Source organism: Bidens hawaiensis, unplaced genomic scaffold, assembly GCF_021521415.1.
Source record: "Bidens hawaiensis isolate Kalapana, Puna unplaced genomic scaffold, B.hawaiensis_p1.1 tig00020645_1, whole genome shotgun sequence".
NCBI lineage: Eukaryota > Viridiplantae > Streptophyta > Magnoliopsida > Asterales > Asteraceae > Bidens > Bidens hawaiensis.
Window position 1 is genome coordinate 303620 of NW_027493159.1, and position 72089 is coordinate 375708.

Consider the following 72089-nt stretch of genomic DNA (forward strand, 5'->3'; position numbering starts at 1 on the left):
GAGTTCTTTAATATGAGACATTCATCGGCCAGGAATGTTATAGAAAGATGTTTCGGAATGATTAAAGATAGATGGGCTATTTTGCGTGATAACTCATATCATCCCATAGAGTCCATGCCACGTATCATCATTGCTTGTTGTTTATTGCACAATTTCATACGAACAACAATGAGTGAAGACCCTCTTGATAACGAAATCCCAGTAAATCACACACAACCTGCAAATGACCATGACAATGTTATTTCTATGATCGAGCCCTCACAAGAATGGACCGATCGTAGAGACCTTCTTGCTAATGAAATGTTAATAGTTGGACTGCGATGCGTGCGCAGCGTGCCAATAATGTTTCTTAATTATGTTTGACAATTATGTATTTTTTTTTTGTAGAACCAAGGATGTTTCTTATTAATGTTTATTTATGCACTTTATTTGTTTCTTATTAATGTTTCTTGTTATATTTGTATTTGTAGTTACATGAATTATGATTTTTAATTGTATAATTATGCATTTGTACGTAGAAATGGCAGATTCAAATATAGTGAGAGGAGTTACTCGGAGCAAGCATACCTGGACAAATGATGAAGATGCAAAGCTAATTGATGCATTAATGGAGATACATGCATCCGGAAAGTATGCTGGTGCTGACAATGGATTCAAACCAGGTTATTTAAATGGTGTTCAACAATTGCTAGATGTAAGTCTTCCTAACTCTGGCCTCAAAGCAGAACCACATATAAAGTCTAGGATGAAGACATGGAAGACACACTTTAGCATTGTATATGATATGGTGCATACAAGTGGGTTTGGTTGGGATGAACAAAAATGTTGTATTATTGCCGATGATAGTGTTTGGAATGAATACGTGAAGGTATATTCTAAAAAATATATTTTTTAGATTTTAAAATTTTTAGTCTAATTTATTTGTAATTGTCTTGTAGTCTCACAAAGGTGCTGTGAATTTTCGTGACAAGTCATTTCCTTTCTATGACAAATTGTGTACCATATTCGGTAAGGATAGAGCTACTGGTAGTAAAGCAGTTGACCTTGGAGAAGAAGATGTTGTTCAAGAGACGCAAAAAAGCTCACCTGTTGATATTGAAGACTTTGATTTTGTTGATGAAGCCGTTCCAAATGTTGATAGATCTGAAGGACAAACAGGAAGTGTAACAAGCAAGCGCAAAAGAGGTAGAAGCACGGATGCAGATGAGATATATCGAGAGTCTTGCAAAGATATCAAGGAAGTTTTGCTTCGATTTGGGGAGATGGTGGGTGAACAACTTAGCAAAGAAGGTATGGAGGCTCGTGAAATCTATGAAAAGGTTAGTGATGAGTTGAAAGCTTTACCAGGTATCACTACGAAAAAACGGTTCAAAGCAGCTCATTTGATTGGTAAAGATGTGGATCTAGAACGTTCTTTTCTTGCGTTGACAATAGAAGAGAAAATTGAGATGGTCGAGTTGTATACCGATGGTTCAATGGGATAGTTGTGTATGGTTGAAGTATGTTTTGTATGTGAATTGGTTTTAACTATGGTTGATGTTTTTTGCTTAAAAACTATGTTTTGTATGTGAATTGGTTTGATCAATGCATATTTTGGTTGGAATTTATGCATCTTTTTATATGTTTTTTATTTTTTAATAAATATTTGTTATGAAAAAAATACTTGTGCTAATGATAAAGTTGATATAATTCTCTGTTTATTTCCTATGTACCAAACAAGAGAAATGATTCTCAGCTATATTTCTCTACTGAAATCTCTGTACTACCAAACAGAACAGTCAATTCTCATTCTCCAGACCAATTCCCTTTCTCTGCAATTCCATTTCTCTATTCCATTTCTCTGCAATTCCATTCTCTGTACCAAACACCCCTTAAATGAATTGTCAACTAAAATAAAAGTTTGTGTTCACTTTTTCTTGTCCACTTACTACATTTTGAATATGTGTTTGGACTTATGTTTGAAAAAAGTATACTGATTAATTTAATAATATTATATAATTAAGCATGTATTTGAATTTGAAATGGATGTGAAGAAGACACGTTAATTTTGAATTTTGAGGCAATCATGTATGCACACACAATGAATTGTCAACAACTAAATTGAATTTGGCAATTTAAAATAGTTTTGGTAATTTAAAATAATTTTTCAAAATATTAAAACATAGTTTTAATCCTATTGACTTTCAAAGATAGACGTGGTGAGGTTCGTGTGCATTTTTATTTGACGGACATATGAAATAATTAATTTAATATATTTTATCGGTTGTGCTTTTAATAGCTTATTTACTAAATTTTATTTTATTTTATTTTATTTTGATTTTTTTAGGAGATATCATGACATGTAATGATTATTAATAAATGACGAATGTTATGTTCCTATTATAATCATACTACCATTGAACGTAGTATCCACGCGACACGAAAATAATCAGATTTTTTTGTTATAATATCTAACATATTTAACAAATATCATACTCGGGTTTAACTGAAATTAAACATGTTGACCAACTGACCAGTTTAACCCGTTTTTTATAATCCATCAATGTCAAAAAATAAATTTTGGGTCAGATGATCATCGTCACAATGTTCTTTTATTTCCAACTAAGGGTACAACTTATCTTTTATTTATTAAAACCCAATTTTTAAATTAAATATTGACAAATTTTGGTGACCGTAGGATAAATGGACCCTCTTGAGCCTGCTAAGGTTACGTGCTTGTTAGTCTCGCCAACTCGATTAACGTGCTTATAATTTGATTACTACTCATCGACCCGTTTAATACGTTTAAATATAATGGATTAAACGGATGTTTGGGTTACATGTTTTCATTATGTGAAAGTTAGGGTTGAAAAATAAGGATTTTTTTTTCACATATAAAAGGATTTTTCACATGTAAAAAAAAGCACTCTTGTCATATGCATGTTGGCATATTGCACATCAAAATGTATATTTAAGAAGACCACCACAAGTGACCCCAACGATTACTAGAGGTGACACTGGATATCCGATAATTATGTTTGAGACGATTGCATTGCAACACCGTTGAAAATGACACAATATATGCAGAGTAGTATCTTTATGTGTACTACGTCTCACTAGGTTTAAATATGCATCATGGCATTTACAGAAAGTCACGAATCTCGAAGAAAGAATGTTGATAGAGCCTACGGATCTTCCAAGCTTGTCAGCTCGATGTGAATATGTACACAACTTGACAAGAGGTTAGAGCATGAATGCAATAAAAATATAGGCGTGTACATACATTTTAACGCATAACATGATTGTAAAGATGAAGGATTTGTCGTAAGAAGTTGTTTGGCGGGTTATGGTGATAATTCTACTAATCAACAACTTAAAGTTGATCTTGTACGATATAATATAATGTAATGTTTAATGTATTGTAATACATGACGAGTGTAAACACATGATGCCAGTATACGAATAGCCGAATAGGCATATTTTTGAGGATTTTGAGTTTAAATGAAAATGGCCTTAATATTTAAAATTTAATATAACTTGACATGGACATATTTAAAAACTAATGCTGGGGCCATTTGTGTACTACTTATTTATTCTTTTAACGTTTATGCCTTTGTCACATAGTGTCCATCTCTATTTCCGTTCCATATGTCCATAATATTATATTTTTTACAACAACAAAATAAAAAAAATAAAAAAAAAGTTCAAAAATATGTTTTTATATTTTACATGCACGGCTAACCATATTACCTTAAATAGAACAAAACCATTCATATTTTATATATTTCAAGCCTTTATATATTTATTTAATGAATTTCAAGTTTTATACATTCATTTCATGTATTTATGCTCATTTCATTTTCATGTATTTCGAAATAACAAGTTCGTTGGCTCATATTGTTAACTTTAAAATTCTAGTCCAAGTTTGTTTTGGATATTGAATGATCAATTAGTCGAACCAAACAAAACTGAAAAACCAACATACCAACCAAAATAGAATAACCGGTTTCGAGTATAGGTTTCTCAAAAACAAATTATCAGTTATCGTTTGTTGGTTATGTATAAAAACCAAACCGAACCGATGTTTGGTCTCCGATCCCACCATGGAATTGTTGTTTCAGCCTTAACCTACTATAATATTTTAATTTTAGATCTTGTAACCAAACACCCTCTTTATTTTATTTTATTTATTAAATAGGGGACTACATACACATATAATTTGATGGTTACAAAAGAAGCAACATTCATTTACATTGGCATTGGCATGTGGGTAAAAATCATGATCCACAAGAAAATGGAAAAAGAATTGGACACCACAAACTCATCATTCCATTTTATAAGTCCACCATGTGGAACTGCCAAGGAAGCATGATCACAAGGGCAATAAGGTAATTTCATTCCATCATCACATTAGGACAAATTAAACACACATAATCAAACACTCAATTTGCATAGAGTAAGCGAACACGAGACACCAGGTTTACGTGGTTTGGTCTAAGCTGATATACGTCCACGAGCTGTAGCCATAAATTGATTATTGTTTTATGCTCTCAATACTTATGATGGCAGATTACCAGCAAAAGAATTACAGTATATAGATACCAGTTAAGGGTTTGTAATTTAAAGAATAAGAAAACATAAACATACCCATGTTTTTAATCTTCATTAAACCTAAAACATTTTTTCAACTACATTACCAAACCAAGCCCAAACCACCACAAACCCAACATCAACACTATCCTTTGCCTGTTGTCTACGCCATCACTATCATCATCGTCACCGACACCACTAACACCACAACGTTCACTGGTCGTGTTTAACTATAAACAAACCTATGATAAACCAACGGGACTAAAATACATCTAACTCTAAATAAAATTTGTGGATTAAGGTTTAAAAACACTTACTAATGATACATCTATTTAAATTATCAATATATTTTAGAACGACTTTTTTTACGTCAACGTCTTTTTGTCTACCACGAGACTTGAATCCTCATTACTTTCTAGATAGACACCTTGATTCTACACATTTATACCACTAGACCATAAACCTTTATAGGTTTTTCAGTAGATAAGTAATAATGAAAATCGTCAAAGAAAGTTGTAACTTGTAAGTAGATGTTGGCAACCAACAATGCTTAAAAAATCAAAATTGACAATTTTTATGAAAAATATTGTATGTTTTAACTAATCAGTGATTCATGTTTGAATAAGCACTAATAATTTAATAATTATAAAATGCTTAAGAGTTATTTTATTCAATAAATGAGTAATAAACCTTTACCTAATGCATTAATCATTATATGGCCACAAACCCCTATGGGGTCACTATTTGGGCCTAAATGGATGAGGTTAGGTTCCTAAACGTGCATACTTGACTTGGAATACAAATGAAAGCAAGTATTAGAAACAAGACTAAAAAGATGGTTCTGTTTGGAAACTATTAACCACACACAACCAGTATTTTGGGTGTTTATTTTTGTTTGATAACTTTTTGTTGACAAATGCAAACCTTTATGTGACATTTTGTTTTGTTGTTGCATGTTTTTTAGAATTACACTGGTCATCACACTGGTTAGACACTTAGAGCAGTCAACCTTGTTGGAATCGTTAAAAAAACTTATATTCGGGTGTTCAAATTCGGATATTTTGAGTTGGTAATTTCAGATAAGTCAGATTCGGTTTTGAACCTTCGCAGTAAAGGTTCATATTGCTTTAAGACTAAACTATTGTGAACATATATTGAACAGGAAATTTGGCTTTTGAAAAGAATATAAACAAGACCATCAGTCTTAAGTTAAGTCTAATTATATTGATTATTTTGGTTGTGAGTCAGTTGTCTCACTTTAATGCACCCTTTGAATGTGTCGAAAAAAACTAAAACCAATAATGGTTACAATCGTTTTAGAGCATGCGGCTCATGTAGCATCAATGACCAAATGAAAAATACATAATCTATCTATTCTATATCTATAACTTTTCATAAAAGTATACAAACTTTTTCCTCTTGTCACTCTCTCATTTACCCTAACTTTTTTTAACCCATTTTTCATAATACGGAGCTCGTGTAAAATTTTTGTCTAGTTGACTCGACCTGCTTAACTTATTATGGATTATATTTATATGTTATAACCCGGAAATATCCTCATTACACAAGTCCTAAGCGACATTCTTCAATACCATCGCCGCCTCTCAGGGACATTCACATCCTAAATTTCTATCTCAAGCCCTAACTGCCTACAAATCCTCCTCGATCGATTTGTTTTCTGAAAGATTTTTTGATTCTATTGTTTGACTCGAGCCAAACTCAATGGTTTGAATATAAATCAACGAGCGATATGCTTAAGCTTGAAATTGGTTTGGTTTAAAACCGAGCAACTTGGTCTCGTACAAAGTTTTCAATTTAGAATTTATAAAACCTTTTCAATTTAGAATTTATAAAACCCCAAAATACCATAAATTCTAGGCTTCAAACTCCAACATGTCAATACTTTCAAGTCCAAAATGTTTAAAACTCAAAGTTAATAAGTTAACATACATAAAACGAACTCTATGGTTTAAAATTGAACTTTAAAGTCAACACGAACGAGAGAAAATTTTAAAAAATTGTTTATTTTTACACACACACACACATAGTTCGAGCAAAACAAATCGAACTGAACCTAATGCTCATGCATTTCCAAACCAAGCCGAAATTGAACGAGTATTTTTGAGTGAGTGGTGAGCAAACTAATTCCTCAAAACTTAATGCCTTGGAGATGGTTATTATATTTCAAAGCCTAATGCATCGGGTTTAGAGGCGCACAAACCAGATATTTCTAGGAACTAGAACCTGGTAGAAGTATGGTCAACAAAAGTCAAAACCGGGTTGGGTAGGAATCGGTTCCGGGTATAATCGGGCATTTGACCGGGTTTCTTTTCGGGTAGGGTAAGGTCGGGTTTTGACCGGGTATTTCCGGTTCCGGTTTCGACGGGTCCAAGTCGGTTATTTTTCCGGGTACGTATATAGGGAGAAGTACCAAGTCGTACCCGCAGTTTAGGTACAAGTAGAAACCGGTTCCGGGTCAGATCCGAAACAAAGTATTTTTGCAAACTAAAACATAACAAAAAAAACCCATTTCATTAAGCCCAGCCCATTAACCGCTTATTCCACATACGCCCCAAAACTCAAAAGATCAAAACTTAGGGTTCAAACTTCTAAACCAAACCCTCATTCAATCTCACAAACTATTATTATTATTATTATTATTATTGTTATTATTATTCATGGCGAAGAACAGAAACAACAAGAACAAGCGAAACAATGCTTCAACGGCCATGGCCACAGACGATGCCGCCGTTGCTTCACCTCAAGGTATATTACACTTCATACATATATACCAGTGCTTGCATGCTTGCTCAAAATTGATATTATTATATTATTATTTTGTAGTTACTGCGATGGATACGTCGGAGACTGTAGCGTTTATTCGACCGCAAATTACCAGGTACGGATTAGTTATTAATTGTTTATGACGTCAGCACTGATTTGATTGTGTTTGGATTGGTAGTAGGTGGTGTGTAAATGAGCTGAGTCCGAGCTTGTTTAGAGCTTTAGTTTTAATAATCGAGCTCAAGCTTGGCTCATGAGTAGTTTTTGAAGCTCGAGCTCGGCTCCTTTACTGTTTCTTAGTTAATTTATATATATATATATTTAGCAATAATAATTTTATGTAAAACATAATATATAGTATTTTGCTATTTTTTAATAATATTATAGTGATTATTACTAATTTTTAAATATATATTTTAAAATTATAAATGACAGGCTCGTTTAGGCCGCGAGCTGGCTCGAGCTCGATAAGTGAAGCTTGGGCTCGTGCCTGCTCATTAAACGAGCTTAGTTTTTAGCCGAGCTCCGGCTTGTTTAAGCTCGGCTCGAACGAGCTTTTTACGAGCCGAACCACCATCATTTTATCCGTCACACTACCATCGCAAAAAGCTAGATCCATCATTGCCGTTACCACAAACAACCACTTTGATTATGTCGCTTTTATCACAACACCACTTTGTTGTTGTGGATAATGACAGTAGAGTAGTGTTATGACTGAAGCGGCGTCATCTTGGTGGTGGTTTGTGGTGATCTAGCCTTTTGTGGCAGTGATGCTGTGGCTGAAGATGTGGGTGGTTTGCGGTGGCTGTTTTGGAGGTTGTGGCTGTTGAATCTAGTTGTTATTGGAAGCATTTTAAAATTAAAAGCTTAAAAGTTAAAACAAAGAAGGTTTTGGGCAGCGTGGCCGACCACCTTTGAATTTTCTCTGGTGAATTCACTTGGCTGGCTCTGATACCAAAATTAAATGTTAAATACTGCGATGAATTAGGTCGTGGTTAGACAGTGTTACATAAAGTGGTTAATATATACCACCAAATTACAAGATAAGTCTTTACACTGTAACTAATGTCACTATGGTCTAATACATATATATGTGTTTGTGGGTTGCTTTGAACACAAATAAAAAGGGTTTAAGTTTACTTTTCGTATTAGATTAGGCAACAATCCAAAATATAAGAGGATTTAGTGCATGAAATATATATTGTGAAAAGTGTCATACTCGTAAATATAAGAGGATTTAGTGCATGAAATATATGTCGTTTCTAAAATGGTAAATCCAAGCATCAAAATTTTGTTTGCATTTTTCTGCTGACACTTACAAGATAATATAAAATGGTTAATATTATCTTTTGTTTTCGGTTAGAACAGTCAAAAGATGTTTAATATTTCCAGTTCTATATCTGTTTGTGAGAGCATTTTGTGATTAAAACTTGTGTGTTTAGAAAGGTGAAGGGAGTACAAATGAAGCTAAGTAAAAATGTTCGAAAGCTAAAAGCCATAGTAAAAGCCGTCTCTCAAAACGAGAAATCTGAAGTAAAGGTCAAGAAAAATGAAAGCAAGACTTTGAGAACCAAGTCAGCAAAAAACCTATATGATTGAAGTTATAGCTGACTTGCATTGTTTATAAATCCAACATATAGTGATGCGTTTTTGTTTTATGTTTCCAGTGATTGATTTGTTTTGTTCGATTATGCTTTTGTTTTGCAATACTTTATTGTACGAGGTGTTTGAGTTCGTGTTTTTGAGGTGTTTTGAAGTGATTTTTGGTTGATTGCATCTAAAGCCAATTAATTTGCATGGGAGATAAACTGGCCGTGTTTTGTTTTTGTCTTCACGGTGAGACTTCATAGAGTGGCTTGTGCACACCAAAAAGCGCTACAACAAAGCGTTACAAGCGATTGTACAAACAACGTGCTAAAAATGGTATCTATCTCGAAAGTATTGAGGGTTGATGTATCGTGGTGGAGTGGTGGACCAGATGTTGATTCTTTTCTGAAAAAAAAATTCCGTTCTAAATTATTATTAGAACTTCGATTAATGGATTTTATTCTGTTCTTGTTCTAGATACAACTACAAACACTTTGATTCCTAGCGTTATGCTGGTCTCTCCTTTCTCTCGATTATGAAATATTACCCTAATCATGATTCGTTAACTATTGAATGTTGACCTCACTTTTTACAAGTCAGGCATGAACAAGCGCCGCTCTAGAAAGGCCCGAGTTGCCAAATTTATTAGTCCTTTCGGTTCAGAAAGACAAATGGGTTTGGCTTGAAGATTCCTTTAGAAAATTTTCAGTTGCTTATATGAAGAAGGTGTTTAGTGTGTTAGGTCCAAACGCCCTGTTTAACGTGGAATAACTAGGCCAGGAAAAAATTAACATATTTGTAAAATTGTATGGCATGTAGAGATGGATCGTATTGCTACACTGGAAGGCCTAGCTTATAGAAATATTCCTATCACTAAGGCCCGTTGGTGTGTTTAGAAGGCGAGACACGAAACTATCTATGATAACAAGGCGTTCCCTGTTTCAAAGATGGTGGAAGATACCAAATCCTTGATGTTCTTATAGATAGAAAATAGATCTTCATTTTTAGCTTTCAACTGGAACAATTGATGCAATTTCTTTCTTTTTTCTATTTTGTTGTCGTTGTAGCTCTAGTTTCTTGCTAGTTTGTCGTGTTTTTAATAAAAGTTGCACACGGACACGGACACTTATTCGGATAAATGTCTGTGTTCATGTTTGATCGTTTAAAAAATGAACATGTTTGTGTTCGTTTATGCTTGTTCATTTTAATCTAAATGAACAGTTCACGAACAAAAGTGAACATAGCTGAACAAAGATAAATAAACACAAATGAACTTCCTTAAACAAACAAAAAAGAGCATAAATAATCACAAACGAGGGTTAGATACTATTTTCGGGAGATATAACTGAAAAATACACATATTATATAACTATTAAACAAACATAAACAAACTTAAACAAACGTTGATGAACATAAATGAACGAACGAAACATGTGCTCATGCTCATTTGTTTATTAAATGAACGAGCATAAACAAACTTCCCAATAAACAGTTAACGTACATTCACCAAATGTCCTTTACGTGCTTACAAAAAAGGTGCATTGGTTTTTATTAATCCCAACTAAAATCTTTTGGTCGCTGCCCGTCCCAGCTCATTAATTGGTTGCCGACAGTCTCATCTTTAACGTATTTGTTCCCAACGGCCCACGACTAACGAAATTCTAACCCTGTTACTTACAGGTCGCCAACGCTTTTGGCCGGAAAATTCAACCTAAAAAACACCGCCACCACCACCAACAACCACCAGCGATTCCGACGACCTAAATAATTAAGAATTTCACTAGAAAAAAATTATAAAGTTCCGATCGAAGGTTACAAAGATGTTGAGTTTTCGGGCCAAAAAGAAGACGAGCTAGCTTTCCGGTGATCTGCAACTAACGGCGTTAGAATTATGTTAGTCGCCGACCATTAAGAACAAATATGATAAAAGATGAGATCGTTATTATCTAATTCGTTAATTGAGACCAGTAGTGGGCCGGGCCATACAAAAATATAATAATCGGAGTCAAACAAGAGAAAAAAAAAGGAATAAATTCATAGGGCAGTCAACAAACACATAAGAAAATAAATAAATAAATAAATAAATAGATTTCAGTGATATAAAAAAAATCACATTCATTCATTCATTTCATTCATTTCCAACAATTAGCTGGTTTCTGCTCAACAGTCCGCCTGCAATTAAATGCTAAACTTATAACATTTATTATTATAAGTTTATATATAAGTATATATAACATTATATATATATATATATATAACAATTTCTAGGGTTTATTGACTGATCGCAATTGCAATTGCCATGGCGTCAAATTCATCATCGTGCTGCTTTCAGTGTCATGATTCAACCTCCAATTGCTTCCGTAACGGATGGAGACTCCGTAACGGCGAACGTGCTCACCTCTGCTATCGTTGCGCGTAAGCTTATTATTATTATTAGCCTTATTATTATTATTATTAATTTCATTTCAGTGTTTTTGTTTGATTTAATTGTTAGGTTTTATGTGATGATTAGTTGATTCTGGATTAGTGTAGTGTGTAATTTAGTGAATTATTATTATTATTATTATTATTATTATTATTATTATTATTATTTTCCCCTATTTCATTTCAGTGTTTTTTTTTTTATTTAATTTTTAGGTTTTAAGTACTGATTAGTTGATTCTGTATTAGTGTAGTGTGTAATTTAGTGAATTATTATTATTATTATTATTATTATTATTATTATTATTATTTTCCCCTATTTCATTTCAGTGTTTTTTTTTATTTAATTTTTAGGTTTTAAGTGCTGATTAGTTGATTCTTTATTTGTGTAGTGTGTAATTTAGTGAATTATTATTATTATTATTATTATCAATTTTAGGCTGGTGGTTGTTTATGTTGCAAGTAGTATGTTAGGGTTTAAGTTTGTACAATTATATGGTGTGACTGATTACTGTATTTGTAAATAGGATTTTAATAATCACACTTTTTTTGCAGTTAGGTGATAATAATCCGTTAAGTTATTATTATTATTTTTGAATTTCAGACTGATAGGGGTCGATTGATGTAAAGCTTATTATTATATTTTGAAACAGAAAATTACATATACAAATGTGTGTGTGCAAGCGTATATATAAAACTGAAAATAATAATTATTATTATTATTATTATATTTTCCTCTATTTCATTTCAGTGTTTTTGTTTGATTTAATTTTTAGGTTTTATGTGCTGATTAGTTGATTCTGTACTAGTGTCGTGTGTAATTTAATCAGTTTGTTTTTTATTATTATCATTTTTAATGGCTGATGGATGCAAGTAATATGGTAGGGTTTAGTTTAAGTATGCACAATTGCATGGTGTGATTGGTTGCTGTGAAATTGTTAGGGGATGTATGAATGATTCATAAGTGTCAAAGGTGCAAGACGCAAAGTGTTGCTGATTAATTCTGATTAATCTCTAGTCCCCACCCTAGTAGGTAAATTTTGGGCTAGCCGGTTATTTATAATTAATCCGTCAATGGGGCTAAAAGCGGGATTAATTGAACTTAGTTGCCGTTTTCTGACGAGGTTCTGGTTAAAATTGGCGGTTTCCGGTGAGATTCTAGCCAGTTTCTGGCCAAAGTGTATATGTGTTTATATAAAACTAAAAATTATGTATATATAAAAATGTGTGTATGTATATATAAAACTGAAAATTATACATTAAAGTCCGATCTGATTAATCTCGATTAATCGCTAGTTTTACAACCTTGGGCACAACAGGTGAGACTTGGGCCTGGGTGCAAGGGGCTTATAAAGCGAGGGCCTGGAACAAGAAAGACACATAGCATAAACATACCATTTTTTGTGGTTTTAGACATGTTTTAGGCTAGTTTCGGGTAGTTTTTGGATTTTCCAGTCCAGTTTTTTTTGCAATTTGTGGAAGTTTGTCAGAATTTCTAAGGATTTGGCTCGAATCTTTCAAAGTCTGGTCGGAATCTCGCCTGAAGGTCGACGGATCGCTTGAATGGCAGCGAGGCACGTTCTTTGCGCCTTGCTTGAGGGTCTAGGCACGACCAAAGGGTTTTTCGACAACATAGATTATGTATTTGTGAAAATTGCAACATATCATGAGGGTTTAACTTAATCTTGATGTTTTGTTATGCAAGTGCTTGATTTAACAACTTAATCTTTTACTTTGGGGTGGATGCATTTTTGGGGATGTTTGTGTTGTGATATGAACAATCAAAATGAGACAATTAGGTACATTTACATGTATCTTAGTGTTAAATATTTGGATTAAAATTAGCAAAATTGATTATAAATAAGGCTTCAAATATGCAACCTTGTTGAATCAAAATTAAAAGATCAAGGTCTTGGTTACATCTTGGAGCGATTTTGCTTTCTGAGACAAGAAGAGAATTTTGACACGAGCTAGTCGAGTTTTGTAGATTTTGTTTGATTTAACAAAGTCTTTTTTCTTTTTCTTTTTTAACTAAGTATGCATTTTTTTTGTTCCATTAGTTGTGTTTATGAGGATGGAAGGTTCTGTGAAACATTTCACTCAAACGATGATGGTTGGAGAGACTGTGCATCTTGTGGAAAGGTGAGTATAATTATGAAAACATGTAATTAATGATGCGCCACACATAAAAAGTATTAATTAAAAAATCTTGGTTTTTGTTTCGCCTTGATTTTTGCAGTTGGTTCATTGTGGATGTGTTGTGTCATTCAATCAATATTTTCTGCTGGATTTTGGTGGTGTGATTTGCATGGAATGCTCCAAGAAAAACCTCGTTCAGGTAAGACGTAGTTTGTTTTTATAAAGCACATATTTACTTGAATTCTGATTACTAACATCTCATAATAACTTTCATAAAGCGCATTCAAACGCCCCTCAAAAAGTGTTGCAAGTTCTTGATCTAGAACAAAATTTGAAGATTCTTTATCTTTTTATTTTTGTTAGAAATAATAAGTTGTTACATGACCAGTATTTGTGATAATTTTATTTTTTCTGCTACAAGAAATGAAAACTAATTTTTTAACATTTTACATTTTATAGGCACGAAACAGGCGGTATGCATGTGAATTTCAAACAGAACCTATGGATTTGCCTGATCTTGCCAAGAAAGCACAAACTGAACCTCATTGCTGGTCTGGTGGTATTGATTCAGACATACAACGTATCCCGATGACGTATCCTCTAGTTTTTATTTTATTTTTTAATTCAATTTATCATTAAAATATTTGATTAATGTAAATCCTTAATTGTATATTAGTACCAAATCAGTGCTCACTCCTTTGTTTGAAAAGTCATTGACTGCTAGCGATGCTGACCTCAGATTAAGCCGTATAGTAATCCCTAAGAGATACGCTGAGGTAAGACGATAAAGCTGCTTATATAATTTAAAAAGTTATCTTTGTGATAAAGCATTATAAGGATTTAATGATATTTGTAATATTAACATTTGTGCAGGCTTATTTTCCGGAAATTTCTGAGCCCAAAGGGTTAATAATGAGTATTGTGGATATTGAAAACAAGGAATGGCATTTTCCCTTTCGGTATTGGCCTAATTGCGGCAGCAGAACATATGTTTTAGAAGGCCTCAGAGAATTTTTGACCGTAAAGAAATTGCACGCAGGCGATACAGGTAACTATTACTTGGGTGAAATTTCATTATACGCCATTTTTTTATCTATTTATTTAATGAATGTGTTGATTATTTTTACAAAAATAATATTATTGCAGTAATACTAATCTAAGTGTTAAAATAAAAACGATTTCGGAGGCTGTAGGCATTATAATCAAACTCTTACAGACTTATAATTTGCAACGAGTTGAAAACATTTTATTCAAGGTTGATAACAATTCAAAACCCAAGCTCATATAAAGTAAACGGGTCGATTAAACTTTGGTAGACTTACAATTTGTCAATTTAACTTTCGATTAAACTTCGGTGGACTTGTAAATTGTCAATTTAAGTTGACTACTTCCACTTTGCGTAAACATGTTACTTCATTTATTTTTTCAACATACAATTTTAATCTGAGCATAAGTGCTTGCAATGTATTCCTTTTCAGTGACATTTTATCGAGTGGAACCCGCGGGAAATATAGCGATTGGAATTAGGAAGACATCTGTTGCAAAATAGCCTCATCAGGTATGCCATGCTATTTTTTTAATTCGGTGACAAAAAAAATTAGTAACTCTATAGTAGAACTTCACTAAGTGGAGGTGCAATATTGACTCGTTTCTTTATAAAGGAGACAGCTTGAGTTATTTGATCTCTAACGAGTTAAATGAGTATAATAAAAAAGCTAAAAGAACGTATCAGATTTATAAAATATGGAGAAAAGTGTTTTGTTTGACCAACTCGGCTCAACCTGCAAGTCTGCAACAAACAAATGACTGACCCGCAGGGCCGTCTTCGAGAATCGTTAAAAGTTTTTTGAGCCGAAGGCGAAAATGAAATGGGCCTTAAGTAAAAAGGTTTATTTATTTATTTATTATTGGGTTCAAACAATTAATTATTTAATTGGGCTTACTTGGTTATGTACTTTTGGGCTGTGCAAAAAACATTTTTTTATAAACATTTTTATAAAAATGGGGTTTTTTTATAAATATATTTTTTTAAATTTTTTATTTTTTTATAACCGGCCCTGCTGACTCATATATGTTTTAAATATCTTTTTTATTTTTTTCAGTCAATGTGTTGATACCACCAGTTTTTGAAGAGCTGATTGTTTTAAATATTTGCAGGCGTCCACCTGATGCTGTCAAACGACAGATGCTGGTGATTATCGTACAGTGAACCGTTGGACGGTGTCTTCATGACACAGTCTTTAGTACTTATGTTTTAAACTGGAAATTTTTGGTATCTGAAATTGGTGTGATTTTCAGAGAAACTTGGATATTTATTTTTATATCTTTTTTTAGAAAATAGATCGAAAGAGAAGCTTGCGAGATTCCTTTCCGGGTTTATACTTCATAAAGATTTCTTGCTTTTATAAAAATGAAATACTGTTTATATTTAAGCTACTGTTGCTATGTGTTGTTGCTGATATTCCATTGTTGTGTTTTTAACTAGGGGGTGTCAGTCGTGTTGGGTTAACGGGTTGATGGGTTAGCGTGTTGAGATTCTTTAACCCGAACCCAACCCGTATTTTATTTGTGTCGGGTCGTGTCGACCCATTTAAATTCGTGTCGTGTTCGGGTTATGTTTCGGGTCAACCCATTTTACGCTCATATATGAATATGAGTAACATCTATTAACTTAGTAATTAGTTAAACAATTAATTATTCTTATTCATATATAACTTGTTAATAATTTGTGATAAATGTAACTGTCGTTTGTGTTTTTATCTCTCACTCTAAATTAACAAACTTACGTTCACATATTTAGCTCAAGATTAGTACAAACGAATGAAATAACAAGAGAATATACCGTTTGAACTATTAAAATGAAATTGTTAGAAGTAAAAAGTAGATAAAAGTATCGTAAAAGGAAATTTGTTGTACTTTTGAACTTTAAAATTTAAAACATCTTATCTCTAAAATAAAAATATTAACTTCTTTAAATTTGTTAAACGGGTTAATAGGTCAACCCACTTTTTAATGGGTCGAGTTCGGGTTGACCTGTATTTTAAATGTGTCGGGTTCAGGTTGACCTATTTAAGAAAACAGGTCGTGTAAGCCGACCCAAAACCTATATCTTTTCGTGTCAGGTTTCGGGTCGTGTCAGAAATTTATACCCCTATTTTTAACCACATTTTGTTAAGTAGTTAATTCAGTTAGATTTCAAAGCTAGCTCGTCTTCTTTTAGAGGCATATATTCGTAGATAGCTAGTACAATACACTGATCATGTCTGTAAAACTATGTTATAAAAAAAGATTACAACACCTACAATTGATGGAATGTGCATAATGCCACATCGATTGTAGGTGTTGTAATCTTTGTTTTGAGTTTACGTCTACCCGAGTTGGCGGCCATCTTCACAATCACAAATGTTATTACGAAAATTGCCCATCAATGGTTTCCAAAGTGGTAGTTGGGTTGACGGTATCAGAGCAGACATGAGTTTACGGTTTAAAGTTTAGGTATATATATTTGGCCATCTATATTGAAGTGTATATTATCATTACAAAAGATTATGAAAATGCATGTTTTTGTTTATGTACAAGCAGTTATGTATAATCCAACGTTAATTATTGATTATGAAGATTAATAATCAATTGATTACAAATTTACCAAGTGGGACTGAAATAATTAGGCTTTTTATTGTCACCTCTAACGTGTTTGATAAACATGTCGTGTTTCAGCTAACATAAAAAATCGTCATTTTCAGATTAACATATTGAACCCACTTTCATTCAATAAATCCATCCGCCAGCTAATTTAAAATAAGAGCAAAAGTATGTTGTTTTGTAAAGTCAACCCACCATCCATTTAACGTTTTAATTACAACACGTCCAATCTAAGGGTGTGCGTGGTGTAGTTCGACGTGATTTTGGGCTAAAACCAAACCGAAAACCAAAACTTTAGTTTTTGGATTTTTGAAACTGTTCGGTTTCGGTTCCGATTTGGTTTTCTGCCATTTGAGCTTGAAACTTTTAGGTTGAAAAGAAAGTTGACTAATAATAATGAATTTAGGTATAAATAATTTTGTTAATTGTTAACTAATATACATTTGCCAAAATTATTTGAGTTACAGATTTGTTTAATTCTTATAAAGTACTTAAAATAAAATTTAAAAAAATAAAAATCTAGTAATTCAGTTCGGTTTTCACAAAAACATAAAACCAGACCATCGGTTTTTGTTTAGGTTCGGTTTTTCAATTTCGAATCGAGTTTTTTGGTTTTTTGCACAGCCATACCGTTCAATTAGACGAGTGTAGTGCACTCACGCCCCTTCTACACCTCAGTTTTGGGGCTCAGGTTTATTTCTAACCAATCAGACCATGTGCTCATAAATTTTATAGAAAAAAGAGTTAAAATATAATTTATATTTTTAGTTAAACTATTAAGCGCTTTTAAGGATCAATTAAGTTAATGAAGCCCCTCATGCCCAGTGTTGTAAAAATAGCTAGTAACGAGTCGGTCGGTGGGGTGGAGACTACCTATTAATCGACATTATTTGGATTGGACTTTGATGTATAATTTTCAGTTTTATATATACACGTACATATATTTATGTCTTTTTTAGTTCTATGCATACACAGACACATTTTGGCCGGAAATTAGCCGATATCTCACAAGAAACCGCATTTTGGCCAAAACTTCATCAGAAAAAACCGTTTAAGTCCAATTAATCCTGATTTTTGCCGCATTTGACCATTGACCGGTTAACCCAAAATAAATCAATGAAGTGAGAATTAACGATTAATCAGGAATTAATCGACACTTAGTCAGGAATTTTGCAACACTACACTCAGGCCTACATGATAAAATTATTATATAATACATTCGAGAAGTTTGGTGCCGCTAAGTGCCCATTGAGCCACTTTGCGCCACCATACTAGTCAAGTATTTATTATTAGTTTTAGTAGACGTAACGAACGTGGCGAAAACCGACTGAATTATTGTAGATTTCCCCGCATTTTGTTTTAGTTCTCCCGCTGTAACGAAAACCGTCCGAATGCCAGTTTTGTATTTATTTATTTTTTTTTTTAGTTCCGGTACCCATAGAACATGACGAAAACTGGCCGAAATTGCATAGACTCACCACCTCAACGTTTGGGATCGGAAACGCTTAAGTTTTACCAACGCACGAGTTTTACCAACCGACGCCTCCCATTGGTCCACATAAATTTTCATATATTTTTGGTTTTAGTCCCGGTATCATTAGACACGTAACAGAAACCGACCGAATTCACGTAAAATTAATGCATCAAAACTCGAGACCGACAATACCTGTGTTTTATCATCTATGCAGTCGACATCACTGATATATCGGTTGTCGATCAATTGGCGATATATAAATCAAAATATCGGTACCGAAATATCGACGATATTGGACTAATATTTGATCAATATATCACCGATATTCTCGATATCAGTGTTTTAAGTCTTAATTATCAACTTTTAGTGTTCAATGTTAGTGTTTAAAGTGTTAATCAATTCTTACTTGCTATGATTGTTCGGCTTTTACAATTTGCAAAAGGTTAATTTGTTAATGGTAGGAGACTATACTGAATTATTAGTGTCAAATTGCTATATATATGAATTTTACATGATATTAAAATTACCGATATCTCATTGCGATAACCAATATCCTATATTTTTCCCCATTAACATCGCTCGAGTTAAAACACTTGTTAATGTAATAAATAAATATCTCATGTTGCTTGTTATACAAAAACACCGTTATGTGGTTCAGTTCAACTAACTAACCACCCACCCACCCACTACTACCTTCAACTCATCAAACAACCAAATTCAAATTCATTGATTGATTCAGTCTCAGAAGAAGATATGAATTTGAGTATTAATATTATTAATTCCCGCCATGGCATACCTCAACGTCTCGTCTCAAGCTACCCTAGACCACCACACAACATCATATCCGGTTAGTTATAGTTAATTATATTTACGTGCCCTAATTTACCAGTTTATTAAATCAATTATCTTAACGAATTGGATCTGTTTATGAAATTAAAGCTAATTTTGAACCTCCTATCAAATCGGTGAAGAATTATTCATCGAATAATAAAGATGAAGTATCGAAAATTGACCGGAAACCGAGCTTCGGAATCACGTCGTTAACGACTGCCGTATCAGGTGCTGTTTAATTAAGTTATTTTGATCATGTTGATATTTGGAAGTGTAACTGGTTATCTGAATTAGAAGCTGTAGATGAACAGAAGTTCGTTTATGTTTGTTCGTTCAATCGTGGCCGTGAACATTAATGTTTGTTTGTTAAGTAAAATTATTAACTGTAAAACAAAATAGGGAAAAGATAAATACAAAGGGAGACAAAAATGAGAAGTGTGAGAAGGATTTGTGGTAAAAAAAATTTTCAAAAAAAATAATAACTCAAAATATAAATAAAAAACGAAAAAATTTTAAAAACTAAAATGTTTACCTCGTCATTTCTGTTAAAAAAAAAAGACGAAAAGACACAATGCCGAGAAAAAAGATCACAATGATGAAAATAACAAAAAACATAACGATAACTAAAAAAAGACACAATAGATCACAAAATATAATACAATGTTGAGTAATATAACAAAATGTCAAGGAAAAAAGACACAATCAATCACGAAAATAAACAAAAAAACACAATGATAAATAAAAGACACAATGATTGTTTTCCCTGAACATTGTGTGTGTTTATTATTTTATTTATTTTTTTAAAACAAGGAAGACGGTGGAAACATTTTTGTGTTTTACTTTTTTCGTTTGTTTATAAAATTTTGAGTTATGATTTTTTTTATGATTTTTTTAAATTTTTTTTGAGGGTTTTTTTGTGTGTGGCTACAAATCCTTCTCATCTTTCTCATTTTTGTCCCCCTCTGTAGACTAACTTGACCTAACAAAAATATATATGAGTGTTATGTGATTAATTTTATATGTAAAATTAACATATGAATGTTTAAAAAAAACACTAGCACAAATTTGGTAGCTGGACCAAACCGTTGGCACCGACTATTCTTGGCTAGCGAAATTAAGTAAAACATTGTTTATGTTCGTAAACAATTCACGACAAGTGCATTTCCTTAAAGAACGAACACGAATAAGAAATTTCACTCGGTTAGCTGTTCGTGAACCGTTCGCTTCTCCGATAAAAGCTTAACGAATGAACATGAACAAGGCCTTGTTCAGTGCGGTTATGTTTGTTTACAGCAATTGATTATGATTTACTTATTTTGATGTTTTAGCTGCAACTTTGGCTTATAGTGAGAGTGCACATGCCTTGAATATGGAAGATATCATGGTATGGATGAACCCTTTCTCATCAATTTTGACTTCTTCCAACTTGTTGACTCTTCTCTAATGCTCCATTTTGTCTAATTTTTAGGCAGCTTACTTTTTTAATAAGTCTCAATGAGGTCAACTGAACTAACGAACCTTTCTTGTTTAGTTTTAAAAACAGGTGTTTTGATGTGCATTTTGAAAATGAATTTATGTACTCAATATTATTTCTGTTTAATTCAGGAAAGAACAGCTTATTCTGTTTACACATTGGCCGATGGAAGCCTTGGAGATTGGTTTGGAGGCCTCATGTATAAAGCTGGACAACAGGCAAATGAAGCTGTTCAAGTTCAGTTAGGAGCTTTAAGTTTCACTAGGTGTGCTATATATATCTTAATATAAGTTTTTTAAAATAACAATCATGCATTGTTATCTTGTCTCCTAATTATCTTTTCACAGTTTGGCAGTTATATTTGGTGCGGGCCTCGTGACGAGCCTTTCACCCTGCACATTAAGTGTTCTACCTTTAACACTCGGTTATATTGGTAAAAACATTAATTTTGTAGAATTATATGGTTACATTGGTTTAATAACTTTGTTGCTGACCTGGCATGCTGTTGCTATTTTAGGTGCATTTGGATCTGGAAAAAGTAGAGCAGAGGTAATTAATCTTCTTTTTTCTTCATTGATAGAGGTGGAAAGTGAGGTGGGTTGGGTAACGGGTCAAAATAGATGTGGCTAACAGTTCTTTATTTTTTTTTTATGGGTCAATAGGCTTGTAAATGAACACGAATGGAGCATACTCATGTTTGTTAGTTTAACTTTAACTGAACATTCGATCGAACATGAACAATTAAATGAATGGAGATTTCTTGTTCGTGTTCGTTCGTTTAGAAAATGAACATTTTCGTGTTTGTTTATGCTTGTTCTTTAACAGTATAAACGAATGGTTTACGAACGAACATAATTGAACATAGATGAAGGTACATAACTGAGCTAAAACCAGTTAAAAGTAATGTGAATAACAATATGTTGGAATAAAAAGTTATTAAAACTAAACTAACTTCTAATGGGCCAAAATTTTTAAATGAAAATATTAACGAACGCAAATGAACGAACATAAACAAACTTAAATAACGGACACTCAATAACATAAATGAACGAACATACATGTGTTCATGTCTCGTTCGTTTAACAAAATGAACATTTTTTTTTGTTCATGTTCGCTCGTTTATAAATTTAACGAACATAAACGAACTTCCATCATTAAGTGTTATCACAGAACAGTATTATATCATTAATAATCTGGATCTTGGAATACAAAACAATTTAGGAGGTTGTATGCATCAGGTATAGACTTCCTGGTTATTTTCAACTCATTTGACTCGTTTGAAATAAATCAAAACCCAAAACGATCTATTCATACGTAAATGGTTGGGAACTGCCACCCCTGTTATTCACCTAAATTTTATGATTGTCCATATGCAACTTTAAGATTGTTAGACCCGGTAATAATTTGAGACAATGAAATCCAAATCTGTGATTTTTTTTTTTTTTACAAAATAAATAGTATTTTTTCTCACTTTTTTCATTGTTTGAACTTCACTTATATATAAATGGTTTGAATTAGGTTATAGGTGACTCGATCGCATTTGCAATGGGTTTGGCCACTACACTGGCATTACTCGGTGTAGCAGCTTCGTTTGCTGGAAAGGCGTATGGACAGGTAGGCCAAGGTTTACCATTGGCGGCTTCTGGTTTGGCCGTTGTTATGGGACTAAATCTTCTAGAGGTGTTTAATGAAATCATATTTTGATTTTAATATGTATTACGCCTTAAACAAGATTAAAATATGTAATATATTTTTGCTAATATTGCAGGTAATAGAGCTGCAACTGCCTTCTTTCTTCGACAACTTTGATCCACGCGCTGCTGCTGCTAATTTTCCTTCAAGTAATTAAACTTAAATTTATTCCTTAATAATCTATTAGTAATCTATTTTATTTGACTCATGTTTGTGAGATGTAATTTAACAACCAAACGTACTACTAATTTTTCAGGCATTCAAGCTTATCTGGCCGGTCTTACATTTGCTTTAGCTGCATCGCCTTGCAGTACGCCTGTTCTCGCCACCTTACTTGGATATGTTGCAGCATCCAAGGTATTATTATATAATATTATGTATTATTACCTTACTGTTAAATATAATAATAAAAATGTAACAGTGATGACCCCTTTAATTTGCTTCAGGATCCGTTAATCGGTGGCAGCTTATTATTGACTTACACGACTGGCTACGTTGCTCCTCTGCTTCTTGCAGCTTCTTTTGCTGGAGCATTGCAGGTATTGTTAGATACACCACTATTTAATCTGTATCTAAAAAAAATCTGACTTTTATTTTTCTATGTTACACGATAAATATTTAGAGATAAAACATAACTCAAATCGACTCATAACTGGATTTGCTAATGTGCACAGAGTCTGCTCTCTTTCCGCAAGTTCTCAGCATGGATCAACCCTATCAGGTAGCTTATAGTATATTTTTTAAAATATTCACGTGACGTTAATTTCACATATCATGTTCCTGTTTGCAGTGGTGCGTTACTGTTAGGTGGAGGTGTTTTCACGCTTCTTGACAAAGCTTTCCCAGCTTCCACAATGGTGATGTAGTTTACAATGAAATACGGGACACGAATCAGATAAACATGTATAGTTTTCATTCTCCTTGATGCACAAGTTTTAGTGTAATTACCAGATGTTGTTTGTATACTAAAATTAATATGACATTTGTCTGTTTTTATTAAAAGAAACATATGCCACAATCTTTACAATCTTATTGGTATACTGAGTTCAATCAAAAAAATATATAACCCTTATATAATAAAGTAATAATACCATCGGGCCAAAGGCCGGGCCGCCCATAAGAGAATGAAAATATGAAGTGAGAAAGAAACTGGAATTAAATTTCTCTACAAGTAGTTTACATTTTCCAGCATTTGTTTTCTATTGGACTTACAATTTATGGTATCCTATAAAACTTGCATAAAAACAACAAAAAAAGTTAAATTACGGTTTTGAGAACATCCTTTGTGTCAATGAAGAGAAATCATAGTCTTTGGCAGATTTTGTAGGAGATAAAGATGATGTCTGTGCAGAAGATTGCGGTTTTGACGGTCCAGATGGGCCCACATTAAAACAAGCATCTTGACTCGTCGAACCATAAAGTGTCGTCCCACCTAGCTCCGTGGCGTAAAAGCTGTTATAAACACAAGCTAATTAATAACTATGAAGATATATACGTGTAAGTTTTTTATATTTTTGGTACAAAACCATACCTGGATGTTGGAACCTGAACTAACTTCCCATCTGAATTTATTGCGCCCATGTTCGTCATCTAGTTCAAAACAGAGAAAATAATGATATTTACACACTAATAATTTATTGATAAAGTGGACAATAAAGTGTTTTCGGGTCAACCCAATTCGACCCGTTTAGACCAAAATGACCCGTTATCAAAACCATCTGACGCACGGTCGTCATAAACCAGTAAAGCTAAGTAGCTAACAGATCTTGAATATTATTACCTGCTGCAAGTATTTTTCTAGTTCGTCTTTCCCGCCAGCTGGCATTATCATTCCAGGCATTTGGTAACCAGTTGGCCAATTTTGATTGGATAAATTTGTGCCACCTGGCACCATCTGCTGCCAGTTGCCCGAAAATTTAGGCAGTCCACCTGATTTAGCTGCAGCTGCCATAATTAAAGATTGCTGTTGTGCCAGCATGGCAAGCTGCTGCTGATGATGAAGAGAATATGATGTTGTTGCATTACCCTGCTAACATATAAAATAAGTTAATATGTTAAATCAAAACCGATACGATATTAAGTAATATGAACATTACCTTCTCGAAAAGACTCATAATATCACTTTTAACATCCTTTTGACACGTTTCCGATGCATTATTTTGTGAAACCAGAATTGGATCTTTGAATAAATCTTGAATTTCAGATGTGGATTTGGATTTATTTACAGATTTCAGATTGTGTGTTGTTTCTGTTGCTGATGTGTCACCAACAGCTGTAAGATGACACTAATGTTAATGAGATTTTTTTTTTAATAATATTTAACACTTTCAAATATTATTACAAAATTATATATACATTGGAATGCAGCCCATAAATCATCTGCAGAAGTTGCTTTTGAACCACCTATAACAGGACTATCTTCCATTGTAAGCATATCGAAAAGATCGGTAGCCACCTCAACTTTAGGCGGGACCACGTCAGCAGCCTCCTTTGCATTGTCAGCAGATGAGACCGCTGACTCGGCTTTCCTTATCACCTGTTAATATTTTTGAATATCTAAATGTTTGAACTTTCATATAAAGAGGTTAAAAATTGAAATTTGAAATATGCAAACTTAACATACGGGTTCGTATGCTTTTGGAGGCACAGGGAGGTTGACTTTTGTAGTAGAAATGTTGTTTTTTGTATTATGTGTCTGCAGTTTCGTTCTTTCATCCGATGTTGAGGACTCGTGTTTTTGCAGTTGTTTATTTTGTAGCAATTTAGAAGGTGAAATTGGCCTTTGATCTTTAGCAGCCCATCTTTTTTCTTCATATCTTAGAACAAAAGTGAAAAATATAATTAACCAATAGAGTAAACTGCGGTTTTCGTCCCTGCGGTTTTAGTCAAATAGTTTCAAAGTTGCAATTTTAGTCCCTGTGGTTTAATTTCACCCGCAATTAAACCCGAATTCGTTAATCCCGTTAAGTCTGGTCGTTAAACCCATCAGCGTACCCTACACGTGATGGCCAGTTTTGTCCTTTTTCCCCCCAAATACACCCCAACCCCTCACGTGAGGGGGGCTTGCGAATTACGGCTGGGGTTTAATTGGGGAAAAAAAGGACAAAAATGCCCCTCATGTGAGGGGCACGCTGATGGGTTTAACGACTAGACTTAACGGCGTTAATGAATTCGGGTTTAACTGCAAGAAAAATGAAACCACAGGACGAAAATCGCAAATTTGGAACTACTGGACTAAAACCGCAGATTTAGACAAAAACCACAAGGACGAAAACCGCAGTTCACTTTGACGAATATATACAAATGTTCTTGACAGAACAAAAAAGATGCATACTTTGCGCGAATGAAATTCTCGATACTAAGTCGGTCATACTTTGAAGGTAGTTCTGCTTCCCAGTAACTATTTGATTTCACATTTCCCATTGCTGCATAAAAAATAAATTTAAATTCACGAAACATAAACTTTAATCGTCTTCGACTTATTCGTATACTCGAAAAACTGAATTCTCTTACATCGGATGAATGCAACCTGTCCGGGAAGCCATGTGTCAAGTGTAGCAGATCTCACCTGCATTCACATTATTAAGTATAAATGCAAATTAACAAATATTTATATGATATATTCACCTTTGATATGTGAACTCCAAGGCTTCTGTGGATACCGGAACATTGCATGCATATGAAGATGCCAAGGTTCACGCTAGCCCATCGAGGACCTCTGCGTGACGAAAAGGTCAGCATTATATTTAGAAGTTGTCATAAAGATATAGCTTGATAATATTTGAGTTTTTAAATATGATAATGTTATGAATGAAACACTTACTTTGCTTTGCAATCAGCACATTCTCTATTCTCTGGTAATTTAAGAAGGCCTTCCAGTATCTATATATAAGTTTTGCAGAAACATCAAATGATGATTATGAGGAATAAAAGATTACTCGAGCAACAAGACGTCAAAATAAGTATACAACGTGCATGCCACATCATATGGGCCATATTTTTGCAAAGTTTTACATCACTCGGCCTGCAAAACTTCTGACACAACACACCACTGTAACCTATAACACCTTATACTAGTATGCATAACATCTCGCATAACACCTTATACGGGCCCAAATGAACATTTTCTCCATATCATACATGCCATATAGTGTCACACGACCCAAATGATTTTGGGAAAAGATTATACGGGGAAAAGATTATACGGCCGTATGATTTAATTTGTCAATGATGTATGAATAATTAAATTATATGTCACACTGGTGTGTTTATAGCTCCACCTAAAAGAAAAGATGACAAAGTATATTGCTTTCTAATATCAAGTGTTAGTGTAATTGGGGATTAACTTGTTGATCAGGTTAATTGTTATATGAATTCAAATAAGTTGGGTGTGGGGTGCACACTTATTTAATCTTATTATAATTTATAATCCTATTGTACTTAGGGGCGAAACCCCTAAGTCATGAGGGTTCCAAGGGGGCAACACCCCCTTGGTGGGATCCGAGGGTAGCACCCCTAGTATAAGGGTCCAAGGGGCGGCAGCCCTAACAGGGTCCAAAGGGAAGCACCCCTGGGAGAGGTCGAGCTGTCAGGTCAGCTTGGAAATTTTTATCTCAGACATATGTTGCTTCATTAAAATCGTATTAGAAAATTAATTTTAATTAATTTTCGTTACAAATTTAATGAAACCAACTGGAGAGTATTTTCAGTTATCATTTGATAACTGTTGTGATAATTGCAAAAACAGCAGTTATCATTGTCCCTGTCTCAAACCCTAATATATTTTGTTTTGATCATAAAATACAATCTCTGGTTCATCATACTCTCACAAATATCATACTCAAGTCTTGCTCAAATCAATCCGAGTTTCATCCGGTCAAAATGTTTGGGAACCACAAATAATTTTGATTGGATAGTGTTTACACGACTTTTAAATATCCAAAGATATTCGTTTGCATAAACTCCCCAATATCAAGCTTGTACATGAACACCTCACAAAAATAACATAACTTTGCAACACTAGACTTTGATCACCAAATTGATTGATACAATATTATTGTCTGTTACCTGTTTCTTCATCAACCCATTTTCTAACAAACTGAAATAATTCCTGACATATTTCTAGATGCATATATATCATCAAACTATATAAAAAATTGCAATTAATATAAACATATTTGAATAACATGCATGCAAAATATCTTCCAACTTATATTAATAAATGATCAAGCCACACATGTTTTAGGCTTTAGCTAATCACGTTGTATGAAATATATTATAACGATAATATTATTAATATTATTAATTAATAAATCATACTTTTCGGTGCCTTTCATTAAGCTCCTTGGATACCTTGGCCTTCTGGTTCATATTTGCCAATTGATTATTATTAACAGAAATTAGGATTAATAACAAGAGATGATGAAATAGATAGATCGGATTCAGGAATTTGGAGGTTCTGATTTCCTGTTTTGTTTAGTTTAGTTTTAGGTTACCATGGGAGTCTTTATTGGGCTCCATTATATTAAAAGTTATAATGAAATAATAAATAGTAGTTTAGATTGTAAACGAATTGAAATTATCTAAACATGATAAGTCTTCCAAAGACATTTTCGGGGTGCATATGAGTCGAGTTGAGCCTTATCGTGCCTTGGCCCTTATGTATTTTTAAGTTTTACGTCTTTTGGACTTCTATGCATTATATTTCACGTAACACAACCGAGCTTTGGCTCGTTTAAGGTACTACACGAGCTCGAGTCGAACTTAGGCACGTTTAAGGTTTCCTATACCATGGAATCATGTAATTTTGGATTATTTATGGAATTATAGGGTTAGCTAGTCAACCTGGGTTTAATCGTCCGATACAACCGGTTGTACCATTATGAGCCCAATCCGGTAAGGTTAAAAAACCGGGTTTTATAACATTGCATCTAGGTAACATTATTTCACAATTTAAAGTTCTTATAGGCAAAATGCTTTGTTTACTTACAAATAATACTCTATAAATGCTAAAAGTTGATGTTCAAATCTATTTATATTATGTGTTGATTGTTTCCACATATACTTGGTTGATAAGTAAATATGTTATCTAGGTGGTTTAATAATGGCTTAAATTGACTGTATGCTTAGTATTCCTTGATGAATATAAGATGTTAGAAGTTAATTCAATAAATTTATTTTAGGAAGATTTACTTCGGTCTCTTGGTCCATAAAATCCTAGACGGTAACCTAGCCTTTTCCTTGATGAATCGAAGCAGTCATTGTGAGTGAAATGTGCAACGTGCCACTGTACGAGTTGCAACGTGTCTCTCTTTAATTGGTTGTGACAAGTCATCAATTGATCGCAATAAATTTATGTAGGAAGTTTTTTTTGGGAACCTCAGTTCATAACGTCCAAGATGGAAAATACAAGATTTTCTTTGATAAATAGAACATATCATTGTGAGTAAAAGGTGCAACGTGCCGCTCTATGATTGCATGAGTTGCAACGTGTCACTCTTTAATTGCATGTGACAAGTAATTAACTGTTTGTAATGAAATTATGTAGGAAGATTTAGTTTAGGTCCATGCTAGCTTCGTAAAACCGGAGGTGGAAAATCCATATTTTCTTTTATTAATTGAACGTGTCATTGTGAATGAGAGGTGCAACGTGCCACTATATGATTGGCCAAGTTGCAACGTGTCATTCTTTCATTCGCCATGACAAGTCATTAGTTGCTTGTAATAAATAAAGTCCGTATCAACAAACTTGTATTAATTGAACGTGTCATTGTGAATGAAAGGTGCAACGTGCCACTCCATGATTGGCCAAGTTGCAACGTGTCATTCTTTCATTCGCCATGACAAGTCATCAATTTCCTGTAATAAATAAAGTCCACATGGCAAGCACTGTGAAAATATTTGCTTTCAGTATAAAACTTGAAACTGGGGTGCCAAAAGATGTAAACGGGTTGAGTGTCAAACCACACATTGAGGCATAAATCAGAGAAAGATCAATGGAGATCCCATTTAACATAGGATGTTTGTTTTGGGTATGAGTTCACCATTGTCAATTGTAAGTTCTGTCTGTACACGGTCCTAGATCCACTTTGGAATGCATTTTTATGTTTTGACTATTATTGATATTGTTTATATCTTAGATTGTTGTACTACCTACAGGATAATAAGAAAGTCAAATCTTTGGCAACAAACACAACTTTTGATGATTTGCAATTTGTCGAGAAAGAGGATGGTAAGATAACTATATATATCTTAATGTTTTAATTATTAATTTACGCTCATGTAAAGCTTTAATCAAAAAGTCTAAACATTTGAAGAGTTTAAGAATTTCGTTTGCACTTTGTGTTACTAGGAATTTTCAGGTGTGATTGGCGCCCCTAAACTGAAATACCTTGATTGAATGTGTTTCTGGCTGTCAAACTACTCTTTGATCAAGCCTTCGGCACTTACTGAAGCTCACGTCAACATATGAATCCATCGCTCAACTCGTGACATGTCTCTCATCTGTAAAAACATTGACATTAACTGATTCGACTATGATGATCTTGATGTAGAATCCAACATGGCGAATTAAAGATAATGTTTCAGGTGTGATTGGCGCCCCTAAACTGAAATACCTTGATTGAATGTGTTTCTGGCTGTCAAACTACTCTTTGACCAAGCCTTCGGCACTTACTGAAGCTCACGTCAACATATGAATCCATCGCTCAACTCGTGACATGTCTCTCATCTGTAAAAACATTGACATTAACTGATTCGACTATGATGATCTTGATGTAGAATCCAACATGGCGAATTAAAGATAATGTTTGAATGTGTTTGTAAAATTTATGGATAAACTATTGACATTAACTGGTTCGACTTTGATGATCTTGATGTACGAAATAATACAACACAAAATTTTAATAGTGTTTGAATGTGTTTGTAAAAGTTTTCATGGAATTAGAGTTGCATAATAAATTTTACATTTACTTTTTTGATTTTGGTTATCAATGTCTCCATTGTATTTATATTTATACCAAAACTGAAAAGTTAAAATACACAACAAAAATGAGAAGGGTAAGAAGATCTTAGATTTAAATGATTGAGATTAATTTAATAAATAAAAATTAATGAAAAAGGCATTAAGGTAATAACACACATTTGTTGACTTTCTCTCAAATGCAAGGCACATGCCAATTCCCCCATCATTTTAAAATATCCATAACTTTTTCATACGACATTATTTTTTTGAAAAAAATTCACCATAATAATAAGCGTTTTTTATCTTTAATATGAGTATCATATTGTTATATAAAAATATAAAAAAATTAATGGGTTTTTTAATTGTGTTTTTTTGTTGTTCATTGTGTCATTGTGTAATACTGTCACACCCTCAAAATCCACTAACGGAGTTTTACCGTCAGAGGGTGTGAACTGGCAGGATCGGAATCATTAGTTATAATCAAACCAAAGAAAAACGTTTAAATGTAAATAAGTGCGGAAGCGTAAAACCTTAATTCAAAAGTTGCGTCACGCAGGACGTCTTAAAACCAAATGTAACTGTTAAAAATTAAGTTTGCAGAATAAAGATGGTTTCAATTAATGCATGCTCCTAAACCGCGCGCCCGCCTCGGCTACCTGAGAATAACATACTAAAAGTGTCAACACAAGGTTGGTGAGTTCACAAGTTAAATAAGATAAATCGTTTAGCGTTTTGCGTAACCTCGTTACGGCGTTTCAGTGTTGCGTAACCCCGTTACGACGTTTAAGTGTTGCGTAACCCCGTTACGACGTTTAAGTGTTGCGTAACCCCGTTACGACGTTTAAGTGTTGCGTAACCCCGTTACGACGTTTAAGTGTTGCATTACCAGATAGTGTTATGTCAAATTATATATCGATAGGTAGCTAATCTATACAACAAGTATCGCTAAGTGGTTCGCGACCGAAGCTGACTGTTTATCAAGTGCCCGTCACCAGGTCAATCCAGACCATGGTAAGTGTTAGCCAAAATTACACCCACTCAACCTCCAGTTGAGCTTAGCGTCGGGTGGGGTTTGTCAAACCCAGTAGTACTACTCAACAGTGACTCGCTATTCCAAATATTAACCGGTCCGATGTGTGGGACTTCAAATGTTACGTTTGCCGCTTAGCCTTTACAAGTGATATATAATTTATAACAAAATCTTAAATATGCGTTTATCTCAGAAAATATGTTTATCGGAGTATGTTATCTCCCCCAAGTGAAAAACGTTTGAAAACAGTTCAAAGAGCGGGGTAAGTGAAACTCACTGTTTGCGAAGAATATCCCGATCTAGATCACCAAGTGATGTGCGTCGTAGAAACTCTCTAGCGTTCTAAATAACAAAGAGATTTTCTAAGTATCGGTACGTTTAACGAGTCTCTAGACTCGGCACATAATACCTATGCACGTAACAGATTTCGTGTTTCGTTTGTGAATTGTGTGTGACTTAAACAAGTACAATTGTGATACGATACATGAGTGAGCAATTACTTTCGTGTCACGTACTAATAATATACTTTACTAGCAATTATCCCCGTAAGGGCATTTTGGTCAACAAACAAAGACTAACTAACCATTATTCCCCATAAGGGCAATTTGGTCAATTCATGGCAATCAACTAACAACTATTCCCCGCAAGGGTATTTTGGTCAAAATACAACAATTATATAAAAACTATCATATTTCATGCATTCCTACACAACTCAGCAGCTAGTTTCGTTATGACAGAATTTCTACTTGAAAGATTGCACTAGTTCACCGATCATAACGTCTCAATTAATTCACCAAAAATTACCACAGAAGCATACATATCTTAGGTTTCCAGAACATATTTTATCTTATTTTTATTCCACATATTTTTCTTATAATGACCAAAACATTACAGCAAACTCATATCAGTCAGATTCATGTGCAACAGAATGTTATTTGCAATTCCCATTAAACGAAAAATCCAATAAATGCAAGACCACTTGGGTTTGGTTCCTAACTCAATGAGTCAACTTCCAGAAGTGGAACCAACCCAATTGGTCTCGTAGTTCATGAGATATAACATTTACAACATAACCTAACAGCAGGTCTAACAGCTCAGCTTTGCATCACGTTTTTGTAAAATCATAAAAGTATACTTCCACTTATCCAAAAATTACGAATTTATACTTTATAGAAACTAGACTCAACCTAGTTTACTGCAGTACCCACAATATCAATCAATTTTCACGTTTACACTTCGTTACAGTCACTTAAACATCATATATACATTCTGTCCAGAATCTGTTCACATCAAAACTCAACATAATAACAATCTATGAACTATCATGCATCCATATAACCCTCTAGACACTATAACTACTATCCATGCATATCAATTACACCATACATACAAGATTAGGGTTTGTGTTTTAACTCAAATCAAAGACAACAATCAATCAAGCAACAACATCAATCTAGTTATCAATCCATTATCCAACTAACAACAATCATATTAATCACATACATACACATGATCGGCCGATTAGGGTTTACACACAACCCATTAAACATCAAAATTAAACAACAAAGAGGTAAGAGGTGATCAAGTATACCTTCCTAGCACCTAGTTCTTGGATTAATCTCTTGATTTGATGTGTATATGGGTGTGTTTGTGGACGGCAGCCGTGGAGAACAAGGAGAGAGAGCTCCGATCGGGTTTGTAGGTTTAGAATAATAATAGGTTAGGGTTTAGTTAAGGATATATTTATAATAATACAAGTTACACTCTAGCCCCTAATCTTTCAAGTGTTACATCTCTAGCCTAAACTAGTTGGTTCTTGTTTCTTGTTTAACATTCCACATAACAATCAAGTAACACACATATACCTAACACATAATAATCACATAATTAGTGTTTTGACGTTTGTCGTTTATTTATCAATCGTTCGCGTCAACTCGTTTGCGTTTCGGTGCAAATCCCGAAAGACTACACATGTAGTAAGTGTTAAGCGTCATTTAAACCCTAGTTTAAATGTAATGAAGTGTGCGTTATAGATTCAACGATCTTAAAGTTTGAATTGACGGAGTTGAGTTAACGGGGTTAACCTGAAATTGACGATTGTCACATCATTCCCTTGTTAAAGAATTTTCGTCCCGAAAATTTGAGTCAAGTCGTGATGAGAGCCTGAAAAAGTAAGAAAAAATTTTCAGTTTGTCATATCATCCCCTAGTAGAAAGAAATTTCGTCCCGAAATTTAGTTCATACCTCCGGTGATGTTTGACGGTTTGCCGGGTTTCGCGGTTTTCGGTGTTTGGTTAGCCCTTCAAAAAGGTGAGGATACTTTTTCATCATGTGATCCTCGCGTTCCCACGTGAACTCCGGTCCACGTCTCGAGTTCCAACGAACCTTAACGATTGGAATTTTGCTGCGTTTGAGCGTTTTGGTTTCCCAATCCAAAACCTCGACTGGTTCCTCAATGAACCGTAACTGTTCATCAATTTGTAGTTCCTCCAAAGGGACTACTTGGGTTTCATCAGATAGGCATTTCTTCAAATTTGATACGTGGAATACATCGTGTACGCCACTGAGTTCTGTTGGTAGGTCCAGTCGGTACGCCACCGGACCAATGCGCTCAGTTATCCGGTACGGACCAACATATCGTGGGTTGAGTTTGTTTCGCTTACCAAAGCGAACCACACCTTTCCAAGGTGAGACTTTGAGTAACACCCGATCGTTCACTTGAAATTCGAGAGGTTTTCGGCGCTTGTCGGCGTAACTCTTTTGGCGATCTCGTGCTGCTGCCATGCGATTTCGGATTTGAACAATCTTTTCCGAGGTTTCGAGTACCAGTTCCGGACCAGTGATTTGGCTATCACCCACCTCTGCCCAGCAGAGTGGTGATCGACACTTCCGTCCGTACAGCGCTTCAAACGGCGCTGCCTTAATACTTGCGTGGTAGCTGTTATTATACGAAAACTCTACCAAGGGTAAGTGGGGTTCCCAACTTTTTCCGAAATCTAAGACGCATGCACGCAACATATCCTCCAGGGTCTGAATAGTCCATTCACTTTGCCCATCCGTCTGAGGATGGTATGCTGTACTCATATCGAGACGGGTGCCCAGTGCGCTTTGCAGCGACTTCCAAAAGTGCGAGGTGAAACGAGAATCTCGATCGGAAATGATCGAGACAGGCACTCCGTGTCTAGACACCACTTCTTTCATGTATACTCGAGTCAGTCTTTCCATTTTGTCTGTTTCTTTGATCGCTAGGAAGTGTGCCGATTTAGTCAATCGGTCAACGATCACCCAGATGGTATCGCATCCCGTCGGTGTCTTAGGCAAACCCGTAATAAAGTCCATAGAGATGTGTTCCCATTTCCACATTGGGAGTTCCGGTTGTTGCAGTAGACCAGATGGTTTCTGGTATTCTATCTTGACTCTGGCACAAGTCAAACATTTGCTCACGTAGGTGGCAATGTCGGCTTTCATGTTCGGCCACCAGTAAAGTGCCTTTAAATCATGATACATTTTATCTGAGCCAGGGTGGATAGAATATCGGGACTTGTGAGCTTCGTCCATCACTAGAGTTCTTAACTCTCCGTATCGTGGAACCCAAATCCGGTTCTCAAAATATCGGACCCCGTCCGATCTGGTTTCAAGTTGCTTGCTCATGCCCCGCATGAGTTCCGATGGAAGATTATCATCTTTCAAAGCTTCCAGTTGCGCATCGCGAATCTGATCGGGTAAGCTGGCATGAATCGTGAGTTGCAATGCTCTCACCCGTCTGGGTTTATCCGTTTCTTTTCTGCTGAGGGCGTCGGCCACCACATTGGCCTTGCCAGGGTGGTACTTGATGGCACAATCATAATCTTTAAGCAGCTCGACCCAACGACGCTGTCGCATGTTCAGCTCCTTCTGATCGTAGATATGTTGGAGACTCTTGTGGTCGGTGTAAATGGTAAACTTGGTACCGTACAAGTAATGCCTCCATATCTTAAGAGCAAACACTACAGCTCCGAGTTCCAAATCGTGGGTCGTGTAGTTCTTCTCGTGAACCCGTAGTTGTCTAGAGGCGTAGGCTATAACCTTCTCGAGTTGCATCAGCACACAACCGAGACCTTGTATAGATGCGTCACAGTGTACCTCAAAATTTTCCGTTCCCTCGGGGAGGGCTAAAATAGGGGCGCTACAAAGCTTGGTTTTCAACAGTTGAAAAGCGGATTCTTGCGCGTCACCCCAGTTGTACTTAGTGCCCTTGTGGGTCAAAGCGGTGAGGGGTTGAGCAATCTTTGAAAATCCCTCGATGAAACGCCGGTAGTAGCCGGCCAGTCCTAGGAATTGTCGCACCTCAGTCGGAGTCTTAGGTGCTTCCCAGTTTTTGATGGCCTCTACCTTACCGGGATCGACATGGATACCATTCTCGTTGATCACATGTCCTAAAAAGTGAACCTCGCGAAGCCAAAATTCACATTTCGAGAGTTTAGCATACAGTTGTTCCTTCTTCAGTAGTTCCAGAATTATCCTTAAGTGCTCTTCGTGGCCAGTCTCGTTCTTGGAGTAGACGAGAATATCATCAATGAAAACAATCACAAACTTGTCGAGGTACGCCTTGCATACTCGATTCATGAGATCCATAAATACGGCTGGTGCGTTGGTTAGGCCAAAAGGCATAACCGAAAACTCGTAGTGACCATACCGTGTTCTGAAAGCCGTCTTTGAAATATCTTCTTCGCGCACTCTCAGCTGGTGGTAACCGGATCGTAGATCGATCTTCGAGTAGTAACTCGATCCCTGAAGCTGGTCAAACAAATCATCAATTCGGGGTAAAGGATAATGGTTCTTGACCGTCACCTTGTTCAACTCCCGGTAGTCGATGCACATTCGGAAAGTCCCGTCTTTCTTTCGGACAAACAAGACAGGGGCTCCCCATGGCGATGAGCTAGGTCGGATAAAACCTTTATCCAACAAATCTTGCAACTGAGTGGACAACTCCTGAAGTTCCGCCGGTGCGAGTCGATACGGGGCTCGTGCTATGGGTGCTGCACCGGGTGTCAACTCGATTTGGAATTCGACTTGACGAATAGGAGGGAGTCCGGGCAAATCCTCCGGGAAAACTTCCGGAAAGTCTCGCACAACCGGTATGTCTTCAATTCGTTTCTCCTCCGCGGGTTTCTCAACAATCTGCGCCAAAATTGCCGGATGACCCTTTCGTAGATACTTCTGTGCCTTCAAAAGGGTAATGACGCTGGTGGTCATGCCGCTTCTCTCGCCTCGGACCGAAATGATCTCGCCGGAAGGGGTGGTAATATGGACTATCTTATCATGGCATATAATCTCCGCTCGGTTCTCGGATAACCAGTCCATGCCGACAACGACATCGAAACTACTAAGCGTAAAAGGAATAAGGTCGATATCAAAGACATGACCTGACAGTTTCAACTTACATCCCGCAAGTATATGAGTTGTTACTACAGTTTTACCGTTAGCTAATTCAACAGGAAACTTAGCGTCTAACGGGGTTGGAGTAAGGTCTAAAAGTTGGCTAAAAGCTTTTGACACAAAACTCCTATCAGCTCCAGTGTCAAACAAAACAGAAGCAAAACAATCGTTTACAGGGAACTTACCAGACACCACATGCGGATCATTGCGGGCTTGACCCGATCCAATCACAAACGCTCTTCCTTTGCCATTTCCTCCACCATTACTGCCACTTCCATTACCCCCATTGTTGTCATTCTGTTTCAGCTTGGGGCAATCCTTCCGGAAATGGCCTTCCTGTCCACATTCAAAGCACCCCTTAGTTGTCATTGGTGGCTTAGGAGCACCCTTTGCCGCAAGGTCTCCTCTACATTCTTTCGCTTGGTGACCTATCTTTCCGCATCTTTGACATTTGTCACGGTCACACTGGCCAACATGATGAAAGTTGCACCTGTTGCACTTTGGATATTTCCCAGAATATCCGCTCGAAACCTGCCCGCTACCGTTGTTGTTGTTGTTGTGATTCTGAGTGTTGAAACTCCGAGTAAATTCGGGCTTACGGTAGTGGTGTTGCGGTGGGAGGTTTGAGGATGAAGTTCTGGTGTTGTCAAACTTTCTCTTCCCGCTGTTCGGGTTGCTGTTGTTGTTACTGTTGCTGACGTGGTCATTACTCGGGTTGTCACGGGCTTTAACAGTCGAACCCCTCGGTGGTAACGCACCCTGGGTCACAGCCTGATCCGTCAGTTTGTGAGCCAAACGGATCGCTTGTTGGATTGTGGCTGGTCTGGAAGACGTCACCATACCCTGAATCTGTGGTGCTAACCCATCAATGTACATCTCTATTCTCTTGCTCGGCGGATCCACCATCCGCGGACACATTACAGCCAACTCGTGCGAACGAGTAGTGTAGGCTTCAATCTCCGAACCCACCATCTTCAACGACCAAAACTCCGACTCTAACTTCGAAATTTCCTCCCTCGGACAGTACTCCTCTCGCATCATGTTTTTGAACTCCTCCCAGTTCATCGCGTTAGCCAGTTCCAATCCAAGGATCTGGAAGTTTGAATTCCACCAAGTGAGGGCGGAATCCTCAAGTGTCCCAGCAGCGAATTTGACCCTACTGGCAGGGGGACAATTACACATCTCAAAGGCCGACTCGGCCTTCTCAGCCCAACGCAGGAAGCCTATAGCTCCCTCAGTGCCCTTAAACGTACTGGGCTTGCAGTCTAGGTAGTTCTTGAAGGTACATGTTCCATTCGGACCTCCTGTTTGATTCTGAACGTGTGCAGCTAAAGCGGCAGCAACATGGTCATTCAGCAGAGTTTGGAGTTCAGCTGCAGTCATGCTGATGTTACCACGTCCTCGTCCAGCGTTTCTTCCGGCCATTTCCTAGAATCACAGTATAAAATGTTAAACATGAATTTTTCTTTCATATACAACACACCATACATGTAATAAAAGATAGGTAAGAAAGAAAAATAAGAAACAACATCACATCACAACCACATATTAGTCTAAATAAAAATTCATGATTAAAACCATTGTATTCGCTACAAAGTATTTCCAATCAATCCTTAAAATCATAGAAAAATAATAGTTAGGATGGAGACGACCCCTCCATCTAAGTATCATCATCACTAGATGTCGTCATCTGAGGACACTTCTGAATGTGCCTCCTCCTCAGCCGGTTCTTCCTCCGGTTCTTCTTCGGGTTCCTCCTCGGGATCTTCCTCGGGATCCTTCTCAGGCTCCTCTTCGGGATCTTCTTCAGGTTCTACTTCAGGCTCTGCCTCGGGCTCGGCCTCAGGCTCTGCCTCAGGTTCTGCCTCAGGTTCGGCTGCGTTCTGAGCAAGTTGCATTTGTAAGACATCGCAACGCTCTAACGCTATCTCAGTTCGGGTCCTTGCTTCTTGGAGTTGCTCTTGCAAGTCTATCATCTCAGCTTGCATCTTCATCATAACCTTCGTTTGTTGCTCACTAGTCTCTTGCATATCTTTCATTGCCGCTGCCATGCGGGCAATCTCCTCCTGAGTCTCGGTTCCGTCTTTAAACAGTCTGGCAACATTTTCTCTCGTGTAGCGCATGTAACCCACATCACGCTCCAAACAAGAAACAACAGCTGCGAGAACTCGCTCCACAGGTTCGGTTATGGGTGGTAGAGTGTTAGGGTAAGCAGGGTGGTTCGGGTGAGGCAATGGGGGAACTTGTTCACGGTAGACCATACGTCTGATCATGTTGGGGTACCAATCCCAGCTAACGTTGTTTTCATACAGGCCTCCGGATAGGCGGTACCTCTTCGGTGCAGGAGCTTCGAGTTCCGGGACTACACGGGGTGGCGAGGCAGTAGGTAACTGCGGTTCCTTCCCGTGAGCATGCGTCATCGAATCGGATGATGATGAGGGTGGCGTCGACATTCCTACAGGTAAGCCGTGTATATGCGCGCGTATGAGTGAAGGAGGTAAAGAAATAAGATTTCAAGACTACACAAACCTATGCAGTGCGTATCATTATAACTAATGGGTCGTCGCGGTTATAGTCTAGTATGCATGCAGCTTCTAGTTCGCTATAACCAATGGCTCTGATACCAATCTGTCACACCCTCAAAATCCACTAACGGAGTTTTACCGTTAGAGGGTGTGAACTGGCAGGATCGGAATCATTAGTTATAATCAAACCAAAGAAAAACGTTTAAATGTAAATAAGTGCGGAAGCGTAAAACCTTAATTCAAAAGTTGCGTCACGCAGGACGTCTTAAAACCAAATGTAACTGTTAAAAATTAAGTTTGCAGAATAAAGATGGTTTCAATTAATGCATGCTCCTAAACCGCGCGCCCGCCTCGGCTACCTGAGAATAACATACTAAAAGTGTCAACACAAGGTTGGTGAGTTCACAAGTTAAATAAGATAAATCGTTTAGCGTTTTGCGTAACCTCGTTACGGCGTTTCAGTGTTGCGTAACCCCGTTACGACGTTTAAGTGTTGCGTAACCCCGTTACGACGTTTAAGTGTTGCGTAACCCCGTTACGACGTTTAAGTGTTGCGTAACCCGTTACGACGTTTAAGTGTTGCATTACCAGATAGTGTTATGTCAAATTATATATCGATAGGTAGCTAATCTATACAACAAGTATCGCTAAGTGGTTCGCGACCGAAGCTGACTGTTTATCAAGTGCCCGTCACCAGGTCAATCCAGACCATGGTAAGTGTTAGCCAAAATTACACCCACTCAACCTCCAGTTGAGCTTAGCGTCGGGTGGGGTTTGTCAAACCCAGTAGTACTATTCAACAGTGACTCGCTATTCCAAATATTAACCGGTCCGATGTGTGGGACTTCAAATGTTACGTTTGCCGCTTAGCCTTTACAAGTGATATATAATTTATAACAAAATCTTAAATATGCGTTTATCTCAGAAAATATGTTTATCGGAGTATGTTATCTCCCCCAAGTGAAAAACGTTTGAAAACAGTTCAAAGAGCGGGGTAAGTGAAACTCACTGTTTGCGAAGAATATCCCGATCTAGATCACCAAGTGATGTGCGTCGTAGAAACTCTCTAGCGTTCTAAATAACAAAGAGATTTTCTAAGTATCGGTACGTTTAACGAGTCTCTAGACTCGGCACATAATACCTATGCACGTAACAGATTTCGTGTTTCGTTTGTGAATTGTGTGTGACTTAAACAAGTACAATTGTGATACGATACATGAGTGAGCAATTACTTTCGTGTCACGTACTAATAACATACTTTACTAGCAATTATCCCCGTAAGGGCATTTTGGTCAACAAACAAAGACTAACTAACCATTATTCCCCATAAGGGCAATTTGGTCAATTCATGGCAATCAACTAACAACTATTCCCCGCAAGGGTATTTTGGTCAAAATACAACAATTATATAAAAACTATCATATTTCATGCATTCCTACACAACTCAGCAGCTAGTTTCGTTATGACAGAATTTCTACTTGAAAGATTGCACTAGTTCACCGATCATAACGTCTCAATTAATTCACCAAAAATTACCACAGAAGCATACATATCTTAGGTTTCCAGAACATATTTTATCTTATTTTTATTCCACATATTTTTCTTATAATGACCAAAACATTACAGCAAACTCATATCAGTCAGATTCATGTGCAACAGAATGTTATTTGCAATTCCCATTAAACGAAAAATCCAATAAATGCAAGACCACTTGGGTTTGGTTCCTAACTCAATGAGTCAACTTCCAGAAGTGGAACCAACCCAATTGGTCTCGTAGTTCATGAGATATAACATTTACAACATAACCTAACAGCAGGTCTAACAGCTCAGCTTTGCATCACGTTTTTGTAAAATCATAAAAGTATACTTCCACTTATCCAAAAATTACGAATTTATACTTTATAGAAACTAGACTCAACCTAGTTTACTGCAGTACCCACAATCTCAATCAATTTTCACGTTTACACTTCGTTACAGTCACTTAAACATCATATATACATTCTGTCCAGAATCTGTTCACATCAAAACTCAACATAATAACAATCTATGAACTATCATGCATCCATATAACCCTCTAGACACTATAACTACTATCCATGCATATCAATTACACCATACATACAAGATTAGGGTTTGTGTTTTAACTCAAATCAAAGACAACAATCAATCAAGCAACAACATCAATCTAGTTATCAATCCATTATCCAACTAACAACAATCATATTAATCACATACATACACATGATCGGCCGATTAGGGTTTACACACAACCCATTAAACATCAAAATTAAACAACAAAGAGGTAAGAGGTGATCAAGTATACCTTCCTAGCACCTCGTTCTTGGATTAATCTCTTGATTTGATGTGTATATGGGTGTGTTTGTGGACGGCAGCCGTGGAGAACAAGGAGAGAGAGCTCCGATCGGGTTTGTAGGTTTAGAATAATAATAGGTTAGGGTTTAGTTAAGGATATATTTATAATAATACAAGTTACACTCTAGCCCCTAATCTTTCAAGTGTTACATCTCTAGCCTAAACTAGTTGGTTCTTGTTTCTTGTTTAACATTCCACATAACAATCAAGTAACACACATATACCTAACACATAATAATCACATAATTAGTGTTTTGACGTTTGTCGTTTATTTATCAATCGTTCGCGTCAACTCGTTTGCGTTTCGGTGCAAATCCCGAAAGACTACACATGTAGTAAGTGTTAAGCGTCATTTAAACCCTAGTTTAAATGTAATGAAGTGTGCGTTATAGATTCAACGATCTTAAAGTTTGAATTGACGGAGTTGAGTTAACGGGGTTAACCTGAAATTGACGATTGTCACAAATACGTTGTTTCCATTGTGTTTTACATTTCAAGTCATTATATTCACCATTGTGTCTTACGTTTTAGGCCATTGTGTTATACGTATTCACCATTGTGTCTTACGTTTAAGGTCATTGTGTTATAGGTATTCATCATTGTTTTTTACGTTTTAGGTCATTGTGTTATACGTATTCACCATTGTGTTTTACGTTTCAAGTTAAAGACACAATGGTGTGCGAAAAGATACAATGACGAAAAAAGACATAATGATAAGTGAAAAGACACAATGGTGTGCGAAAAGACACAATGACGAAAAAAGACACAATGATAAGCGAAAAGACACAATGACGAAAAAAGACACAATTATAAGCTAAAAGATACAATGATGTGCGAAAAGACACAATGACGAAAAAATACACAATGATAAGCGAAAAGACACAATGACGAAAAAAGGCACAATGATAAGCTAAAAGACACAATGATGTGCGAAAAGACACAATGATAAGCGAAAAGACACAATGATAAGCGAAAAGACACAATGGTGTGCGAAAAAACATAATGACGAAAAATGACACAATGATAAGCGAAAAGACACAATGGTGTGCGAAAAAACACAATGACGAAAAAAGACACAATGATAAACGAAAAGACACAATGGTGTGCGGAAAGATACAATGGTGTGCGAAAAGACACAATGGCGAAAAAAGACACAATGATAAGCGAAAAGACACAATGGTGTGCGAAAAGACACAATGACGAAAAAAGACACAATGATAAGCGAAAAGACACAATGACGAAAAAAGAAACAATGATAAGCGAAAAGACACAATGACGAAAAAAAACACAATGATAAGCTAAAAGACACAATGATGTGCGAAAAGACACAATGACGTGATTTTTGTTTTAAACTTTATATAACAAAAATCATACTCATATTAAAGATAAAAAAACGATTGTTATTATGATGAACTTTTTTTTAAAAAAATATCATAAGAAAAAGTAATAAACGTTCTAAAATGATGGGGGTATTAACATGTGCCTTGCATGTGGAGAGAAAAAACGTGTACAATTACCTCTATACCCTTTTTCTTTTGGTCCCCACTTGACATATGTCAATTATTTATGGCTTCTTACACTTCTTATTTTTGTTACCCTTTGTAGAATAACTTGACCATTAATTTGATTTGGTTTGGTTTGGTTTGGTGTGGTTTGTAGAGTTTTTTTAATACGATAAAATAATAATAATTAAAATCCATCACATAACCAACTAAAGATGGAAATCAAATTCAATTTGATTGAGACGACAAAAGACAACAAACTAAAATGAAGTGAACTTTTTTTTTTTTCTAATAATTACAAGGCTTAATATATACCATAGAAAACCATACGTCAAATAAACGGATTTTTTGGTTTATTAAAGTCATTAACCACGTCTAAGAACTAAGAAGAACATACTTGTGAATTTTTTTTAAATAATAATTAACTTGACACTTTTTGAATTGGCTAAAGTGTGATAAAATGATATTCGATATAATGAAAACAAATAATACAATTTTTGTTTTTATTATTTTTTTTCTTTTTACCAATTTAAGAGTTATTTTCAAAACTACTACCTTTTAAACAAGTTTAAGGACATACAACAACTGACTTTTCATTAGTGATTTGTATATAGCAAAATAACTTGATCGTTTTTCATAATATATAGAAACATATGCTACTTTTTAAGGTGTTAACTTTTATTACAATAATTATAATTCTCTTTTCATATATTACATCATATCATATCACATTACATCATGATATATCGTATCGTATCTTATTACTATCGTATCATATCTTATGGTATTATGTCATGGTATCATAACGTATCATATTAAAAATACCATCTTATAACATATCATGTCAAATGATATCACATCATAACATATCATATCAAATTACATCATAGCATGACATAGCATATTACGGCATATTACTATTACTAATATATATTTAAGAACTTCGGTGCCGCAAGGACCCTATTGAGCCACTTATCGACGGCACCTTAGTGGTTGAAATGATTGTTTTTTTTGTTTTTTCTTTCTTTTTTTTGGTTTTGTTTTTCGTCATTGTTTTGTTTTAGTTCAAGTATCATAATGAATATGATGGAAACCGACCGAATTTTGTGTAGACTCACCGCATTTTGTTGTAGTTCCAGTATTACAATGAACGTAACGAAAACCAACCGAATGCCATTTTTTTGTTTTAGTTCCGGTGTTGTAAAGAACGTGACAAGAACCGACCTAATTTACATAGACTGATCACCTCAATGCCCGGGATTGCAGTAGTAGGGTTTTACCAACGCTCGAGTTTTATCGACCGACATTGCCTCATTGATTAACCTCAAATTATGTAATTTTGTGTTTTATTTTGGGGTTTTGTCCTTGTACAATAAAACGAGTAACTAAAACGAACCAAATTCGCATGGCCTTAGGCCTCAACGCTTAGGTTTTACCATCACCCGAGTTTTACCGACCTGTCCCGGCACATTTGTGCCGGGTAAAACACTAGTTACATAATATAGTCTTCTATTGGAACACCGAGCTCACAAATTTCTCAATGTACTTCATGCTGTCATATAGTCAACAAAGTTTCTCTTATTCATATTAGCAACTGCTATAACAGGGTCAGGTGGAGATCTCATAAAAGAAGTAAGTCAAAGGCTTATAGCCTTGTATATGGGTGTAGTAGATATTTGTCGCACCCCAACTTAAGGCCTAAACGTGTATCAATAGTTGGTACTCGTTTTGTCAACTTATCAGACTTTAAGGTATTAAAGTAGAAGTCTTTCGGTTGCCACCTCAACTTTAGGCGGGACCACGTCAGCAACCTCCTTTGCATTGTCAGCAGACGAGACTGCTGACTCGGATTTCCTTATCACCTGTTACAGTTTTTGAATATCTAAATGTTTGACCTTTCATATAAAGGGGTTGAAAATTGAAATATGCAAACTTAACATACGTGTTCGGTTAGATTATTAGGAAAAACCAAAACCGAAACTGAAGTCATCAGTTTTTTTAGTATACAAACCGTTTAACTGGTTTCGTATTTTTGGTTCTCGGTTATTTTCGGTTTTGGTTCGGTTACAATCAGTTTTTTTTCCAAATCATGAGTAGACATTGCAAAAAAAAAAAAAGACAGAAAAATTTTTAAAATGAAAGAGATCATTTTAGCTTGTAAGAGTGTATTAGAGTATCACATATATATTGAATTCAAAATATTAAAATAGGCGCGCGCTACGTGAAACCATACGAATACAAAGTTGCTATAGTAGAGTTTAAAATTCAATAAAATTCTTAATAAAAAAAACATTAAAGTTTATTCCCAATCTTCATTCATCATCATGTTCATCTTCAAAGTTTAGTCTCGGTCTTCATCATCATTAACCGGTTCGGTTCGGTTTTTATCGGTTTTAATTGAAAAACCGAACCGAAACCGAAAATATGTTTTTCAAACAAAAAATACAACACCGGTTAATGCTTCTGTTTGGTTTTTTTCAGTTAATTCGGTTTCGCTTTGGTTAATTCGGTTTTATGCTCACCCCTAATAAAATCCAAGGTGGAAAATATAGGCTTTTCTTTGATAAATTGAACATATCATTGTGAGTGAAAGGTGTAACGTGCCACTCTATGATTGCATGAGTTGCAACTCGTCATTATTTAATTGCCCGTGATGAGTAATCAATGGTTTGTAATGAATTTATATAGGAAGACTTAGCTCAGGGCCATGCTTCGTAAAACCTAAGGTGGAAAATCCATATGTTCGTTTATTAATTGAACGCGTTATTGTGAATGAAAGGTGCAACGTGCCACTTTATGATTGGCCAAGTTGCAACGTGTCATTCTTTCATTCGCCATGACAAGTCATCAATTTCTTGTAATAAATAAAGTCCACGTGGCAAGCATTGTGAAAAGATTTGCTTTCAGTATAAAACTTGAAATTGGGGTGCCAAAAGATGTAAACGGGTTGAGTGTCGAACCACACATTGAGGCATAAATCAGAGAAAGATCAATGGAGATCCCATTTAACATAGGATGTTGTTTTGGGTACGAGTTCATTAATTTACTCTCAGAGGCGGAATAATATGTGCAACGATTCACCATTGTCAATCGTAAGTTCTGTCTGTACATGGTCCTAGATCCACTTGGGAATGCATTTTTTATGTTTGACTATTGATGTTATTGTTTATAACTTAGATTGTTGTTCTACCTACAGGATAATAAGAAAGCCAATTCTTTGGCAACAAACACAACTCTTGATGATTTGCAATTTGTCGAGAAAGAAGATGGTAAGATAACTATATATATATCTTAATGTTTTAACTATTAATTTACGCTCGTGTAAAGCTTTAATCAAAAAGTCCAAATATTTGAAGAGTTTAAAGATTTCATTTGCATTTTGTGTTACCAGGAATTTACAGATCGCCCCTAAACTGAAATCCCTTCATTGAATGTGTTTTGTGGCTGTCAAACTACTCTTTGACCAAACCTTCGGCACTTAGTGAAGCTCACGTCAAGATATGAATCAACTATCGAGATGAATCCATCGCTCACCTCGTGACATGTCTCTCATCCGTAAAAATATTGAAAAATATTGACATTAACTGATTCGACTTTGATGATCTTGATGTAGAATACAACATGGAATTTTGATAATGCTTGAATGCGTTTGTAAAATTTATGGATAAAATATTGACATTAAGTGATTCTACTTTGATGATCTTGATGTATGAACTAATACAACACAAAGTTTTAATAGTGTTTGAATGTGTTAGTAAAAGTTTTCATGGAATTAGAGTTGTATAATAAATTTTACATTTACTTTTTTGATTTTGGTTACCAATATCTCCATCGTATTTATATTTTACCATAACTGATAAGATAAATAAATCGTTTGATTTGGTTTGGTGTGGTTTGTAGAGTTTTTTTAATACGATAAAATAATAATAATTAAAATCCATCACATAACCAATTAAGATGGAAATCAAATTTAAATGAAGTGAACCTTTACTTTTTTTCTATAATTATAAGGCTTAATATATACCATAAAAACCACTACACCAATAAACTGATTTTTGGTTTATTGAAATGAAGTCATTAAAAACGTCTAAGACGAACATACTTGTGAACATATATTTTTCAAATATTGACTTGACACCTTTTTAATTGGCTAAAATGTATAAAGTGATATTCGATATAATGAAAAGAAATAATACAATTTCTTTTTTGTTTTTATTATTTTTTTCGTTTTTATCAATTTAAAAGTTATTTTCAAAACTATTGTCTTTTAAACAAATTTATGGAGATACAACAACTGGCTTTTTCATTAGTGAAAAAAAACTTGAACGTTTTTCATAATATATTTAACTATCTATATAATTGTTTATTATAAAATCTTATGTGTTGCTCTCACGTCATTCCAACACCCTTCTAGAGCCACCAGATTGCATGATTTCTGAACGGAGGCTTCTTACTGATTTAATCCGGTTTGTACCGTTAACCCGGATAGCACTTACATCCACGGGTCTTAACAACTCCATGTACCCGACATATCCTCTCTCCATCTCCATGTATCCTTTCTCGCCTGTCTTCCCAAAACCCTAACCATCGCACACCACCTTCACACCAAAAATGCCTTCTACGCTGATGGTTTCTAGGGTCTGTCAGTTTCTTTCGAGTGAGTTAGACAACTAGCATGTGTTCCGCCATTTGAAATGGCGGATGATGTGTTGTAAAACACACGGTTTTTCTTGCTAGTTTCTATGTCGTTTTGCGCTTAAACATTAACGAATATCATTTTTTTTGTGTGAATTTACATGTTTGTGTATGTGATAGGTCCCATGTTGAAGAGAGCGAGAAAACGAGTCAAATGAAGAACGAATTAGCTAAAATGGAGATCGGATGAAGCCGATACACACAAACAAAGTTTAAATGAGTCGAAAAACGAAAATCGGACACCCGAAGGGCATGGCCATGCTACGCGACCAGGTGACCCTTAATGGTCGCGGGTAGCGGCGCGCCCTAGGAGGTCCCTCAGCTGCCAAAGTCATCATGCCTGTCTATTTTGTCCTGTAGTGTGCTGGTCCGACCGGTTGTTAATATATTAGCTTGTTTAACAAGTTTAAACCATCTATATATAGTTTATAAACCCTCGAACGATTATAGAACCCCTACCAGCCACCAAAGAGGTCTGAGGAACAAAGAATTAAAGAGGAGAAGCTCTCAGTTCGTCGTTTGACTCATTGTTTGTCAGTTTTTGAATAATTAACGATTGTAAGTTCATTTTATGTTTTTAAGAGACCAAACGAGTTTTATTCAGTTTCTAATGACCATGGTGATTATTATTATTCATTTTATCTGCTATTCCATGATTATTATAGGCTAAACTTGTTTGAATCACTTATGTTTGATGTTTAACGGTTAAAATAAACTAGTTTAGGGTGCTTAACGAGTGGTTGATTTTTTTTCTATTGTCAAAACTCGTATTTTGGGATTTAATCCCGTTAGTATCTTCTACCACATATAGATGTATTTTAGGTTGCATGAGCCCCGTGTGATTGATTATTGCATAAATTAGTTTTGTGTAGTCGTTAATTGCATAGTTCGGTTAATACTTTGTGTGTTGATTGATTATGATAGACGTATCATTATTGTTTGTGTTGCATAGATCATTAAAATCAATAGCTTAACCACCTTTGAGTTGGACCAAAACCTTAGGTGTCGACTTATCTGACTAGTTAGTTGATAGGGTTAGTTGTTGCGAGACCACGTGCGGTTTTTCCCACTGTCGACTAGGTTGAGTTTGTGAGTTGAGTTGTTTTATCCTTAGTGTTGAATTACCCATTTTCTCCTAGGTTTATAATAGTTTGAACCTTAGCGAGTCTTGTAGCTTAAACATGGACCAAGTGTTGAGTTATTAGGGTACTTAGAATAAACAACCAAGAATTAAAAGTTAACTGGACGTCGTTAGGGTTTTCTGGTAAAACTGACCGTAGGGACCCAATTACCTTGGCTTCAACTTTGTTAGCTCATCTTTAGAACCCTGGTTTCAACCGCGTGTTAGCACCCGAGCCATCCTACAGCCGTTAGATCATCCTACCTAGGTAATTCGCTTTCCCATTATCGTTTTATCCCGTTAAGCATTCCCGTTAGTTAAGTTAAGTTAGTTAAGTTAATTAGTTTAAAATAATTAATATAGAATCAATTAAATATTAAGGTAGGACTTGAATTAGGGTTTATAATCTGAGCCATTCTCACGTGTCTTCGAGTTCGATATCCGGACTTTCCTATTCTTTGCTATACCCGACCGGTACATTTGCCGTTTGTGTGAACTAGGATAGATTGTTTGTTTTTTTAAAGCTTAGTTTCGATTCGTGATTACTATTTATACATATATTTTCGCACATCGGCGGATGTTGTATATTTTTGGTGTGATCCGTCATTTGAGATGGTAGATGTCACTTCTTATGATTCGCCACTTTGTGGCGGATCACGATACCCAACGTAGCCTACCCCTATCAATTAAAATGTCTTTTTGACAGATATTTGCCATTTGAAATGGCAAGTTTCTTCTGAGCATCCACTATTTCAAATGGCAAATGACAACGGTATCCGTACATGCCACATTTGACCCAAATATGACAACTTAGGCTTTTAATGTTTCATTTTCCTTTTTATATTAAATTAAATATGTGTTATTTATTATTCTATTTTTAAAAAGACTAATATATTAAGGTTTATTGGATTTTAATAATCCTATAAACTGATATTGACCGATAATAATTCATTTTATCACCACTGGTGGTCCCAAATTTAAAAAATGCTGGCCCCTAATGATCTTTCGTTAAAAAGGACTTAACGACGTTATACTTTTTTTGAATTTCAAACTATGTTTTAGGGATTTTGATCGGTAGGAGGATATGGGTTGATTGATGTAAAACTTAGTTTGAAACGGTGCTCCAAAAAGACGAAACAATGCTTCAATTCGGGTGTTTAAGTTTACAATTAACAAATATCAAAACGTTAAATCACATCCTCCTTCTTATCAAATCAAAACGTTTGGATCACCGTTTCGAGTTAAGTTTTACATTAATCGACATACATCCTCCTTCTTATCAAAATCCCAAAAACATTAGTTCGAAATTCGGAAAAAAGTATAACGCCGTTAAGTCCTTTTAACGGAGGACCATTGGGTCCAACTTTTTTAAATTTGGGACCACCAATGACGATAAAATAAATACAGATTATTATCGGCCAATATCACTCAAGAGGGATTATTAAAATCCAATAAACCATATATTAATACTATTAGTTAGAATTATTAATATAAAGGTTTATTGGAATTTAATAATCCCTATTAACCGGTATTGGCCGATAATAATCCCTATTCATTTTATCACAACTGTCGGTCCCAAATTTTAAAATATTGGCCCCCAATGGTCCCCCGTTAAAAAGGACTTAACGGCGTTATATTTTTTTTTGAATTTCAAACTAATTTTTTAGGGCTTTTGATCGGAAGGAGGATACGGGTCGATTGATGTAAAACTTAACTCGAAACGGTGATCCAAACGACTTGATTTTTACTTCAATTCGTGTGTTTGAACTTTTAATTAACAAAAATCAAGTCGTTTGGATCACCGTTTCGAGTTAAGTTTAGCATCAATCGATTCGTATTTTCTTCCTATCAAAAGCCCTAAAAAATTAGTTTGAAATCCGAAAAAAATTATAACGTCGTTAATCATTTTTAACGGGGGACCACTGGCCAACTTTTCACAATTTAGGACCGCCAGTGGCGAGAAAATGAATAGAGATTATTATCGGCCAATACCAGTCAATAGAGATTATTAAAATTCAATAAACCTAAATATATTTATAAATATATTAATAATATTCTACCGTTACTTTGTTAGGGATTTTTTTTGATAAAATTGATTTCTGCCATTTGAATTGGAAAGTGTTGTCTGAACATATGCTATTTTAAGTGACACGTGTGTACAGTACCCATACCATTAGAATTGAGCCAGATTTGACAACTCTTGCTTATTTAATTTTTTTATTAGTAAATTCTATTCATTTGTTTTTTATCTTCTATTTTATTTTTTAAAACGACCAATAATAATAATAATCCTCATAAATTATCTTATTTATATTAATGCAATTAGAAAACTATGGATTTTTTGAGAACTCTTTTGTTATTTAAAATGGCCAATAATACCTTATAAAATTGAGTTCCGCCATTACAAAATACAGAACTCAATTTTATCAAAAAATTCATACCGAAAAAAATATGGCAAGATATTAATATTATTAATATATTAGTCTTTTAAAAAATAAAATAAAAGTAAAAAAATATTAAATTTAAAATAAAAAGAAAATTAAACATTAAAAGCCTAAGTTGTCAAATCTCGCAGGTACAAATAGTGTTCACACTTTCCATTTCAAATGGTAGAGAAAAAGCATTTTGACTGAGTGGAGGCTATGTTGGGTATGGCGGATCTGAAGACGTGACACGATTATCACACAAAAAATGTACCATATCCGTCATTTCATATGACGGAACAAAATTAATTGTCCAACTCACACAACAGAAACTGACAGACCCTAGAAACCATCAGAGATCCGTCATTTAACCTCCTATAAATCATTAACTTTCTCGCTCCTATAAATCATTTTAACCTCCACATATATCCTATTTTGGAAAAAAATTCAGGAAAATGTGAATTTATATGTACTATGTTTCATTGTTTTCTGTGATACCCGACAAAGTTATGTAAGGCCCTGTTATCGGTAGCCTTACTTTGGTGTTGGATTTACTCATAAACACAGTTCTAAATATCAGAGTTAATTAAAACTTTCGCGGAATAATAATAATAGTCAACCATTCATTACAAACATTCTTAACTTGTCTTTAAAACATAACATAAACAATAATATCAAAACATCACGACAAAACTTCAGATGCCAGCCTCTTCGATCTTGCCATGTGTCCTGCTCAAACTAGTTGTCTCAACCTGTTAACATGCGTGCATACTAAAAGTCAACTACGCTGATTCAGTTCTAGTTAATCACATAACTTACTTTACATACACATATACGTGCCCGAAGGTACGCATTACATACTTAACCTGTCCATCATTCTTTCGTATACATATTCATGACTAACCTTACGTTATAAAGAGCATTTCGCCCTACATAGCTCGGATATTATTAGGGTCCGGTACCCTCCATCCTCGGATATTATTAGGGTCCGGTCACCCTTCATCCTCAGATATTATTAGGGTCCGGTCACCCTTCATCCTCGGATATTATTAGGGTCCGGTACCCTCCATCCTCGGATATTATTAGGGTCTGGTACCCTCTCTTCCATACCTCCATAGCATACTTTTTATATACATAATCGTAAAGTTTTGTACGTACATACATCATTCATTTTTCATCTTGCAACATACATATAACATCAAACCATTACCTGGCAGTACATGCAATTCCGTAGATCGTTCATGTACTGACAAACAATCATTCATACAATTCACATAATACATATATGGCATACACTTATCACTTAGGATAAGTGTATTAACTAATCACATCAAGTATGCACACAGCCCCGAAAACATAACAAGGAATGGGGCTAGAAACTCATCTGAAGTCGGTTACGTTCACCGTTAATAGTTATTCCTTTCTTCAGTTGAGCACGGCTAACTGTATAATAATTACATGCATCAATTAACTATCACTACTCATCTCGCGTTTCTAGTCTAATTATCACCCTCAACAGACGGGGTCCGGGGGCAGCGCCCCTGGCAGCGAGGTCTAGGGGCGGCAACCCCTAGCAGGGTCCAAGGGGCAGACTGGCAGCTGCCAGGTCAGCTTGGAAAAATTTTATTTCCATTACCCGTCTTAACACATTTTTCATTAGAATTTTGAATCATTAAAAATTTGCTAACTTAAAAGGTTCAAGGGCTTCTTTGTAATTAAGCCATTCTTTTATAAGTTCAGGGACCATTATGTCATTTCATAAAACTTTTAGTTCGTTACTTGGTTCTTTAACGAATTGGTTTATCTTAGCGAACTGGTCTATGTAGCGAATTGATCCCTTTAACGAACTGGTTATTAAACGAATCAGTCCATAGCGAACCAGTCCGGGTAATGAATCGGTCCATATAATTCGTTATCTTCTTCTAAAGAACTAGCTATACGGATCAAGGATAATTCGTTACCCTTTTCCCTTAACGAATCGGACACGAACTAGAGCTAGTTCGTTGTGCTCTCTTAGACGAATCAGTTAGCGAATCACATTTAATTCGCTAAATTCCGTTAGCGAACTACGGTTAGGTCAGGGAATGTCAGAACATTCCCTGACACCTTTTTACCTCGTATTAACTTTTCCGGCGCCGTCATTGCCGGAAAAACTCGGTTTCGCAAGAAAAACGAGTTTTGACTCGTTTTTCACCGTTTTTCGCCTCGTTCGATCCAGATCTGAGCTAGGGTGATCCCTAAGCTCATCTTAGGCTCGGTTTATACCCGATTCCATCCGGTTCTCGTGACTTAAACAGTTTAACGGTATCGGCTCGTCGTTTCGTGACCATATCTAACGGGTTTAAGTTAATAAACCATCATACTAGTATTACCTCGGGTCGGTGCTCGGTTTCCTTCTTGGTTCCGGCTAGAAAAATGGGAGGGACTAGAGAGAGATCTTAAGTGTGTGTTTTGGTGGTGTATGGAATATGTGTAAAATGAGGAATTTAGTGGTGATAATGGTTTATATATTTATGGATCATGGGCTTAAGCCCATGGTCTTTCCTTCTTTCTTTCATAACCCAAGTCCATAACCCATACATTTACCCAACACTAGCCCAACTCATATTCTATTTATCTAAACCGATAACGACCCACTATAAAAATAGACGAAATTTATTTTATTATTATAGCCAAAAGTAGGATGTTACAAGTCTTCCCTCCTTAAAGAGGTTTCGTCCCCGAAACCTAACTACTACATAAACAACTTCGGGTAAAACTTGCGTATTTCATCCTCAGCTTCCTAAGTAGCATCTGAACCCTTGCGATGCTTCCATATCACTTTCACTAAAGGTATAACCTTGTGACGAAGTTGCTTCTCCTTGCTGTCAACTATCCCGATCAGTTGCTCAATATAGTGCAACTATTCGTCAACCTCAAGTTCAATTAATGGCACATGAGATGTGTCATTAGCTAGGCATTTCCTTAGGTGAGAAACATGGAAGGTTGAATGAATTCCTTCTAACTCTTCTGGAAATCCCAGCTTATAAGCCACTTCACCCACACGATCTATAATCTTAAACGGTCCTATGTACTTTGGACTCAACTTTCCCCTCTTTCTAAAACGAATGATCCCTTTCCAAGGCGAGATCTTAAGCATCACATTGTCACCAACGTTAAACTCAATCGGTCGTCACCGCTTATCAGCATACGACTTTTGTCTATCTTGAGCCGCTTTCATTCTTGCCTTGATCTGATCGAACTTCGAAGAGGTTTCTTGCACGACTTCTAGGCTTCCCATCTCTTTCTGACCAATCTCTCCCCAACACACCGGGGTTCTACATCGTCTACCGTATAGCATCTCAAACGGTGGCATACCAATACTTGAATGGTAGCTGTTGTTATAGGAGAACTCTGCTAGATGTAGATGGTCATCCCAACTTCCTCCAAAGTCTAAAACACAAGCACGTAGCATATCCTCAAGGGTTTGGATCGTCTTTTCAGACTGTCCATCGGTTTGAGGATGATACGCCGTACTGATGTTCAATCTCGTCCCCATAGCTTCATGGAACTTCTTCCAGAATCTCGAAGTGAATCGAGTATCTCTATCGGACACGATCGATAATGGTACTCCATGCTTAGACACAACCTCTTTAATGAACAAGCTTGCTAATGTTTCTGATGAGATAGCCTCTCGTATAGGCAGAAAGTGAGCACTCTTGGTCAAACGGTTCACAATCACCCAGATGGTATCATGATGCTTAGCTGTACGAGGCAGCTTAGTTACGAAATCCATGGTGATGTGTTCCCATTTCCATTCTGGTATCTCTAGCGGCTGCATCTTCCCATAAGGCTTATGGTGTTATGCTTTTACTTGCAAACAAGTTAAGCACTTACTGACATAATCTACTACATAATTCTTCATTCCTGGCCACCAGTAGTCTCTTTTCAAATCTTGGTACATCTTCGTAACTCCTGGATGAATCGAATATCTTGACTTGTGAGCTTCATCTAAGATTCGACCTCTGAGATCTCCATGGCGTGGAATCCACATACGGTCAAACATAGTCTTAACACCATGAGTGTTTTCCATCAGCGCGTCTTGTTGACCGAAAATCCTTTCTTTCTTTACTAGCCCTTCATCTACCAGCACCTCTAACTGCACTTTGATAATTTCTTCAAAAAGACTTGAATTCATAATCAACTGGTATGACTTCACTGTTGCAAGGACTTCCTCATTCTTACGGCTTAGCGCATCTGCGACCACGTTAGCTTTACCAGGGTAGTACTTAATATCACAGTCGTAATCCTTTATCAACTCTAACCTTCTTCTCTGCCTCATGTTCAACTCCTTCTGCTCAAAGAAGTACTTTAAACTCTTATGATCTGTGTAAATAGTACACTTAGTACCATACAGATAATGTCTCCATATCTTGAGAGCATGCACTTCTGCCGCTAGCTCTAAATCATGCGTCGGATAAGTAATCTCATGGACTTTCAACTATCTAGACGCGTAAGCTATCACCTTTCCTCGTTGCATCAACACGTAACCTAACCCACGATGCGAAGCATCAGTACAAACAACCAAATCCTCGTCACCATCGGGTAAAGCAAGGATTGGAGCTTGCGTGAGTCTCTTCTTTAGCTTCTGAAAAGCTTCTTCTTGAAACTTACCCCAACTGAATACTATCGACTTTCGGGTCATACCGATCAACGGTGCGGCTATCTTGGAGAAACCTTCGATGAATCTCCTATAGTAGCCAGCTAACCCTAGGAAGCTTCGTATATCAGTCGGATTCTGTGGAGTCTTCCAATTCGTTATTGCCTCAATATTAGCTGGGTCCACGGTAATTCCTTCAGGATTGATCACGTGACCAAAAAATTGCACTTCTCGCAACCAGAACGCGCATTTTGAAAACTTAGCATACAACTTCTCTTCCTTCAGAGTCTCCAATACTTCCCTCAGATGCTCAGCATGATCGGACTCACTCTTGGAATAGATCAATATATCGTCGATAAAGATTACTGACTTATCCAACATTGGCCGACACACCCTATTCATCATGTCATAAATGCTGCGGGAGAATTCGTCAGACCGAATGACATAACGAGGAACTCGTAGTGTCCATAACGCGTCCTAAACGCTATTTTAGGGATGTCTGCCTCTTTCACCTTCAGCTGGTGATAGCCTGATCTAAGATCTATTCGTGAGAACCAACTTGAACCTTGTAGTTGGTCAAACAGATCATCAATCCTTGGCAAAGGATATCTATTCTTTACCGTAAGCTTATTCAACTCGCGATAGTCTATGCACATTCTCATACTTCTATCCTTATTCTTCACGAACAACACTGGCGCGCCCCAAGAGGAAACACTTGGTTTTATGAAACCTTTTTCGAGGAGTTCTTGTAGCTGGGACATCAATTCCTTCATCTCGGACGGTGCTAGACGGTAAGGTGCTTTCGTGAAGGGTTGGGCTTCTGGTACTAAATCTATCTGAAATTCTATCTCTCGCTCCGGTGGCAACCCCGGAAGATCCTTAGGAAATACTTCTGGGTAGTCGCACACGATAGGAACATCTTTCATCTCTTTCGTCTCGGCCGTAGCGTTGACAACATACGCCAGGTAGGCACCGCACCCTCGCCTTAACAAACTCGGATTTTATCATCGAAATGATATTAAGCCCCGAACTTTCCTTATCACCATAAACCGTTACTGCACTACCATCCAATGACTTTAGCTTTATTATCCTACTCTTACACACTATCTGAGCTTCATACTCGGACAACCAATCCATTAACAAAACCACATTGAACCCTCCTAAGGTCATAACATACAAAGTAACAGATAACTCATGAACTCTATCTTACAGTCCTTAACTATTTTCATTATTTTAACAGAAGCGTCACTAGCGGTTTCTACTATAAAAGTTTCAGACACTCAACAACATTTCATTTTAGCTAATTTACTAAATGGTGTAGCTACAAAACTTATATTCGCACCCGAATCAAATAATACTGAAGCAGAAATACCGTTTACTAAAAACGTACCAGTCACAACATCCGGAATCTGTTTAGCCTGTTCCTGGGTCAGCATGTAGGCTCTAGTCCTTGGCCTAGCTTGATCGCTATCCTTCTTTCCACTACCTCCAACCCCACCATCGGTACACTCCCTTGCCATATGACCCGTCTTACCACACTTGAAGCATGCAGGTTTTGCATCACAGTCATTAGCATAGTGTCCAACCTTTCCACACTTATAACAAGCATCTGTCCCAAGCCTACACTCTCCTCCATGAGCCTTCCCACACTTGTGATAAACATCTGAACCAGTACCCCACTTGCACTCGCCACCGTGCACCTTCTCACACATCTTGCACGTCTTTCTCTCCCACACCTTCTGCTTCTTGTCTTTAGAGTTCCATAACTGAGTACCTGGTCGCTTAACAGGAGCGAACCACCTCTTATCCTTCTTCTCTCCCCCCCACCACAACATCGTCCACAGCTAGGTCCTCATAAACCATCTCTGCGAGTTCGACAGCAGAGTCAAAAGTAACAGGTTTATTCGCCCTGACTAGCATGCGAACTTTCTGTGGCAATCCCCTGACATAACACTTGATTCTCTTAGCCTCAGTGCTAACCATATCGGGCATCAACCTAGACATTCGGTTGAACTCTGTTGTGTACTCACGATGGGTCATCGCCCCAACTTTCAAGTTCAGGAACTTCATCTCCGCCCTCTCACCTTCTGCCTCAGCGCAGAACTTCTTCATCACCAGCTCTTTCAGATCCTCCCACTTCAATGCTTTGATTTCTTCTTGGCTCTTCCTCTGCTCGATGGATTCCCACCAATACATAGCCTCCTCACCAAACTATTGGGTGGCATAACCGACATCTTGGTCTGGACGGCACTCGCTAATGCGGATAATTTTATCCATGGCGGTTATCCATTGAAGAGTAGCGATTGCGTCTTCCAAGCCAGTCAGCTTCGGCGGGTCACAACCCTTGAAGGACTTATAGTTGCAACCACCTTGGCCTCTCTTCCTATCATCAACTTTCACAGACCTTACCTCATTCGAAGCCTCCCTCTCTCCTTCATCATCTTTCCTACCTCCTCCACCTGCTCCTTCAGCAGTTCTTTCACGGCCTCCAGCAGACCCCTCTGGGTTCAAGTTCTTCACTGCAGTGGCTACAGCTTGTACAATAGCTGCTTGGATTAAGGGATTGAGTTGAACCTCTTCATTGTTTTCAGGGTTTCTTCCAGCTGCGCTTCCTTCAGCTCCGGTGTTGGAAGCTGTTTCTACCGAAGGTCGTTGGGCACGACGAGGCCTGCCACGACGTCCAGTGCGGCCTCATGCTCCAACAACTGCCCTAGATCCAGCCATCGTATTCTGGAAAGGAAAACACAAGCGTCATCACTCAAGGAACTATTTAGTACAAGGATAGTAAGGCTAACAGATAATAACAATGACCAGTTGTGATTAGCTGATCACGTTACTTTCCGTGTCCTATACACTTACCTTTGTGAGTCTATTTGTGTTGGTTCTACTCTTAAACAGTTAATCACTCAATCATTCAGAGAATCCTATCCCTACGCACACATATCCTTTCTTTAGCAATTAAGCTAACATTGACATACATATTTAATCATACACTTTACCATTACTGAGCTTGCTTGAGTGACACATGGCTATCTCGACTGACATCTTCTTTCTTTTCTTACTTTAATCCCATTCTCTGTTCGAGTCTAAGCATATAGGATGCTTAAATCTCTCGAACTTTGCTCTGATACCAACTTGTAAGGCCCCGTTACCGGTAGCCCTACTTTGGTGTTGGATTTACTCATAAACACAGTTCTAAATATCAGAGTTAATTAAAACTTTCGCGGAATAATAATAATAGTCAACCATTCATTACAAACATTCTTAACTTGTCTTTAAAACATAACATAAACAATAATATCAAAACATCACGACAAAACTTCAGATGCCAGCCTCTTCGATCTTGCCATGTGTCCTGCTCAAACTAGTTGTCTCAACCTGTTAACATGCGTGCATACTAAAAGTCAGATACGCTGAGTGAGTTCTAGTTAATCACATAACATACTTTACATACACATATACGTGCCCGAAGGTACGCATTACATACTTAACATGTCCATCATTCTTTCATATACATATTCATGACTAACCTTACGTTATAAAGAGCATTTCGCCCTACATACCTCAGATATTATTAGGGTCCGGTACCCTCAATCCTTGGATATTATTAGGTTCCGGTCACCCTTCATCCTCAGATATTATTAGGGTCCGGTCACCCTTCATCCTCGGATATTATTAGGGTCCGGTACCCCCCATCCTCGGATATTATTAGGGTCCGGAACCCTCTCTTCCATACCTCCATAGCATACTTTCTATATACATAATCGTAAAGTTTTATACGTACATACATCATTCATTCTTCATCTTGCAACATACATATAACATCAAACCATTACCTGGCATTACATGAAATTCCGAAGATCGTTCATGTACCGACAAGCAATCATTCATACATTTCACATAATACATATATGGCATACACTTATTACTTAGGATAAGTGTATTAACTAATCACATCGAGTATGCACACAGCCCCGAAAACATAACAAGGAATGGGGCTAGAAACTCACCTGAAGTCGGTTACGTTCACCGTTAATAGTTATTCCTTTCTTCAGTTGGGCACGACTAACTGTATAATAATTAAATGTATCAATTAACTATCACTACTCATCTCGCGTTTCTAGTCTAATTATCACCCTCAACGGACGGGGTCCGGGGGGCAGCGCCTCTGGTAGCGGGGTCTAGGGGCGGCAGCCCCTAGCAGGGTCCAAGGGGCAGAGCCCCTGGCTGGGGTCAAGCTGCCAGGTCAGCTTGGAAAAATTTTATTTCCATTACCCGTGTTAACACATTTTTCATTAGAATTTTGAATCATTAAAAATTTGCTAACTTAAAAGGTTCAAGGGCTTCTTTGTAATTAAACCATTCTTTTATAAGTTCAGGGACCATTATGTCATTTCATAAAACTTCTAGTTCGTTACTTGGTTCTTTAACGAATTGGTTTATCTTAGCGAACTGGTCCATGTAGCGAATTGACCCCTTTAACGAACTGGTTATTAAACGAATCAGTTCATAGCGAACCAGTCCAGGTAACGAATCGGTCCATCTAATTCGTTATATTCTTCTAAAGAACTAGCTATACGGATCAAGGGTAATTCGTTACCCTTTTCCCTTAACAAATCGGACACGAACTAGAGCTAGTTCGTTGTGCTCCCTTAGATGAATCAGTTAGCGAATCACATTTAATTCGCTAAATTCCGTTAGCGAACTACGGTTAGGTCAGGGAATGTCAGAACATTCCCTGACACCTTTTTACCTCGTATTAACTTTTCCGGCGCCGTCATTGCCGGAAAAACTCGGTTTCGCCGAAAAAACGAGTTTTGACTCGTTTTTCACCGTTTTTCGCCCCGTTCAATCCAGATCTGAGCTAGGGTGATCCCTAAGCTCATCTTAGGTTCGGTTTATACCCGATTCCATCCGGTTCTCGTGACTTAAACGGTTTAACGGTATTGGCTCGTCGTTTTGTGACCATATCTAACGGGTTTAAGTTAATAAACCATCATACTAGTATTACCTCGGGCCGGTGCTCGATTTCCTTCTTGGTTTCTGCTAGAGAAAAGGGAGGAACTAGAGAGAGATCTTAAGTGTCTGTTTTGGTGGTGTATGGAATATGTGTAAAATGAGGAATTTAGTGGTGATTATGGTTTATATATTTATGGATCATGGGCTTAAGCCCATGGTCTTTCCTTCTTTCTTTCATAACCCAAGTCCATAACTCATATCTATTTACCCAACACTTGCCCAACTCATATTCTATTTATCTAAACCGATAACGACCCACTATAAAAATAGACGAAATTTATTTTATTATTATTGCCAAAAGTAGGATGTTACAAGTTAGGGTTTTACGTACGAAGTTTTGATGGGCGAAATCAACGAGTTATGAGGCTAGTTAACTTCTCTGTGATTTATTTTCTTAATTAACTTCTCATGCAGTGCAATTCTATTGCATCTCGGGTTGTCTTAATTTTAGATGAAGTTTGACTCTAATTTTATTATTGATGTTTGTGTGTTTATGAATACTCTAAATTCATATATGATATAAAACTACGATAAATTGATGAAGATTAAGACGAGTACATTTGTTATATACTTATGTTTTAGTTGCATGTGTTCGTAACCCTTAAAAACTTTAAATTTAATCATTTTATATCATTCTATCATAACTCCCTGTTTGCAGTGCACGCATATAATGTATATTATCAGGGTATAGCCCGTGTTACACACGGGTGGAAAAACATATCAACAAATCATATAAATATAGACAGCATATTCAACCAACACAAATATGTTCCGAGCAAGATGATACTTTTTAGCTGGCAAAAGTAATAAACTAATTATTAATCTTAATAAAATAGGGTATAAGAGACCAATAGGAAACTTTAAAAAATATAACCAACAAGTTACCAAGATTATTGTGCAACTCTGGCAAATATTATAGAAAAATGTTTCTTTCAAAAACTATTCATCAAGAGATGACAACAACTTCAATGGAATTGGTATGTGAATGTTAAAATCATTGCCAGTTAGCAATCCAAACATACTACAAATGACAAATATTGCTATTAAATAAAAGTAACATATTTAAAAATACTAATAAAAATATATAGGAAGAAAAAAACATAGAGTAATTGTTAACATCATTACTTTATTTAAAATCAATTTGCTTATATAATTCTTTTTTCAATTGTATACATTAATCTTGATATTTATGCGTAATTAAAAATTATTCACATATTAATTAAATGATAATTGCATCATTTGAAATTAAAAGTACAACTCTAATACAATTAATATGTTATAAACAAAATGGATTCATATGTTATAAACAGTTACAAAAGTTTAAATAAACATACATATCTATCTATACTATGAGTTGGACAACAAAACCTTTTCACTTTTCATAATCTACATATATAATATGCAAGTAAAACATAAAAATAACATTTATAAATTTATCTATCAGAACAACGTAATTGGTATATATTCATTCATTCCTACGTTTATATAGACATTATTGATTATAAACTTGGTATTAAACTATTTTCTGTTTGATTAATTTTTTGCTATCACATGGAGCTAATGCTCATATATATTTATCAAATAAATGTATTTGTAAAACAAAGAAAGTGTTATGGTCAAAGACATCATAACTAATAAATTAATTAGTGATCAACATATATTCCAAAAACTTAAATTCAAACGATTTACATATATAAAAAGTATAATTTGTTTTAAAGTTGGCAAAATATAATATCATTATTTATGATTATATCATATTGGTCAGATGAAAGTTAGTTATCACAGTATCTGAAATCATTCTTAAAATACATAAATCTTTCTAACAATATAATTAGTGTAATTAAAATAAATTTGAGTTTAAATAATTTAATTTGACTTCCATAATTACTCGAGTTTTTTGAAAACCGTTAATAATTTAATTTGATATCTAAAATTAAGTAATTTAAGTTGACTTCCACAGTTAAATAAATGAAAATCAAATTGTAAATTAATTAATTACCTTAAATATATTTAAACAAAAATCAACTGTCATAAATTGAATTAAAGGTAATTAATTTGCAATGATTTACGTGAATTAAAATGTTGGTTATTACATTTTTAATTTAATAATGGTTACCATATCAAGAAACTAACCAAATAAAAACTAATAGTAAATAAACGATTATATTAATATAATACATTTAATATTAATCAGAAATAATATATAGATAATATAAAATTGTAAAACACCGAAGGAACTTCACTTAATACAAGAAACTTTTAAAAAAACTTTTAAATAGAATTTGACCAATAATGAAAATCATGAAAATGTGAAAATAAGTGAAAATCATGAAAACTTTATTATTGTATTTATGTAATTAAAATCATGGAAATACATTGAATAGAAATTGATATCAATAGATAAAAATTGATTAGTAACCGGAACACATGATTGGTATAATCAGAAATTATACTTTGGTTAGTAAATGGAATAATTACAAATAAAACCGATAAAAATTACAAATAAAACCCAAAAACAATTGATATCACATAATAATATAATTATCAATTATGGTAGATTTGAATCACGTGAACAAATCTATCATTAATGCCATAGTGTATAAGCGGAATAATTACCAATAATCGGAATAAATGAATTACCAATGGATGTAACCATAAAGTTATAAGTCAATAGGCGTTATTTTTAGTAAAAATTTTGAAATGATTATATTTTAAATTTAATAACATTATAACTTGTAACATACTAATAGGATCTGTAATGATTTGGATATATAAATATTTATTTATAATATTTTTATAACTTATTTATTGTGTTTTCCGTATATAACGTAATTGGTTATATATAGAAAATATAATGTATCTTACAATATAATAACAGAATAATGTTTAAGTAAAAGATATTGAAATATAAAAATGGTAAGGTGTAAATGTTATTATTTTTGTCAAAATAAGATGTAACAACTAATTAGAAAATGTAATAAATTAATAATAACAAAATTACTAAACTTATAATAATTATTAAAAGTTATAGAGATTATCATTAATAAATAGATAAATATAGGATACAAATAAATTTTTCTTCAATACATTAGTTCCGAGTAAAGTATATTAAATGAACTTTGACCAATATGATTGATTATATAAAAATCAAATAAGTTACATAAATTGTGAAAAATACATAAATACATGAATAATAACAAAAATATACATAAATATTAAACAAAAAATAAGATATCTTATCAACAAACCTTATTAGTTATATCAAGTTGGGAACATAATCTGATATGAAAAAATTAAATATTAATATTAATATCACATAATAAACAAATTACCAATTATGGAAGATTTGAATTATGTAAGGAAATGTAAAATTGATGTTCTAATTGATAACCGGAATATTTGAATCGCGTTACCGGAAAACAAAATAGGGAAAATCTCCATTGTATCTTTGATTTTGATATAGAACCTAAAGAGATTATAAGAAAATTATATAATAATTAATATAAATACAAACAAAAACGGAAAACAAAAACAGTTGTAAATGAAATAAGGAATAATATGATAATTGGACATTAGAGTAGCAAATAAAACTTTACCGGAAAACCGTAATAACTTCAAAATATCAATTCAATCTTGGATTTTGATATACAACCCAAAGAGATTATTACAAAATCATATAACAGTTAAAATAAATATAAAACCTTATCGGAAAAAGATATAAATTTGCCGGAAAATCATATAACATTGTTGGTCATCAGAGTATAATATATAACCTTACCGGAAAATGATTAATCCCGATCTACATTACCGGAATAGAAGATGGTGGAGTTAGTAAGCCGAGAGAGAGAGAGAGAGAGAGAGAGAGAGATTAAAATGATTAGGGTTGAAAAATCTTAAGGTTTAAATATAGTGTATGAGATGATTTGACAATAATAGGAAATGAAATATGTGACTTGGCAATGATGTGGACACCCTAGTTGAGTGCCATGTGGAGCATATGTAATACTTTAATAGTATTGTTAGATGTGTGAACCCTCAGGTGGGCAAAAGTGAAATTGCACTAATTTTGACATTAATTTACTAATCTCGTGAAAATAACGTTAAAAGTGGCGGAAGGTTAATCAAGCATCATGTGGTGGCGTTGATAGCCGAACGACAAGGGTACACACACCAATCGGCGGTGTCCCGATGGTTAAGTGTTATGTGCCTTATGTCCAAGGCTTGATACAAAACTACTATTGAGCTAAGGGTCTCACAGGAACGAAGCAGCATCTCTATCCCTAAAGGGTAGAGGTAAGGCCAGTGGCGGAACTTGAACATTTGAATTGAAGGGGCCGAAATCAATTCTAACAAATCTGATACTTAATATTTGTTTCTTTAACGATAGAAGGTACGTGGTCAGCGTTTAAAGATTACAAAATGGCATACTTCAGTGTGAGTTAGAAGAAAATGGTGACGACTTAACAATTAGTTCTTGTCACAATGAAAAAGAAATTAATGCAACAAGACTTGTATAAGTGAACTACTAATTAGATAATAAAATCTTTTTCTTTTGAAAAATTAACTGAGTGAATTAAAGAATTCTCTTCCAAAAGAAGTTTGTAACTTATGCTAGTATGTGTGATGGCAATAGAAGACAAAACAACTTTTCAAAAAATATTAAAATAATAGATATTAACCTTTGTCAGGTTTTATATAAGGTTTTATATAGAGAGATAGGATAGGTATCATAATTACTTAAATACCCTCATAAATCTATCATCTTCTTCCTCATATTTCTTTACCAATTACTAGTGTTTTCAACTCAACCTCGCTTCATTTTCCGTCTACCAACGGCAGTCTAAAACAATATCATAAGCAACAAAACAGGGGGCCACGACCCCTCCCCGCCTCAAGTAAGGTCCGCCCTTGGGTAAGGCTGTCTACATCTTACTTTCCTCATACCTGCCAATGATGGGATATACTGGGTACGATGATGATTATATCATTTTATCATAACTTATAACCCAAAATATGGGATATTCCTTTTTAATGCAGTTTTGATGTTCCTACAGTTTGAGAACCCGACCGATGCTTCTCGAGTTTTTCTTGAACACAATTTAGCACCTTGAACAAGAAAGACCTTTAATGGCATTTTATTCAGAAATCATCATTTTGAGTTCTTGAACATAAAATGACCATCAATGATTATTTATGAAGAAAATGCCATTAATTAAAGGTCATATTTGTTTCAAGGTGCTTAATTGTGTTTTGATAAAATAATTGGGACGAATAACAAGTTATCCTTATGTTGATCTCCTTTATAGTATTTGAGAAGACAGGTTTTTTTTCCGATTTTGGCAGCCATTGATAGTGAAATCACTGCTTCATTGCAGCAATTACTACAAGAGTTTGAAGATGCTTCTCAAACCCCTAAAACCTTGCCTCCACCTTGAACAACTGATCACAAAATAGTTTTGAAAGAGGGTAGTGAACCTATTAATCAGAAACCTTATAGGTATCCAATGGTCCAAAAAGATATTATTGAGAAAATCACTTAGGGGTTAATGGAGTCAGGGGTAATTAGGGAAAATTGTAGAGATTTTGCTGCTGGAGAATGTGCATGGATTTCAGGAAACTTATTGATGCCGCTATCAAAATTAAGTTTCCTATTCCTCTATTAGATGAATTATTAGATGAGTTAGGCCAAGCCGGTAGCTTTCTCTAAATTGGATTTAAGATCAGGATCATCAAGTTAGAATGAGCGTCCAAGTAATGCCCTTAGCTTTGGCCTTACCAATGCACCAGCTACGTACTTTCCAAGCACTTATGAACCATGTGTTCATTACTAATTATGTTATTGAATACAAACAGGATAATGAGAATGTAGCTGCTGATGCTTTATCTCATGTTTCTGCTATATCTCTATTCACTCTAACTGTTGCTTCATTTGAGCCCGCTTTAATGGGTAGAATTCAAGAGAGTTGGACTAAGTATCCAGAAGTATCTGTGTTTTGGCAACAATTGCAGGATGGTCAAGAAATAAGTCATTTTAAATGGGATGGTGCATTACTGACATCATAGTTATCAAATGCGCTAGGCGCTCTCAAGGCGCATAGCCTTGCCCGAGGCCTAGGCACAAGGCGCAAAAAAAAAACGAGGGCCCGAGGAAAAAAAACGCACAATGAAAAATAAATACAAAATATATTTATGTATTCCAAAACTTGAATCATATAGTTTCAATGCCAAAAGTTATCCAATATCAAAAGTTCAAAAACTTTAAAATTATCCAATACCAAAAGCTAAAGTTTAATAGCATCAGCATCCAACAAAAGTTTGGCAGTCACCAACTAAATGAAGTCAGCTCTACACATTTAAGATTAAATCAGACTACTAATCATGCCCTGCAATTTCTAGAACAACAAATAATATTCTAGATTAAGAAGTCCACCTTTAAGTTTTAGCTTTAAAGTTTAAATCATATAATGGGAATTTAGCAAAGCAAATCAAACTAAAAGAAACATCATCCAGAATTGTCAATGATCATATAAGAAGGTTGGATTAAATTAAGTATATTTGACTTTATTTTAGGTAGCCTAGTTAATGAAAAATCAAAATAAAATCATAAAATAATTTTAAAAAATCAAAAAAACTGAAATTGCTTTTAGAATTGCGCCTTCCCTATTTAGAAGCGCTAAATCAACGCCTCGCCTAAAAATAGCGCCTAGGCGCATCAGGCGGTCGTTTTTAATAACCATGACAATGAAAAACAGAGTGGTGGTAGGTAACTTTGATACTTTGAGAGATGATAAACACCATGGCTGTCCTGTTACCATTGTTTCTGATAAAGAGAGTATATTTTCAAGTAAATTATGGAAGGAGTTTATGGCTTTGCAAGTAGTTGATTTAACTATGTCCACTGCTTTCAAGCATCAAACAGACGGACAAACTGAGGTTGTCAACCACTGTTTAGAAGGTACATGAGGTGTGTTGTAATGGAGGGACCGCATACTTGTTCAAATGGTTGCCTCTAGCCCAACGGTGGTGTAACACTTCTTATCGTGCTTCAATTTCCATGACCCCGTACGACGCCTTATATGGGATAGTTCCACCAATTCATGTTCCTTATGTTGCTAAGGATAATACTAATCCAAAAGTGGATTTGTTTGTGAGAGATAGGGAGACTACAATTCAGGTTCTCATATTTTTTTTGAGAGCTCAAAATCGAATGAAGCAGCAGGCGGATAAAGACTGTTCTGAAAGAGAATTTGCAGTGGGTTCTTGGGTTTATCTGAGGTGGAAGCATCTTCCAGTTTCTTCCTTGTCAAATTTGCAAATCAAACATGATAATTTATCATCCATGTACTTCACAAATTCTAATTCTTTTGTAAACTTCTTGTTTATTCAAATTCCATCACTTTCAAAAACTTCCAGTTTATTTAAATTACCAAATTTTTGAATTTCTTTGCTTGTTTCATTTCAAATCCATTTTCTTTGTAGTTCAAATCTTTTTTCAAAAGATAGTTTGCCAATCAAACTTTCCTTACATTTTGAGCAGTGATTGATTTTCCCTCATAAATCAAACAAACAAATTTACAAAGTAATATCCCACTTAGAAAGTGGGGTCTGAGAAAGGTGGGATGGGGTAAACTTTATCTCGATCATAGGATAGAGCGAGGCTGCTTTCAGTGAGACCTAGATATATGACCATAAATGGTTTTCTTGTAAATTTTTATATTTCATATAAAAATTAAAATTGATGGTAGCTTCTGGGAAACTGAAGTTTAGATGATAAGATATTATGAAAAAGAACAAAAAAGGAGCCGGATATTCTGGTATCACATTTTTCATGTCACTGGACATAACACTCACGCGAATAAGAAATATACGAAACGATGTCGTTTAGGATTTCTTGTGCTGATTTGGCAAAAAAAATTACAATTGACGGTGTTATAACGGAAATATAATCGAGTTGAAGACAACTATAGCCCAATATATTTCCTATAAATTCCAAACGGTGAGATTTGAAGGCTCAATCACAAGCCAGAGCTCTCCGAACACAATTGAAGGACACTCAATTTAAGATACATGGCGCAGGGTAAAGAAACATCTCTTTATCCTTTAGTGTACTTCTTTCAATGTTAAAAATCGTGTTTAATTTCAGTTTTGATTTTGCAAATTGAAGTTGATGTTGCTATATGTGCTCGATTTTGATTTGGGTTCATTTAAATTGTTTGAGTTGTGCTATATATGCTTCAATTCAGTTGGTGCTTTTAAGATCGCTAATCAATTGATTGGATCTGCTTGCGATTAAAGTTTGTGATAAAGGTGTCCTATTTTGATTTCTGATGAACGGAATTGTTTAAGTTACTATTTTTTATTCGATTCGGTCATGGTTTTACTATCAGTTTTCTACATTTCAATCATTCACTAGATCTACTTCAGGTTGATGCTTGGTGATTGTGTAATTGATAATTTGTCTGCCGATTGACAATGTTTTTACTAGTATTGTAACTACTGTGATAACCATATTTATAAAGTTATAAATCAGATAGCATGTATAATTAAATTTCCAGATCCATAAAGATTAGTGTTAGTAGACACAAATAGCATTATTTCACTTGATTTTACGTTAATATTTAATTTTCGTTAACAATCGAAATTAGTTTATCATGAATCAGTACGACCTTTGAATCCACTTTAGCACAATCGAGGTATTTGGTATGCTAACAAAGATTATAAAGATTATGTGTTTGTTTGTATAATTTTCTTCTCTTTTGTAACATTTAGGTATGGTGATTATTCACTCTTATTTGTTAGATTCTTTTATTACTGTTTTTCCTAGTTCATAAAAGTTGTATGAAGTTCATATTATTTCAAGCATCTCAGTAATTGAAATAGTTTTCAAAAAAGAATAAAATAAACCATGCTTATAGTTCTTTAAATTTGCAACTGAATTGAATTTGGTTGCACAAACAACAGGAAATGGGACTCTCTTTACTGATGAGGAATTGGATGCCTTTGCTGAGAAAATCTTGGTGAGAGCGCCGAATTATGTTGAAGTAGCGTGTGGGTGCACAAACAAAAGGTTTGGGGACTCGTTAGTCATCCTCAGAATCAAAGACGATGGTACCATCCGCTCTACCTGCCATTGCACTCTAGACTGCAAAGAAGGCATGATCAAAGTCTCACGCAACCACTTACTATTATTATATCTTTTGTTATAAAATATTATATATGGTGCTTTTGGTTGTAATAGTGTTTAGCAGTCCTGCAAAACTTGTGAAACAGGCGTCAGGTTGTATGAATGTGCCAAATTGGAGGACCAAGATTTGGGTCCTTAACTCCAACCTCAAGAAGATAAAATTAGCACAAACATGTTTACTCAGGTACTATAAAGGAGATGAATATGTTAGACCACGCAACAAAGTCTCCCATCGAGACGAGTTCTTGAGTTGTACCTCGTGTCACAAGGTGCGTCGCTTTGAACTTAAGACAAAGGACGTGTGCAAGTCTTATCACTTTGCAGCTGCAAGGGAAAACCGAACTTGCAGTGACATGAGTCACGGCAGGTAACTTTATCTATATATATAAGAGTTCATTTTTGATAAGTTGATTTATAAATTCTTAAAACCTTTTTGATGAAGGTGGACATGCGAAAACCTCGGGGAGAGGAGTTCAAGACCACATAGCGGATGCCCAAAGAGTAGCAATTGCAAAGGTTGCAAGCATTGTGTGTGTTTTGGATGTGACATGTGCAGGTTCGTGGAATGTGAATGCCAAGCATGTGCTGATTTTTATGCAACACACTTACTTAACCAGCCATCTGTTCTTTTTATGTATTGGGTTTAAATTTTTAAACATATTGGATAAGCTATTAAAATTATGTATTGCTAAACAACTGCATGTTGTGCTAAGCAGTTAATGCGAAAAAATATCGGATATTGGTCAAGGACCGCTATCTGAGATATCAATTATCGCAGTGAGATTTCGGTGGGATATCGTTAATTTTAATATCATGTATAATTCATATATATAGCAATTTAACACTAATAATTAAGTATAGTCTCCTACCATGAACAAATTAACTTTTTGTAAATTGCAAAACACTAACAATCGTAGCAAAGTAAGAATTGATTAAGACTTAAAACACTAACATTGAACACTAAAAGTTGATAATTAAGACTTAGAACACTAATATCGGGAGTATCAGTGATATATCGGTCAAATAATAGTCCAATATCGGTCAATATCATTGATATTATCGGTACTGATATTTTGAACCGATATTATGATTTATATATCGTCAAGATAACCGATATATCACTGATATATAAGTGATATCGATTGCATAGATATTGTGTATTTCTTTACGTTATGCTTCACCACAAATCTAATGGATATCTACTGACATTGAATTTGAAGGCCTCGGGATCGATTAATCAAACAATTAAAATGTAAATAACAATGATTAAACAAGAACAAATTGTATTATTGATTTGTAATTAAAAGCGATGGATATACAACACCTCAGGCGGTTACATTTTACCGCCGCGATAGTTCGTAAATACGACACAACCCTCGTGTATATTCTAACTAATTACAAGAATATACACCAACTATCAACTAATTACACTTTGCACCCTAAATTTGTTAACTGAACTTTCTAAAAAGTTTATCTATTCTATGATAAGCTAACAAAATATTTAAAAAAACTTTAACGAGATCAATGATTAACCAAGAATCACCTCCTTAATCTCGATCTTCAACACAACTTGCTTTGTCTTCAT

At 35.4% G+C, this 72089-nt stretch overlaps 3 protein-coding genes and 1 long non-coding RNA gene across 4 annotated transcripts; 3 read left to right on the plus strand and 1 right to left on the minus strand.

Moving 5' to 3' along the window:
• The first annotated feature begins 7171 nt into the window (after positions 1-7171).
• LOC143561264 (uncharacterized) lies at positions 7172-9028 on the plus strand. Its single transcript, XR_013140279.1, has 3 exons — positions 7172-7335; positions 7414-7468; positions 8796-9028. It is a non-coding gene; the product is annotated as an uncharacterized LOC143561264 (long non-coding RNA).
• A 2155-nt stretch (positions 9029-11183) lies between these two features.
• Positions 11184-15946, plus strand: LOC143561265 (B3 domain-containing transcription repressor VAL2-like). Its single transcript, XM_077049389.1, has 8 exons — positions 11184-11355; positions 13422-13503; positions 13601-13699; positions 13960-14093; positions 14177-14276; positions 14374-14548; positions 14979-15058; positions 15658-15946. Exons 1-7 carry the CDS (start codon positions 11240-11242, stop codon positions 15047-15049), a joined length of 777 nt encoding a protein of 258 aa, XP_076905504.1. The 5' UTR covers positions 11184-11239; the 3' UTR covers positions 15050-15058; positions 15658-15946.
• Positions 15947-19368: 3422 nt separating this feature from the next.
• LOC143561266 (cytochrome c-type biogenesis ccda-like chloroplastic protein) lies at positions 19369-23579 on the plus strand. Its single transcript, XM_077049390.1, has 12 exons — positions 19369-19463; positions 19556-19675; positions 20776-20831; positions 21053-21186; positions 21269-21354; positions 21439-21470; positions 22440-22601; positions 22690-22762; positions 22870-22970; positions 23060-23152; positions 23288-23334; positions 23404-23579. The coding sequence occupies exons 1-12, from the start codon at positions 19370-19372 to the stop codon at positions 23477-23479; spliced, it is 1074 nt and encodes a 357-aa protein (XP_076905505.1). The 5' UTR covers position 19369; the 3' UTR covers positions 23480-23579.
• Positions 23580-23875: 296 nt separating this feature from the next.
• On the minus strand, positions 23876-58497 carry LOC143561271 (ADP-ribosylation factor GTPase-activating protein AGD5-like). The gene is made up of 11 exons (XM_077049394.1): positions 58282-58497; positions 26437-26495; positions 26241-26331; positions 26127-26181; positions 25948-26038; positions 25237-25429; positions 24969-25149; positions 24710-24885; positions 24394-24639; positions 24145-24203; positions 23876-24065 (listed from the first exon to the last, which is right to left on the minus strand). Exons 1-11 carry the CDS (start codon positions 58495-58497, stop codon positions 23876-23878), a joined length of 1557 nt encoding a protein of 518 aa, XP_076905509.1.
• Positions 58498-72089: the final 13592 nt, after the last annotated feature.

Bases quoted from the DNA above. Each gene is read 5' to 3' on its own strand.
- LOC143561265 (XM_077049389.1), top strand. From the start codon at position 11,240: ATGGCGTCAAATTCATCATCGTGCTGCTTTCAGTGTCATGATTCAACC. The intron at 13,504-13,600 runs GTGAGTATAATT...TGATTTTTGCAG, and splicing joins ACTGTGCATCTTGTGGAAAG to TTGGTTCATTGTGGATGTGT. The intron at 13,700-13,959 runs GTAAGACGTAGT...TACATTTTATAG, and splicing joins CCAAGAAAAACCTCGTTCAG to GCACGAAACAGGCGGTATGC.
- LOC143561266 (XM_077049390.1), top strand. From the start codon at position 19,370: ATGAATTTGAGTATTAATATTATTAATTCCCGCCATGGCATACCTCAA. The intron at 22,763-22,869 runs GTAATTAAACTT...CTAATTTTTCAG, and splicing joins TGCTGCTAATTTTCCTTCAA to GCATTCAAGCTTATCTGGCC. The intron at 23,153-23,287 runs GTATTGTTAGAT...TAATGTGCACAG, and splicing joins CTTTTGCTGGAGCATTGCAG to AGTCTGCTCTCTTTCCGCAA.
- LOC143561271 (XM_077049394.1), bottom strand. From the start codon at position 58,497: ATGTATTGGTGGGAATCCATCGAGCAGAGGAAGAGCCAAGAAGAAATC. The intron at 26,182-26,240 runs GTGAATATATCA...ATGTGAATGCAG, and splicing joins TTGGAGTTCACATATCAAAG to GTGAGATCTGCTACACTTGA. The intron at 24,886-24,968 runs GTATATATAATT...GTCATCTTACAG, and splicing joins TTTATGGGCTGCATTCCAAT to CTGTTGGTGACACATCAGCA.